Source organism: Eretmochelys imbricata, chromosome 11 (assembly GCF_965152235.1).
Source record: "Eretmochelys imbricata isolate rEreImb1 chromosome 11, rEreImb1.hap1, whole genome shotgun sequence".
NCBI lineage: Eukaryota > Metazoa > Chordata > Testudines > Cheloniidae > Eretmochelys > Eretmochelys imbricata.
In genome coordinates this window covers 5,766,212-5,838,300 of record NC_135582.1, presented here as the reverse complement: position 1 = coordinate 5,838,300, position 72,089 = coordinate 5,766,212, and the positions used below count along the sequence as shown (strand labels likewise).

The following is a 72,089-nucleotide window of genomic DNA, read 5'->3' as shown; positions in this document are numbered from 1 at the left end:
TCAGGGCTGACCTCAGTTTTTCCGCCTCCTCCTCAAGATTCTCTGATGCTTGGGACACTCATTTTGTTTTCGTTCAAATATTATCATTCAAAAGTATTTGCTTTCTTTGCCTCCCCAAGAATTAGACCGAAAAAAAAAAGCAATTTGTGTGGAAGTTAATGAAATTATTATTTTGTATTACCATAGTGCACAGGGGCCCTAGTCATGGGCAACTAGTGAGATAAGCATTTCTAACAGTCCTGGAGGATGTGATGACAGTGATTTTCAAGCGAGGCTAGACGCTTCTTATGAGCTGCATAGTTATAAAGAAAAGGGGGAGGGGAATGTAGAGTTAGCAATCAATGAATTAGGGCCAGAGATGCAAGATTCCAGTCCTCATGGTGCAGGGGTATCCAAGATCTGGGGATTTAGCTCATTATAGACAGGTGGGCCTGCCCTGGGAGTTTGGGTCCAGATCGACGTAAAACAAAATTATCCAAGTGCAATAAATGAGAGTACGGCTAATGCACTGGGCCAGGACTCGGGAGTTCTGAGTTCAGGTTCACACTCCTGGTGTGACCTTGGCAAGTCACTTAGGGTATGTCTACACTGCAATAAAAAACCGGCAGTAATGATTCTCTGAGGCTGGAGTCCAGGCTCAGAGACCCTCTCCCCTTGCTGAGTTTCAGAAACAGGGCTCCAGCCCATATCCAACATCTACACTGCTATTTTTAGCCCCAAGTCAATTGAGCTGGGCGGAGACTCACTGCCCCGGGTTTTTTCTTGCCATGAAGACATACCCTTAGGGCTCTCAGTGGCTCAAATCCCATCTGCAAAATGGGGAAAATGGTGGCAGTGTGATTAGATGATATCACAGTTCCAATTTTCAGTTGATCTTGTTTCGTACATGTTTTAGTGACTTCCCTTTTCCCTCCTGTCTCTTGTATTTGCTTGTTCAACACCTTGCACTAGGGAACCACACATCTAACTTGCCTAATCACCGGAGTAATAATAAATAATATCAATGTCGTATTTTGAACCATAAAGTTACACCCTTTCTACTCACCTTATGCCCCAGCCTCATCTGGAGGTGCGTCCATTTACATCAGTTGCGGATCTGAGCGTCTGTCTTTTTAGGGATTTAAAATTTAAGGCCCAGTGTTGCTCTCAGTTACACAAGTTGTGAATCTAAAGTCACCCCATTGTTTTGATTGGAGATAATCCAGTGTAAATCCAGTGGATTTATTCCAGTTTTACACTGAGATAGCAGAGATCAGGGTGCTGCCCAGTGCTCTACGCCAAAAAAGTAACATATTGGGAAAGAACTAATCCTGGAAGTAAACATTTGGATTAATGTAAATATTTGAAATAAAAATCTCAGCTAATGAGTTAAGAGTTCAGGGACTCTGGGCTGGGCTATGTAACAGCCAGGGTGTGTACGCTCAGGCCAAATAGTCAGAGCAGTGGCGGTCAGAGGCCAGGACCAGTGCCAAGAGTCAGAATGCAGAGTCAGAGGTGGGGTCAGAGGCCAAGAGGCAGGTCCATCATTGTGACTGGCAGGGGAGTCCATCTTGTTGCACAGACATGTCCTGGAACTCCTCCAGGGCTTAAATAGGGTGCCTGGATCCAGCAGGGGCTATGGCAGAAGCTGTCAGTCTAGCCCTCCAAGGTGGTACTTCCTTCGGGTGTTTATCTCCACAGGGTCTCTGTGATAACACATACAGCCCTATGATCAACGGCTCAATGTCTAGTTGGCAGCCGGTATCAAGTGGAGTGCCCCAGAGGTCGGTCCTGGAGCCAGTTTTGTTCTACATCTTTATTAATGATCTGGATGATGGGATGGATTGCACCCTCAGCAAGTTTGTGGATGACACTAAGCTGGGAGGAGAGGTAGATACGCTGGAAGGTAGGGATAGGGTCCAGAATGACCTAGACAAATTGGAGGATTGGGCCAAAAGAAATCTGATGAGGTTCAACAAGGACAAGTGCAGAGTCCTGCATGTAGGAAGGAAGAATCCCATGCACCGCTACAGGCTGGGGACCAACTGGCTAAGCAGCAGTTCTGCAGAAAAGGACCTGGGGATTACAGTGGATGAGAAGCTGGATATGAGCCAGCAGTGTGCCCTTGTTGCCAAGAAGGCTAATGGCATATTGCGCTGCATAAGTAGGAGCATTGCGAGCAGATCGAGGGAAGTGATTATTCCCCTTTGTTCGGCACTGGTGAGGCCACACCTGGAGTATTGCATCCAGTTTTGGGTCCCCCACTAAAGAAAGGATGTGGACAAACTGGAGAGAGTCCAGCGGAGGGAAACAAAAATGATCAGGGGGCTAGAGCACATGACTTATGAGGAGAAGCTGAGGGAACTGGGCTTGTTTAGTCTGCAGAAGAGAAGAGTGAGGGGGGATTTGACAGCAGCCTTCAAGTACCTGAAGGGGAATTCCAAAGAGGATGGAGCTCGGCTGGTCTCAGTAGTGGCAGATGACAGAACAAGGAGCAATGGTCTCAAGTTGCAGAGGGGGAGGTCTTGGTTGGATATTAAGAAACACTATTTCATTAGAAAGGTGGTGAAGCCCTGGAAAGAGGTTCCCTAGGGAGGTGTATCTCCATCCTTAGAGGTTTTTAAGGCCCGGCTTGACAAAGCTCTGGCTCGGATGATTTAGCTGGTGTTGGTCTTGCTTTGAGCAGGGGGTTGGACTAGATGACCTCCTGAGGTCTCTTCCAACCCTAACCTTCTATGATTCTGAAGTTTCAGTCCGGTGCTTTAATCACAAGAGGGTCCTGCCCTTCTCAGCACTGGACCGAGTGACCTGATCAAAAGTTCATTGACCAGCAGGCCATATGTCTGTATGACTGTATGTTCACCACAGACCACTAATGAATGGAACATCAAATTGGCTAAAGCATTTGTGCTTGACACTTACTAGGTGCTAAAACAATAATTACACAAACTACTTTACTCTAAAGCATGAGCCCGTGTCTGGAGAGAGACTGCAGCCTACAGAGGATATCCTTTCAGCTTGAATTCTTTCATGTCTTGCAATAAGTGCTACTGTTCTTGGGTGCAGTTAGAAGAAGATAGATACAAAGATGACACCACAGATGGATGGATAGGTGATGTGCTGGCAGATACATAAACAGATTCATAGATAGTGTTGCATAAATCGTAAAGTCATGGAAATGTAAGGCTGGAAGGGACCTCGAGAGGTCATCTAGTCCAGCTCCCTGCACTTAGGTAGGACCAAGTAAACCTAGACCATCCCTGATAGGTGTTTGTCCAACCTGTTCTTAAAAATCTCCAATGACAGCGATTCCACAACCACCACTGGAAATCAATGAAGGGATAGATCGATCCAGGACCTAAAACAGAGTTTTTAAAAACTTTTTACATGTATTTACCTACATTTTAGTTCGTCATTTAATGGGAAGCTCTTCCTCCTTGTGCTGAAAAAGTGACTGACAGCGGCTAGTAGTACAAACAAAATCCTCTGAGAATAGGTTGCCTGAAGCTGGTATCCTTGGGAAATCAGAAACCTGAATGTTAGCTGAGAAAACAATGACCCTGGCCAGTCCTGTCATTCCTGAGAAATAGCCAAATACAACCACTAAGGATTCTGAATTTACAGTGTTGTTTGGAAGCTAAACCTCACTTTTTTTGATTAACACTGTACTCTCACATCCTGATATTGCAACCTATTTTACTTTTCCAGTAGAAGTTCCCATTGCTGATGTGCCAGCCATTTTGCCTAATATTTGCCTCCTAGCCCATATACAGGATGTAGAGATCCTTGCATCTCACTTGGAATCAGCTAACAGCTTTAAAATGTCACTCCAGATTATGAGCTGATAGCCTGCCAGATGACATTCCTCGACCTCTGTTCTCAGGGATTAAGCCCTGGTATACACTGGGGGGTGGGGGGGTGGATTGATCTGAGTTACGCAACTTCAGCTACGTGAATAATGTAGCTCAAGTCGACATACTTAAATCTACTCACCGCAGTGTCTTCACTATGGTGAGTCGACTACTGATGCTCCCCCATTGACTCCGCCTGCACCTCTCATGGGGGTGGAGTACAGGAGTTGACGGGAGAGCGCTCGGGGGTAGATTTATCGCATCTATACTAGACATGATAAATTGATCCCCGCTGGATTGATCACTGCCCGCCGATCTGGCGCGTAGTGTAAACATACCCTTTGTTAAAAGTCTTAGCTTTACTTTCAAAACACACAAAACATACAAAGATAGTTTGCTTTAAATACTGAATTTATGGAGACTTCTTGGTCATTGACACAATAGAGAATTCTGGTGTGAATTAGGGCTTGTCTCCACTCACCGTGGGATCAATGCCATGGCAATCGACCCACCGGGGGTCGATCGCTCTCCCGTCGACTCTGGTACTCCACCGGAACGAGAAGAGTAAGGGGAGTTGACGGGAGAGGTTCTCCCATCAACTCAGCATGGTGTTGACCTCATGGTAAGTAGATCTAAGCTATGTCGACTTAAGTGACGTTACTAACATAACTCAAATTGCATAATTTAGATCCCTGTAGTGTAGACCTGCCCTTAGTATGGATAGTTACATAAACTCATCGTTTTTAGGGAAAGAAGATACCACTGCAACCAGTTAGTCTAACGTCCTGCATAACACAGACCATAGAGTTTCACTCAGAGATCCATAGGGACCATTAGATCATGTAGTCTGACCTCCTGTATAACTTGGGCCGTGGAATTCCATCCAGTTACTCCTATATGGAGCCCAGTAACTTGTGTTTGGCTAAAGAGCATCTTCCAGAAAGAAATCCAGGTCTTGACCTGAAGATGTCAAGAGGTGGAGAATCCACCATTTCCCTTCGTTGTCCCAGTAGTTTAATAACCCTCACTGTTTAAAAACTTGTGCCTTATTTGTAGTTTGAATTTGTCTGGCTTCAACTTCGTCACTGGGTCTCGTTCTGCCTTTCTGCACTAGATTAAAGAGCCCTTTAGTACCTAGTATTTTCTTCCCCTGAAAGTATTTATACCCTGTGATCAAACCACCTCTTCCCTTTATTTTGTTTTGATTTGTCTGATAATCTTCAATGGATTGATTCCTGCCTCAGTTCCAATAAGAACCCAATAATTTCAGAACCAAAAGATTCAAAATCTCTCTGTCAAAATGGAAGCAAAAACTCTTAAGAATATTACTTTTTGAGTCAAAGGGTAAATTTTTTCCTGGTTCATAGTCTTCTGTGCATTGTCCTTACCACCAAAGCCAGACCATGGAGCTGCAAAGTAGAGCCATGGACAATGGGAGGGGGGGATTCTACTCTTACTGAGTCCTGTAGGGTTTATTTAATCCAATATATGTGTGTTTTCCATTTCCATTTGAGATGGCCCTGAATCAAAATACCAGATCTGAACTACCCCAAACTTTGGAGGAGTTTGTAATGGGGTTCCAGATATAGATGAACTTTATGGTTCAGGCCCACCTCCAATTTACACCTTTCTTAGTACTGCAAATGAGACATCCCAGTCACCAAATCTATAGGATCAGATTCTGATCTCAGTGACCCTGCTGCAAATGCGGAGTAGTTCTATCGATTTCTATGAAGCTACTTTGGTTTTACAGCAGTTTAACTGAGAAGAGAACATGGCCCATTTTCTGATGAGACCAAGGCAAAGGGGCAATAATATTCAGCCTTGTCAGCAGGTTTCCTTCTTGAAAAAGCCATCTCGCTGATCTCAGTGAATGTCTTTTTTTCTTATTACTTAACTTTATTATTGTAAGTATTCTTGGCAACTTTTCCAGGTCTGTAAAAAGAAGGTAATTCACTTACATTAAACTCATTTGTTCTGGAGTTCACTTTTGTTGTCGGCACAGAGTGCCCGAGGCAAGCAACAGCTGGGTTCGTTGCCCGGTGTGCGTCGCACCAATGACCACAACGGGGTGGAGAAGCAGAGATTTATTTGGAGCTCCAAATAGGGCGCAGGGAGACTGAGCTGTCTCAAATCCTGCCCCAGTGCAGCAGATTCCAGTATACTATTTTATACCTTTTCCTACTTCACTACACAAGCTTATGCAACCAATTACCTGTTGCCCCGTACAATACCGTAGCCAATCAGCTAAAGCAGACAGTTGTGTTTTTCCTCAGTAGCATTGCCCGAGCCTTGCCTTATTTGGTCCTATTTGTTACCAATTTTTGCTAAACATTTCTGCCTTATCTATCTGTTTCCCAGGCCAAAGCTGGCCTTGGCTGGCGAGCCGTGTGCAAACCTGTCTGTTTGTGTGCTAACTTCCTCAGTGTTATGCAGGATCACAGAGGGTTCAAGAAGCCAAGGGGCCTTGGTTTATCCGGGCCTAGAGCAGGAGGGCTTCATCGACACTCGTGGTCTTCCACCCTCCGAGTTACCTAGTGTAGTGCCCAGTGTCCCCAACACTTTCTTTATGATAAATAATATTTATTGCCTTAAAGGCCTAAAGGTTTTCCTTTTTTGTATCCTAGGGCAAGACCTCTCATCTTTTCAGCAGTAGATTTATGATGAAAAGTAGAAAAGCCCCCCCATTTCAGTGATTGGGTTGATATCAATATTCCAATAGCCAACAGGACTTCAGCAACTCTAGTTCTCTTTAACATCTCAAGGCTCGGTCTGAGAGGGCAGACTATGTAGTGGACTCTGCTTTTAGGCTGAGCAGAGAGACACATCAGCAAACATAGCCAGCCAGATCTGGTTGTGATGCAGGCAGTATGTTATCTCAGAAAAGACTACAACAGAGTAGCCTTCCTGGGAAATATCTCTGGGCCTGCTGCCTCCAGACTGGTCTATCATAAAGGTACACCAATTCAATTTAAAAGGTGTGATTTTATACTCATTTAATTAACCCAGTGCAATCTTGGATGTGGACATCTTAAACGGGTTTAAACCTGGCTTGAATCCATTTAGTTTGTGTTGCGTTGTGCCCTTGGGTGGGTCGTCGGCAGGAAAGATCAAACCTAGAACCTCAAGATCTTAATGCATGACGCTCTACTGTCTGAGCTAAAAGACCCACCTCTGCTAGCCAAAGCTGTAGCAGACTCATCAACCTCTATCTGTGACCCATCCACCACTAGAGGGGGACTGAATGCCAGGCTGAGTGGCTTCGATTTCTACTGGTAAATTTACAGGCACAAGCAAAACCAACATAACCAGTTTTAAACAGATGCAACAGGATCCATAGGGGGTTGCAATGGTTAAACTAAATGAGCTTTTCAACTCATTTAAAGATAAGTTGGTGCGACTTGTGTATATAGGCAAGCCCTCCATGGCTGATACAACCCTGGGCCATTACAGGTAGATTTATTCCTTTTAGAGACCTTTCAGTGGGGAGGATGTGCTTGTTTTTGATTTCAAAGACGTGGCCTAATGGCTTGATCACTGTGTTAGGACTCAGGAAAGTTGGGTTCTAGGCCTGCTTCTGCCGCTGTGTAAGTCACTTCATAGATTCTGAGGCCAGAAGGGACCATTGTGGCCGTCTAGTCTGACCACCTCCATAACGTAGACCACAGAAGTTTACTGCTCCGTGCCTCAGTTTCCCCATCTGTACAATGGCAGTTGTGACACTGACCTTTGTAAAGTGCTCTGAGATCTACTGATGAAAAGCACTTCTTATTATTAAAGAATTCATCAAAGGTTCTGTCAGTGTCATTGGGTATGTCGCAGATCTTCTGTTTCTTTAATGAGTCCAAAACTCTCACTTTAGCTCCATTTCTAGCAGACTGCCAGCGTTTGTGAAGAGTAAGAAGAGTTGCATTAAATGGTCAGCCTTTCCCTCCAATACCAGCTTCCATTGATGACTAGTGTTATTTCCCTGTCTGACCCGGCCTCCAATACTTCAGAGAAATAAAAACAGGTAGAGTCTTACAAGAGTTGAATATATAAAGAAGGATGTGTCCATCTGAGTGTGTATATAGTTTATTTATATATATATAAAGTTCTCCATCTAGTGGTACATAAGAATAACAATGTTGTATTGTTCATACATTTGTTGGTTCGATGTAGTTATGCCCTGCAAATGGTTTCCTGTATGCAGTCCTTACCATTCACTGCAAGGCCCCAGTTACAGGAAAAAAAACTTACTCTAGAAGTCCCGGTGTTGCCAATTCTCATGAGTTTATTGCAAGTCTTATGATACGTGGTGGCTTTGTTAAAGCCACAGCTGCTGGAGTCACGTCACTATGTGAGCATCTCATCTTTCATTTTGCAAACCGGGAAGTTTCTAGCCCTCATAGTTATGGAGAAAAGCTTGGAAATGTGACCCAAATGCATCCTGAAAGCTCAGAAACCAGAAGACAAATAACAAGAACTCAATATATAGATTTCAGAGTAACAGCCATGTTAGTCTGTATTCGCAAAAAGAAAAGGAGTACTTGTGGCACCTTACAGACTAACCAATTTATTTGAGCTGTAGCTCACAAAAGCTTACGCTCAAATAAATTGGTTAGTCAATATATAGAGAGATTTTTAAGCCGAGTTTTATACACCTGGGGCTGGCAGTACTGCAGCCCTACTGAGGTCAATGATACTACAAGCTGCCATGAGCAAGAGTTTGCAAGTTTAGGCTAAGTGAGCTAGGTACTATGACACTGGGGCCCTTCTTGGATTCTGAGCACCCCGTAATTCCATGCTGGTGTCCTGAGTTTAGATAGGAACTGGAAGAAGAAGGGGGAAAACAGCATGAAGGAAGGGAGCAGAGGAAGTAAAATCAAGGAGCATTTGTAGGGAGAACAAGATGGCAACAGGAATTGGGCACATTTACTAGTGAACCTGTCTCAGTGTCAGGGTAATTGCAGGGCAGAAAAGCTCCTCTTTTGGGTATAGGATTGGGGTCTGAGGCATCTTGCGAACTTTTTTGAGGCTGGGAAGGAATTTCCCTCTCACTGTCAGATTGGTCTTGGCAGTGTGGGGGTTTTCATCTTCCTCTTTTCAACCTGCAGGGTAGGTTAGGTGTGTCACACCTTGGCAGGTGCCCAGTTCCATAGGGAGTCCAGTTCCCTGATACATCAGAATTGCAAGTGGATTAGGAGAAGGCACCTCCTAAAGAAGAAGAGAAGTACTTGTGGGACCTTAGAGACTAACCAATTTATTTGAGCATAAGCTTTCGTGAGCTACAGCTCACTTCATCGGATGCATACTGTGGAAAGTATAGAAGATCTTTTTATACACACAAAGCATGAAGAAATGAGTGTTTACCAGTACAAAAGGTTTTCTCTCCCCGCACCCCACTCTCCTGCTGGTAATAGCACCCATTTTTTCATGCTTTGTGTGTATAAAAAGATCTTCTATACTTTCCACAGTATGCATCCAATGAAGTGAGCTGTAGCTCACGAAAGCTTATGCTCAGATAAATTGGTTAGTCTCTAAGGTGCCACAAATACTCCTCTTCTTTTTGCAAATACAGACTAACATGGCTGTTACTCTGAAACTTCCTAAAGAAGGCGAGGAATGGGGCTTGGGTTCCCAATGTCTGGTATAGTGAGGAGACAACCCTTCTTCCCCACCGCCTTAACCCTTGTATGATGCGAGGGTAATGGTGACCCACTGATGGTGCTGGACCAGATGAAATGGAGGGATGGGGAGCTGATGAAAGCCCTCCATCCAGTGCAATGAATTACAATGTACGGATGACCTTGAGTGGCTGAGGTATTGCCAGACAATTCCCAGATGCATTATTTATTAAAGCTGTGGCCTGGATAAGCCACATTCCTGGGGTCTTGTCTTGTCTTCCTGAGGTGTCCAAGACAATAAAGGTACATTGACATTGCAAAAAGGAAAAAAAACCACGGCAGCGAGTCTCAGAGCCATGTCAGCTGACTCAAGCTTGCGGGGCTTGCGCTAGGGGCTAAAAATAGCCTCGGTTCTGAGACCAGTGCCCCTTACCGGGTTTCTGAGTCCAGGCTTCAGCCCAAGCAGGAATGTCCACGCTGCTATTTTTAGCCCTGTAGTGCAAACCCAGTAAGCACAAGTCAGTTGACCCAAGCTGTGAGACTGGCTGATGTGGGGCTTTGTGTGCGTGTGCGCAGTGTAGACATACCCTGAGTGTCCACACAGGGGCTGGCACTGCTTTAGCTAAATTGGTTTAACTAAACCAGAGCAATTTTTTTGTGTAGACAAAGCTGAAGGTAGTTACTGCCTTGTCCTCCACTTAGAAAAACTAAACTTCAAAAGTCCTCAGGCTACAATTTTTCTTTTAAATGTTGTCTGAGATTTTCAAAGCCTGATCATGAGAATTAGGTGCTCAAATCCCCTGAGCTTTGAAAGCTTCAGCCTTTAATTCCTCTTATTATACTTGTGCCAAAGAGTCTCCTTTGCCTTTGAGATCTGGTTTTGACACTAACTCCTCTCCGTGCCCTTGCACAAACCTCTTGCCCCCTCTTCCTTAGTTCCCCTTTTGTAAAATGGGCATAACAATGCATTGCACAGTAACTGTGCAAAAATGTTCAAAGTGTGACGTTGCAATAGGTTATACCACCCTAGTACCCTGTTGGCATGAGGATGGGCACCTCTCTTGTCCCAGACATCCTTCTCTGGGTAATGACATTGCTGTGGTTCGAGTTCAGAGTTTGGGGTGCAGCCCTCTAACTGCAACTCTTAGAGTCTGCCCCTTTCCAGGCTGTAAAGTAGTTCAAATGAACAAAAAAGGCAAAATACTTCCACAGCCCATAAAAAGACCAGGTGCCCATGGTCTCACACAGTGTAAAGGAGGAGGAGATCTGAGGTCCTTATCCCCTGTGTCTCCAAACACCCATGCCTGAGCCAGGATTCCAAAAAGAAAAAGGAGAGAAAAGCCAATCCCTCTACTTTCTCACAGGGCCTGGGCAGCCAGTACTGACTAGCAGTTTCCCCAGTAAGCAACCCCCTCTAGCTCTGCTTGCTCCAGAACACCGGATCCTTCTCGAGGACCTTCTCTGGGATCCTTCTCCAGATGCAGCAGGTTGGGGATGATTGTGAGTAGTTGAGGATGGTTGAGTTTTTAGTCTATCAAGGAGAGTGAGAAAGTATTCATAAAGGTAGCTACTCTTTGTTCTGGAAATTAACTGGTTTGTTCAGAGAATTTATGGGCTTTGGTCAGAAGATCTCTAACCTCATCTCACCTTCAAACAGTGTAGGTGACAAGGTAGCATGCTACCTGCTTTACTGATGCATCTGATGAAGTGAGCTGTAGCTCACGAAAGCTTATGCTCAAATAAATTTGTTAGTCTCTAAGGTGCCACAAGTACTCCTTTTCTCCTAACATGACTGAGCTCATTTCTACACAGATTAGCCCTGAAACAACCATTCTGACTCATAGGAATATTAACGAAGATGCCAACACGTGACAAAATTAGCAAAAGATTTCAGAGAAAGCTCAGGGTTTGAATTAGTGTCAAGGAACCCAAGAATGAGTAAAAAATTTTGAATTCATTGGGCTGTAATTAATTTATTCTGTTGGCATTTAACGCTTTTACAGCACTAAGTATAATGTCATTTAGATGAAGCTGTAGGGAGGGCATTTCTGGAAGATGTCAGAAAACCTCCCTTTATAGTCCAAAAGAACAATCCAATATTATGACAGTTCCACTTTCAATAGGTGGAACACTGAAATTCAGCTCAAAAGGGATGGGGAGTAGAGGGGGGGAGAGTATTGATTTACACATCCTTTAAAAGGAATTAAAATATGTATGGGATTGACCCTTATCCCAACTAAAGTATACTGCTCATCTTCTTCACTGTGAACTCTTTGCGGCAGGGATCGTGTCTAACTCTGTCTGCACAGTGCCTAGCATGATGCGGCCCAGATCCTGATAGAAACATCCAGAAGAAAGAAAGAAAGAAAGAAAGAGAAAGATTCTATACCACCTTGCATCTAAGGAATTTAGAATATATTGCAAACACTGGTTACAGTATACTCCTGATGATCTAAATAACATGGGGACAGAGATTTTATTTGGATAATCAGGATTTCAGATAAACAAGCAGGAGTCGTTCAGCCATTCAATAGTTGGGTGGCCTTCCCTGTGGCCAGGAGCCCATCCTCTTCTTCCATCTTGCAGTCCTGACTGGGGGGTCTCTGCTCTATTATCCAAACTTCAGCATTATCCAATCCCTTTTCTTGTCCCCCTCACATGAGACAAGGAAGGGATTCAGATAATGTGGAGGTCTGGATAATAGGGTTTCAGATAAGTGGAAATATTCTGCAATTGGTTAATCCTCAAAACACCCTCTTTAATAGATATGAATTGTAGAGAGAGACTGAAATCAGAAAATGCTAGCTTGAGATCGATCCTGGTGGTGCTCAGTCTGGAGGAGGGTTTGTCCCTCTGGGATTTGTCTTGATGAGCACGACAAAAAGAATTTGGGGGGTAGAGGGAATATTCAGATTTCACTCCCTCATACGGGGAATCATGTCCATTCAGAAAAACATGGAAGTATGCTTGTAACCTGAAGCAAGACTTAAGCACTTTCTTAACTTCAAGTGCATGCTTAAGTGCTTTAGTGAATAGGGGTAGACATAAGCATACATATCAGTGCTTGGCTGAACTGGGTCCTGAATGCCCAGATTTGGACTTTGCCCTGCAGTTCTAGTGCCAAATGGGATACTAAAATGTAAGGGTTTGTCTACACCACAATGTAAGCCCAGTAGAACTCGAGTTAGCAGACCCTGGGTTAGTTAACCTACAGCCTGAGCATCTACATGCATTTGTAACCCCAAGTTAGGAATTGTTGAACCCTGGGTCATAACCTGTGGCTCCAGCATCTACACTGCATTTTGCAGACCCGAGTCCAACCACCCATATCCCAGACTTCCTAGCATCCTCCTAAAATGTGCCCGCTCTAGTCCTTTCTTCGTCACGCAGTGTGGAAAAACTTGACTGTCCACCAAACTTGACGGTCAAGAGGACGAAAAAACTGTAGGCTACTTCTGGCAGATTCACAGGATACAAGACCAGTGTGGGCCTCATCTACACTGCAAAACAACGGGGCTTGAACCCTGGCTCCCAGCTTGACTTGTTACCCAGGGTTTTCTGAGCCCAAGGCAGTGGTAACTTAACTATTTCACTCCAGGCAGCATCAGGAATAAATGAATGGGAACACAGCACTTCTGGCTGATGAAAATTGATACAAGTGAGCGTGCTCTTATCTAAAATGACAGTGTATTAGATTTAAGCACACACAGACACAAGCAATAGGGTTAGAACGTCCCAACTTATTCCCTCAAATTGGAGATGCTATTGAGTAATTGACAGCAGGACCATACTGGCTGGTCTTTTCCCTGTCGGGGAGTAGGGTGTCAGGAAAAAGTCTCTCAGGATGGCTTCAGAGAACTACTCCAAACTACACTCTACTATCTAGTCTTTTTATAATTAACTTTTATAAACCACACAGCTCACAGTGACCCCAGCTGGGTCATCACTTCTTCCAACTTAAATAAACTGCTGATCAACAGACATTCCTCACAATTTTAGCCATAATAAGCTTATTTATATCAAAGGCACTCAAATTAAAGGTCTCCATCCACTAATTTTCTTTCAGTCTCAATTTGTTGACTCTTTTCTCACCTCCTCTCATTCCGATTAGCAGAAACTGCAAGCCTGCAACTAGTTTTGACCTTGCCTCCATAAACCTTGCTTGTTAAAATTAATCCTTAACTAGGTGGTGGTCTATTTTATTAATTCGTGGTGGCTGAACGCACACAGTATGGTTGCAATTAGTGTGATCAAAATCTGGGGTACGCTCACCCCTCAAATCCAGGGTAACAGACTCAGTCGTGGGACTCTGGGTCTGAGCCCTGGGTTAGCACAATTTGTGTGTGGACGGAAGCGGAGTTAGACTTGAGCCTGAATTCAAACCCTGGGCTTCCATAGTAGTGCAGGCATAGCCCAGGTGATGTACATCTCCAGTTCTGATTTGGATGTGGTTGAAATCTCACAAGAGCAAATAATCTTATGAGATTTCTGCCATTTCTGGGCTAAAATCTTCCCAAGAACACTTGAACCCTAAACCAGATTCAAACCTCAACAGTCTCTTTCACACCTACATCATCTTTCACCTGACTTCACTAGAGGAAGCGTACATTAGGGTTCTTGGCAGAGGATAATTCAGTAATGCTTATTTCTTCTGTAGATTGTTGGGATAAGTACTGTCCCACAAACATCCCCTCCATTTCCCAGACCAGGGTTTTGAGAAAACCAAAGAAGCAGCTGTTTTGAAATAAACCAAGTCAGGTTTTACACTGAGCCAGGTGCATGCTTATAGTAAGAGAAACCATAGTGCCTTGTTACAAGGAATGGAAGTGGCTGGATCTACTTATGCTGGCAGAGTGATCTCTGAGCAAATGTCTGTTTCCTGGAACGTCTTGGGTTTTGTTTCCATGTTAGCTGCCTCTGTGCCCGATATGAAACCAGAGATGTTAAAATGCCAGTGCAGGACTTTGGGAATTTAGTCAGTGCAGAAATGATCAATAAACCTCAGATGACCATTGTGTCTCTCATTATTGGGTCTAATTTAAAAATTTAATTTAATCTACTTTAAAAGCTATATGTGCATACAATGAAGCATGTGGTTTCTAGAAGCAAAGATCTGCAGATGGCCATTATAAAAGCTGCTTTAGATAGTGTGTATATCAGTCATCAAATATTGTCTCTGTGTTTTCTGGAGCCCAATTTGTCATGGGTGGATATAATAACTGTGGGCTCATTGTAGCGCTTTTCTCACTACTGTGTATTCTTCTCCTGCTGAAAGTCAAAAATCTTGAATTAGAGCCAATCAGTTAAAGCTAAACTACGCCCTGGCTGCAGTAAAAATATGATCAGCATGCAATTTATTATTAGAACAGGCCAGGCTACATCTTTACTCACATCACGGCAGACACATATATCCAATTTTTTAAACTTATTTGACTCCTGAGCAGGGAAAAGGAAAAGAGACAACAGATTAGCCAGTTTTAAAAACATAATATATTTTTAGCTGGACCCATTGGGAAACAGTGCTCAAGGCCTGCAATATCCATTATGCTGAGTTACACACACCGAGGAACTCTCTCCCCTTCTTCCCCCTATCCCCCGGAATAGCCTGAGCATTTTAGCTTTTGATCAGTATGTTCTGAATGTTGCCTAAGCTCAATGAAAATTTTGCCACTTGAGCAAACTACACTAAGTCAATAAGGAGAAATTTTCAAAGCACAAAAGTCACTAGGCACCCAGACCCAGCTCCTCAAAGGAATTTAGGCACATTGAAATCCATGAGAACTGGGCATAAAATTACCTGTAAGGTAATGCTTCGCTCCCATTACCTGTAAGGTAATGGGAGCGAAGCATCCACTTGGAGTTGGATGCTTCGCTCCCATTTTGTCTTTAATAATCCCGCCTTCCCGAGGCCCTGATCATGCAAACACTTAAGCACAGGCTTAGATTTAATAATGGGAGTAGTCTCTATGAAATCAATGGGGCAACACACATGCACGAAGTCGACAAGACCATCATGTGATTGTGTTAACCATCTGTGTGTCTGCAAGACTGGAGTCTGAATCATATTTTGCTTTTCCTGACAGTAAACAACTGATCAGAAATTTAACTATAAAAAGAAGAAAAATAACCCAAATGAAATGTGTTTTTTTAATAACACAACTACGAGTAGTGTGGAAAACGCCACTCAGACATCACTGAGTTAGGGCTACCACAGAGTTATTTATAAAAACTCTAATAGGAATCGTACCACGAAACGGGGCCTTTGGGTTGCTACAGATATTCACTCAGTGCTTTGTTTTTATCCATTGTAACTAAGTCCTTATTTTAGCACAGATGGGCTTTGTGTCAGCATGGTGGGTTGTGACAGTCTAATTTGCACTGAAGTATCTCTGCTTTTATGATGAACAGGAAGCAATGAAAGGCAGACAGGTACCAAGACAGATGCCTGCGAGTTCAAACATCACCTAATGATGAGTATCTCCGGGCACAGTTATGTTAATCTAATCCTTGCAAAAATTACTGAAATATTTCAAGCTCTGGTTTGCTTTGATAGATAACTACAAATTATTGCCCTGGTCCTTCAGGCACCCGTGTGGAATTTAGTGGAGGCTGGATGTGGTAGGTGCATTAGAGAGGGGAACGGAGGAAGGAACATAGGACATAGGAGGCAGACCTCCTATGTGGACATAGGAGGCAGACCTAATTTGGTGCCCTGTTCTCCAGGGCGTGTCGGTATCAAGCATCGGCACCCCTAGAGGAAGGGTGGAGTCATAGTCAGGACCAAGGTGGCATTACACCTTAAGTGGTGCCTTCTGGGCCTTTTGCAGGATTAACTTAGCTCTTAAGCAATAAACCATATCAGGATGTGCAGGCTATCGGTACTCACAGGAGATACATTAGTGAGATATGAAATCAAAAGTCATTCTTTCAGCCACCTCCAAAGTTCATCAGGGGCCCAGAAATATGCACCTTATTGCTATTATTATACCAATGCTTCATTTTAAACTCCATGGACCAAAATCGGCTCTCAGATTTCTCCTTGGAGCTGATCGGGGCGGCGCACATAGAAATTTGAAATGTACCACGTCTACACCTACATTCAGCCTACTTGCTTGCCTTGACCCCTGTTTAAAACTTCCAAGGCCCAGCACTCCAGGCATGTCACGGTTAAGGTCACCCCCTGTCATAAATATGAAGGGAAGGGTAAACCCCTTTGAAATCCCTCCTGGCCAGGGGAAAGCTCCTCTCACCTGTAAAGGGTTAAGAAGCTAAAGGTAACCTCGCTGGCACCTGACCAAAATGACCAATGAGGAGACAAGATACTTTCAAAAGCTGGGAGGAGGGAGAGAAACAAAGGGTCTGTGTCTGTCTGTATGCTGGTTTCTGCTAGGGATAGACCAGGAATGGAGTCTTAGAACTTTTAGTAAGTAATCTAGCTAGGTACGTGTTAGATTATGATTTCTTCAAATGGCTGAGAAAAGAATTGTGCTGAATAGAATAACTATTTCTGTCTGTGTATCTTTTTTGTAACTTAAGGTTTTGCCTAGAGGGGTTCTCTATGTTTTTGAATCTAATTACCCTGTAAGATATCTACCATCCTGATTTTACAGGGGGGATTTCTTTATTTCTATTTACTTCTATTTTTATTAAAAGTCTTCTTGTAAGAAAACTGAATGCTTTTTCATTGTTCTCAGATCCAAGGGTTTGGGTCTGTGGTCACCTATGCAAATTGGTGAGGCTTTTTATCCAACATTTCCCAGGAAAGGGGGGGTGCAAGTGTTGGGAGGATTGTTCATTGTTTTTAAGATCCAAGGGTCTGGGTCTGTAGTCACCTGGGCAAATTGGTGAGGCTTTTTACCAAACCTTGTCCAGGAAGTGGGGTGCAAGGTTTTGGGAAGTATTTTGGGGGGAAAGACGCGTCCAAACAGCTCTTCCCCAGTAACCAGTATTAGTTTGGTGGTGGTAGCGGCCAATCCAAGGACAACGGGTGGAATATTTTGTACCTTGAGGAAGTTTTGACCTAAGCTGGTAAAGATAAGCTTAGGAGGTTTTTCATGCAGGTCCCCACATCTGTACCCTAGAGTTCAGAGTGGGGGAGGAACCTTGACACCCCCCTTCCAGGCTAACAAAAGTCCAGCTAAAGAATCCAAACAAATGACCCTTTGGCCCCTCTCTGACGATAATGAGGTACCTGACTCCACACCCCTACTCCAGGGCACTGCAGATTTCCAGCTTCGCTGCTTCGGCGGGATCCTGCCTCCCAAGATGCCCTGCTTTCCAGCCCCAATACCTCCCCTCCCTGGGGACACGGCCGGAATTATTCTAGGGAAGTTCTGTGGCCTGTGTTATGTGGGAGGTCAGACTAGATGAACACAACAGTCCCTTCCAGCCTTAGAGATGCTATGAAACGATAAGCTTCTTCCAGGAGCTTTTTACAGGCCTATCCTGCCCCATGTGGTTCTACCCAGCTTGCCCGCCTGCCTCCTGCAAGTCCTTCCCAGAGAGAGGGAACTCCCCTGGCCACCCTGACCTTTTCACAGCTAGGATCACTAATGTAATTAAGCCACCCCACTCAGGATCAGCCGGCAGATAACGGCTATGCCACAGGCAAGGCTGAGCCCTGATCCCCTGAATGGGCCAGCTGGCCTGTGATAGCCTGATTCTCAGGTTACTCTTTTGCTGCACTTGGGACAGGGAGGAGAGGCTGTGGGGGGAAGCAAAAGTGGCTTTGAGCTGCTGCCCTGCAAGGCCCTGTCCGGCCACTGGGGTAAATTAGAACAGCCTCAAGGCTGCTCTAGCAGATGCTGTGCTTCCCATGGCCTCCTCTAGGCCCTGAGAAGAAGAGCTATTCATCATCCAGTGGACTCTGGCATTGTCCCCACCCCGCCCCTAAGCTGCACCCTATACCAGAGGGCTGGGAGCATGGCCATTTGCAGCCCTTACTGCCTCTCTGCACCAGCCGGGATGGCCCTTTGTGTGGCAGGTATTCTCAGGGGACCATTTGCTCCCATTTTAAGGCCCCATTAAGCTGCACAGCCACATCAAGTGGACTTAGTGAGATGTTCACTGTCCTCCATGAGCACCGTTTTTCAAAACGGCCTCTGATTTAACAGCTCATTTGTGTATGAAATATTCTTGATAAAAATGTAGTACTCAACTTACTACTGAATTCTGCAAACTGCCTATCTCCAGACATGTTCCAGATTCCTGAGCATGCTTTGGCAATTTGGGAACTTAAGTTAGGTGAATGAAATGGAGGAAGGATGGTGCAGCGGTTAGAATGCTAGCTTGGACCTACTTTCAATTCTCCGTCCTGCCACAGATTTCCTGTGTGATCTGGGGCAAGTCACTTAAGCTCCCTGTAAAATAGCCACAGTTGTGGTCTCTCCTTCCCAATGGTATAAAGGAGACTGAATTTTAAAAAAAATGTAGGCTAAGTGAAGCTGGTTGGTAGCGTGGGCTATTAGAAGTGGTTTCGATGGAGGTAGATTAGTGGGCAGAGTGCAGGTGAGGTGGTCAAAGATGTGTGTGTGTGTTTCGCACTTGCATACCTGTGTGACCCCTCTGTAATAGAATAGCACATAGTTTGTAGAGCCCTCTATGATCCTTTGGGACAAAGGTGCTACACAGGCAAACAGGGAGTTTTTGTTTCCATATTTTCAGGAAGGATTTCAAGGCTTCAGAGACAGATGACAGATGAACAAAATGTCTCCACCAAGGCAAAAAAAAACAAAACCCACAACCAGTTAAATTGCCCTTTCCTCTGTGGGTTAATGGAGACACTGTGGGCCAAGGCGGCTGAGGTATCAGCCAATGAAAGGCCGTCACGCAGGCCTCTCAACATACCTTTGCTATCAGATAGATTGGATGCTTCTGGACAAATACTGTAACCTTTGACCAAAAAAGGCTTTAAACTACTCTTTAGTTGCCCTCTTCCATATAGTTTTCACTGCCTACAGCAGCCACTGGATGTAAGGGTGAGAGGAGGGGTTCAGACACAGGGGACATTAATGGTCAATCATATTGTCTGATTCCCGCCATGCTTCTGATTTCCCTGCTGACTCTGCTCCCCTCAAGGCAGTTGGCTCTAGGGTCAGAGGGAGAGAGAACACGATGCCTTTCTATGTTCAACATACTTCTCCCAGACTCTTCGGGAGGTGGTATAGAACAGGAGTGGGCTCTCTCCCCTTTAAAGCTCAGACCCTTTCCATACTGGTGGATGGAAAAGGTCCACCATCCAGCAGAATCGCTGAGGTTCTGCTCCATGGCGGGTAAGGACAGGGTACCAGGGGCCTTGCAAACTGGGCCCCACACCCTTACAGTGGCTTCCAGCACAGGGGACAAGCAGTAAATGGGGCTAGAAAATTCAGTAGAAAGGAAGGCTGGTCCAGTGGTTAGGGTGGCCTCCGTTGCCTTAGAGGATCTGGATTGCATTCATTGTTCTGCGACAGACTTCCTGTGTGCCCCCTTGGGCAAGTCACTTATGCTCAGATCCTCCAAAGGTATTTCCACGGATTTCAGAGGAAGTTCAGAGACTGAATACCTTGAGGACCTAGGACTTAGTCTTGCCTCGGTTTTTCATCTATAAAATTAATGGTGATAATTGCAGTTCCCTAAGTCACAGGGGCGTTATGAAGATAACTAGAGCAAACATGATGAAGAACATTGTGAGGTACTATGATAATGGGGACCATATCACCCCTTCAGAGTGGGGATTGTCCACTACTCTATTTGTACAGTGTCTGGCACAATGGGGTCCTGCTCTTGTTTGGTCCAGGGACACTGCTGTAATAAACATGATTAATAGTAAGTACCTAAATTAGATAGATATAGGGATCGTCCATTCCTTTGGCTTAGCTGTGGCCTAGCAGGTCAGATTCCTTCCTCACAACAGGGTTCCTCAGTGTCCAGACATATTACTCAGGATGGGAACTGAGGCAGGATTTAGAGCTAAGACCAGATCTATGGTTAAAATTAGATTACTCTAGCTACATTGCTGACGGCTGTGAAAACTTTTGTGCCCTGTGTGACATAGGTTGACTCACCACCCTGTGTAGGCAGGGGGATGGAAGAATTTCTCAGAGAAGCAGATTATTTACCCTGGCAGAATAACTCCTTTCACTGAGGTAGGACGCATCTACACTATGATGCTACAGCATGGCCTTAGTGTAGACACACCCTGTCAGCACCTCAGCCTCCTTCCCTCCCTCTGTGTAGATCCAGAATGCCCTGGGCATGCAGCGTGTTTTAGGTGTAGAATGGGGAAGCAGAAGACAATGGCAAGCAGAATTCTGGTCAGTATTTTCCGTTCATTCACAGGTGTCTGGCCACTCTAAATCAGACCTTAATCTGGTATAAACTGACGTAGCTCTACTGAAGCTAGAGGGGTCACATCAGGGTTTTTTGTCCCTCTGGCCCTTGCCTTGCTGTGCTCTGCATGCCAGGGGGTATTCGAGGGTTCTCTACACACCGTGAGAGTCCGTCGCAAACGCTGCTGATATGAGTGGTTTACAGTATCGGTGCACGCACACAAGGCTAGGTTATTTGGATTTGTCGTGTACGTTGCCACTCGTCCCACCCTACCATTAGAAAATAAACATTGAGAGCCAAGTACATAGCAGTGCATTTGGCAGCAGGTCACTTAGCTGACTTAACAGAAACAAGCTGCATAACAGGGGGAGCTTCAGTCTTGAGTCTGATTTTCCTGGCTCCCCCCACACCCACCCGACTTTGAGTCAAACTGTTCCTGGGTGGTTGACATCAAAGGCATGCTGTGAATTCGTACTGACCCACACAGTCCATGAGAACTGAGGATTGATCAGTTCTTGACAAAGCCACTTGGGTCTGAGTCTAATGAACTATTATTAATTATTATTATTATTAATTCCTTGTATTTTGGTGGTACCTAGAGGCCTTAACCGAGATAAGACATTGTGCTAGGTGCTGTACGGACAGTAAAAAAACACTGCCTGAAGAGTTAATAATCCAAATAGACAAGAAAGAAATGGTATAGGAGCTAAGAAGTACTATCACCCCCATTTTACAGATGGAAAACTGAGGCAGAGAGAGACTAAGATACTTGTCCATGGTCACACAGGAAACGTGTGGCTGAAGTAGGAATTAAACCCCACACTCCTGAATAACAAGCCGAGTGTTTTAATCACTGGCTTGAGCCTTCCTCTTATTTACACCAGTGTAACCACTCTGACTTCAGTGGATATATTCCTGATTTACACCCGTTAAATGAGAGGGTCAATTAGAATCTCATGGCAGAGGCTTCCAAGCCAGAATGGAACTTGAAAACCCCATTGTGAAATCATTCCAGCATTCCTCCACTTTTTTTGGCCGTGACTTATCTACCATTGTGTTAATATCCATGGGGCTGGTAACTGGCCCAGGACGCTGGGCTGGATTGTGATTGAAACCAAGCACTTTTAAGAGCATTTTCTTTCTACTTGTTGCCGAAGATTCAAAGTTCCTGGAAGGCAGCGGGGCTGGGATACGTCAAGCAGTTACTGCTATCTGAAAGGGGGGGCCCCTCCCCGCTCATGTGAGCTGGAAAGGCAAAAAAGAATGACATATGTGCTGTTTCCTTTTCCAGTTGCAAAGGGGTCAGGAACTCGGCAAGGAGTGTCTGAACAAGTGCGGCATTCTCCTGTGTCCTTGGTCTCTTCCTTGCCTTTCTAGCAGCTCAGTTTAATCCAGCCGGCGATTCTGAACGGGGGGGAAAAAACCCGTCAGCACAAATAAGGCATTTCTGAAGGCGTAAATTATGAATGACCAAAAAAATGGAACACCATCACCATGTGAGTACCCCATTTCCTCCCCCTCCCTGCAGTAACAGTGAATTTACAAGTCTGTTGTTTAACCAGCTGATTTTTAAAAATACAAGTTCAAGTTCTGCAAACCAATTTGCCTGGGGTCCTCTTAAAGGAAAGAGATATCGATGAAACACTGTGTGTGTGTGTGTGTGTGTGTGTGTGAGATACAGAGAGAATTGAAACAGACCTCTGCACAGTTTAATTCCTCAATATAGCATATGAAAATTTGTTACATTTCATTCTAAGTGCTAGTTTAGAGAAAATATAAAGTAAATGCTTTCCCCATAAGGAATGAAAATATAGAGCATTCAGAAGGCTTAGTGTCTCTCTTCTGAGATATTAACGGTGCTGCCTAGCGTGTAGTTAGAGACACCAAACTGTATGTAATATGAGATGCAAGCCAAAAACGGTCAGTCTATATTTAAAGTTACAATGCATGTTTGCTTTGGGAACTTTAGAAACACAGTCTTAGGGCAACTGAATGGTTTTCTCACAGTAACGTTATAGGAGGGAAAAGTCAATGCTGACATAGTTCTGTTGACTTAAGTGAGTGGCACAGGAGAGAATTTGGCCCAGGAAGTTCAAGTGACCATGCCATTTAATCACCCCGTGGTAAAATATTTTGGGGGTAATATTAAAAAATTGAGGGCCAGATTCTGATCTGATGCAAATCTAGAAAAAAGAAAAGGAGGATTTGCGGCCCCTTAGAGACTAACACATTTATTTGAGCATAAGCTTTCGTGAGCTACAGCTTAATGCATCCGATGAAGCGAGCTACAGCTCACGAAAGCTTATGCTCAAATAAATGTGTTAGTCTCTAAGGGGCCACAGGTCCTCCTGTTCTTTTTGTGGATACAGACTAACACGGCTGCTACTCTGAAACCTGCAAATCTAGAGTAACTCCAGTGACACCTCTGGAAATACTTTGGGTTTCAATGGTGTAATGGACAGCAGACTGTGACCCACCGTCCAGATAATGGCTTTGGAAGAGGTTTGCCGTTTTAATTCAAATATAACCAGTTTGGTAACATCACAGCAAATTTTTAATGAACCCGTCAAAATGGAATTGATCCTCACAATGGATCCCTGTAATAAAAAGCACAATACAGAGGGGAGTGCTGGGAAAAGAGCCAACCTCAACTCTTGGTCCCAGGATTGCTGTTGGATGAACTGGTCTATATGAAATTTGAAATTGACAATGGTTTTCAAGCTTTAATTGATATAGATGGATCGAGCAGAAATGTTATATTGAAAGAAAAGAATCACTGGAATTTTCACCGAAGATTTTTATTTGCCCCTGGTCTTTTTGCAAGTAGAAACCAACTTAAAAGCTGAAAAATCATCTCCATCTTTTTTGTCGGTTCCAGTAACTTTGACAAGATTTAAGCCTATTCACTGCTAGTAGAAGGGGAAAAAAAACCCAAAGAAGATACTATGGTGTCTGGGAGCTTCTGTACGCTTATTTTCAGACATGTAAATTACTATAACTATTGCTCTCAAATGTCTTGTGGGATGGGGGAGTTACACTCATTCGCTGAAATGCACATTATTGATTGTGCAGTGTTGTTGACTATGTAGAAGCCCAAGCTTTACTCAGGAGTTTTGCCTGCTTAAGGCGTTTAGGAGTGGACTCTCAGGCCCTGATTCAGATCTCACTTGTGCTAGTGTAGATCAGGAGTAACTGCACTGAAATCAGTGGCGTGCCACCAGTTTAAAAGTAGCATAAGTGAACTCAAGAATCAGGCCCAACATTTGATTTATCTAAAGTGTTAATTCGGTGTGTCGGTATCTCAAAACAGTACAGAATGAGAAAACAACTGTACCCATCAAATCATTTTGTTTTCTGTAACATCTAAGAAGGAGTTCTCAGTTTTTGACCATGTCAGACTCTGAAAGCCATTTTTACAACCATAAACTATAGATGGTTACAAACAAAACTTGCATCCCTTTACCTAGTGTTGAATTGAAATAATGTTTGTCTGCTTTCCGACTCTCTGAACGCAATTTCTCCTGCAGATTCAGACAGGATGTTCCTGTATCCTGTTTCAGTTTGCATCATGGTAAATGTGAGCCACATTGTTTAAAAAACAAAATAAGAACCAAATTCAATTAAAGGGGAAGCCTTCTGGTGACTACATATGCAAGTTCAGAGCATTATTTCCATGTGGGCCTGTTTTGTTTTCCTGGCACAAATCCAGTAGCTTTGGCATCAGTCAGTGTCTAATCAAGGAGATGTTAAAGTCCGGTGTGTTGAGAGGTCCTGTAACAGTACAGACAACAGATGTTTAACAGAGCGGGACTGCGTCTGGCAAAACAAAGTTGCATTGCTTGATAAGCAGAATGAAAAGAATTGAAACTGGTGTAAATATCCATAAAGCATCAGCGGTACATCAGACTAATCTTACACTAATTTTTTTGATACTGGCTGGGGATGCCAGATAACAGCTGTTTTGTGAGGTTGACAGAATGGTGTTGGGTAACATAATCGCTAGGGTGCTCTGGTGAGCCTCTTGCATTTACTGATGAATGATAAGGGATTTTTACTCACTCTTTCTTTGTATACAAGTATATTCTTAATGGTCCTGAAAGAGCATAACAGAAAGAGGAATGTTTCCATTTTAAAATTCCCAGCTTTATGAACTTAGAGGAATATGGGAGGAAAATAAATTCTCAGCCTCTCTTCTTCTGATCATGGCATGTAAGGGAACCATGTGGTGAAGCCATATCCCTCCCCCACCCCCCAAGGAGGCAGTGGGTGTAGGCAGTCATCACGTGGATTGCTGTTAGAAAACCTAACCCGGACTCTGAAGATTTCCAGTTCCACTGTAGAGCCCAGGCCTGCTAAACTTTTTCAGGGGAGTTGAAGGAGAAAGAGACTGCTCATGTGAGTGCGGATTACTCGCAGGAGTAAGGGTTTGCAGAATGGGGGATCAGTCCTGCAAGCTGCTGAACTCTGTCCATTCCCAGCTCCTTCACCGGGAGCTGAAGGTGTTCAGCAACTTGGAGAGAAGGCACTCAGCAGGGACAGGCCCTTGAGCACCAGCCTGGGTGTATACTTCAAAGGGTGCAGCCTCTAATGCCCCACGTTGGCTGTGTGGAGCAGCAGGAAGGAGAGAACAACCTCCATGAGGCTATTTCCTATCCTGTGCTGATGGGTGTAGAGAGATTGGAGCCTGGGTACTGCAATGCAAGGCACCATCCAGCATAGCTTGGAGGGGGAAGTGCTAGGCAAAGGGCTAGTCCGTGACCTCCCTTCTGGAGCAAGGGGAAAGTCAAGGACCAGAGTCACCAGCTGGTCTCTTGTGCTGCCCTTCACTCTGGGCTTGTGGCAAAGCCATAGTCAGTCCCTGAGGAACCTTCACTGGACAATCTGATGACTTGGACCTAAACTTTTTTTGTTGCCTCTCATCAGTGGAGGCTCTGTCTGAAACAGTACATTTTAAATAAGACTGGAGGCTATTGAGTAAGGAAACATACTTCTCTGCTAAGCACTGAGAGTATTTAATGAGTCGGGAACCGTGGTGGATTACACTGACCCCATTTTTAAAAAGAGAAGGCCCAAAATGCACCCACAAATGCATGTGAAATTGAATGCTTGTGTTTGTGTGCAGAAGAGAAGACTGAGGGGGGATTTGATAGCAGCCTTCAACTACCTGAAGGGGGTTCCAAAGAGGATGGAGCTCGGCTGGTCTCAGTGGTGGCAGATGACAGAACAAGAAGCAATGGTCTCAAGTTGCAGGCGGGAGGTCTAGGTTGGATATTAGGAAACACTATTTCAGTGGGAGGGTGGTGAAGCACTGGAATGGGTTACCTAGGGAGGTGGTGGAATCTCCATCCTTAGAGGTTTTTAAGGCCTGGCTTGACAAAGCCCTGGCTGGGATGATTTAGTTGGTGTTGGTCCTGCTTTGAGCAGGGGTTTGGACTAGATGACCTCCTGAGGTCTCTTCCAACCCTAATCTTCTATGATTCCCATGACTCTGCATGCAAACTGGATATACCTAGTCCATTCTATGTAGGCTCTTATATTGTGCCCATCTTCATAGGTATCTATATAGAAATGTGCAAATGCAAAGACTTGATGTATGTACAAAATTGCAGTAATTGGACACACAAATGTAGGTTAAAAAACACCCATACAAATAAGTCTCTGCTTTTCTTCAAGTGCATGACCCTTGATATTTATCGGGATCACTCTGCCACAGACAATTAAAACATACATATTATACAGCAGATTTGAATGATCCAGGTTATAACTAGCTAAATTTATAGGCCTATTAGCACTATTGCATGGCGCATCGTAACCTTGTCACATAGCTGTTATCACTGCATCTTTAAGTCTGGGCTCTCATGGAATACAGTGCATCCATCACTGCTCAGATGATTGAGGTCCCATTTTCAAAAGTGAGTTAGGCACTTCTGCTCCTAAGTCCCATAAAACTTTTGAACAGAGGACTTAGATAGATAGGATAGATCCATCTATCTAAGTCACTTAAGTACTTTTGAAAATTTTACCCGCAGGCTGATAACTGTTCCTGCAAACTATCTGGTAGAGGAATGATGACATTTGCAGAAATCAGGATTGGTTTGCAAATGATTTATAAACAGAAAAAATTAAAGGCTATGCTGGATAATTTATTTGCAACCAATAATTCAACCACGTTCAGCAATGATATTACAGTGCAAAAACAGCAGGCTGGCAGATCGCAATGTGTGGCAGAAATAAGATTCATATTCCATGAGTTTCTCCAAAGAATCAGCATCATCCAGTTCACATCAGAGTCCAATCGAAAGTGATTATCCATTCCATACTCTCATATTCCATACACACAGTGGTATGCCTTGTGTGTGTTTTCGCCAGTAAGACATTTGACTATGTGATTTTGTTTTAATTAATCTTCTAATCTACGAAAGAGACCAGCCTCTCACATCTTTTCTCTTTTGACATAGGTTTCACAACGGGGTTCTTTCTTGATGAAGCAGAAACCTTAGCTGAAAATCACAGCAGGTTAAACTCGTTCTGCTGTATTATAAAGTTTTTAAGTGATTTCTCTCTCTCGCTCTCTTATTTTTAGCTTATAAAAAACCCTGTTATTTCATGAGGGTCTAATTCTTTCTTCTTCAGATAAGCCCTGAGAAGGACTTAAGCTTTTTATCAGTAAGTTGCAGGGGGGCTTTCAAGCACAACCTGAGACAGCTCCATGACATCCTGTGACTGATAAGCAACTGTTTCAGTTTCTTAATGGCAGCGCTCATGTTTAAAATGTCCTACTTTATGGGACAGTCCACATTATAAAAGAGAACATATGACAGGCCGTATATTGCAGAGTCAATACCAGAGGGGGGTGGGGGTGTGTGTGTGTTCCATCTAAGTTACAAGACCTACAAAGCCTTCTGATATAGATACTGATTTTAAACAGAGAATATCTTTTAGTCACTTAGTATATGGAACCTACCAAATGGTTTTCAATGCATGTGTGTATCTTTCTCAATTCTCATGCTTCCGCTTGGAGTGAGTATGTTTTATTTCTCTATTCATGACGCTATTCGCCACCCAACATCCACATGCTCACACCTTCCCCTTTTATAACTTAGATGCCTCTAAAAACCTGAAAAAAGTAAGATGATGTCATCCGGTCAATGTACAGTCACTTTTTTTTTTTTTAAACAGCAAGGAGGAATTCAGATCCTAGGCTGTGTAAAGAAGGTGGTAGAAAATAAGATGGAAATATTAAACATTTTCGTATGAGCCAGTTGTCTATGGACATCCTTAATGGCACAGCCTTAATGGGCCTCCAAACGGAAAGGCCTCAGGAAGAGTTTATTTAAAGACCAGGATTATGGATTAGAAAGTGCTGGTGATGCTTGACACTCCCTGAAGTTAATGGAAATTGTTTGTGGACCAGTCACAAGACTGGTGATCACGACAGGTGTATCAGTGGTTGGAGATGGTGTGGCTCAACCATGCAGCACGTCAGTGATCTCCCGCTTGTATTATGACCCCTAGGGAGCTGTTACAAACCACGGAACGTAGAACAGTTCTGAACATGCATATCTCAAACAGCTGTTTATGTCAACCAAATTCAGGCTGCTTCTTGTCTGTATGGGGAAACTGACCAGCTATTCTGGAATAACTATTCTAGAATAACTCCCATCTGGACACCCTGTTCTGAAATAAAGCTGACTTTACTCCAGAGTAATTGCTCTGCTTTGGAAACAAAATACTTATTCTGGAATAAATCACTTTCATTCTGGAATAGAGTATTCACATAGGGAAGTTATTCCAGAAAAGGTAAATTATACCAGAATAGTTATTCCAGAATATCTGTCAGTCAGTTTCCCTTGTTTAGACAAGGCCTTATTCCCTATTTACAAATATTTGCACAAATGGGGTTGTGTTGTCCATGCCAACATCTGTATTTTCATGCAAATAAGAATGCTTGTTTTTTTGTACTTATTCAAAACTTTCAGTTATCCAGTCAAGGAGCAGAAGCAATACCATGTGACCAACTATCACATAGAGCAAATAATGAGTAGTCCAGGTGTACAGTCTATGAACAACCTAGCATCTGAAATGCGCATGTCTAAATATTCGTTGAAAGATTACATATTGATTAATAGATTCGCTTTGTGGATGAACAACTCATGCCAGATAATTGAAGCAGGTCCCAAAGTTTCTATATGAGCTTATTGACAAAAAGCACATTATAAGAACAATATTGCCAGCTCCAAGCAGTCAGATATTAGGAGTCGGGCCTCAACAGATTAGGAGATTGGCTTGAAAATCATGAGACTGTTTAAGAAAAATAAATGTTGAATTATTTGTATCTTTGTCCTGGGTCTCCTTCTGGAGTCTTTAGGGTTCAACTGAGGCCCACTTTCAAGCTTTTCTTGGCATCCAGGAGGGCTAGAAATTCATTTTTTAATGAAAACTGAGGTTCTTCTGCAATCTGTTTATCCAGGAGCTGGTGCTTGCAAGCCTTGCAATAAAGTCATGAGTTGGAAATGTTGCAATGACCAGAATAAACTAGAAGATCAGGATTTGTTCTTCAGGCTATGTTTGGTCACCTATGTCCAGTGGCATTATTACTGCTCCCCCATTGGTTGGCCATTACATAGCAGGCTGGGGGCAGCAGAAAATTAATTTTTGGTGTTCATCATGGAGCGACCACATGGACTTTCAAGTGGTCTCTGAACCATCTGTTTCCTGAGTTTGCCCTACCATTGATTTGCCTGTCTGGTCAACTGACATTTGTTGCTCCCCTCTAAGCCTTCCATTTTTTCTGATCTCATCCTGTCTTAGCTCCTCAGGAATTTCTGCCACATCCAAACTGGGGGCTCTTGTGAAGATCATAACTGTTAATGAAGAGTTGTTTCTTCCTGTCCTTCAAGGGCATTCCGTACGTTCAGCAGTGAGAAGAAAGGAGAGGAAGCCAGGACCAGATGCTGGGAAGACATAAATCTTCCTTTTTCAGCCTAGAATTTCCTTTCCTTTGGGAGTTCTCCCACCTCTCTTCCCTTCTCCAAAGATTTCTGTCTTGGTCTCTGGAGCCTACGCTAGAACAGAAAATATCTCCATCTCCACTTTCTTCCTGCAGTCAGGTAGGAGTTCTCATTTGTATTCTGGGGCATTTTTACTTGCTGTGTTGCAGGACGCATGGAGTTCATCTTGACCAGGCTCCCTTTCATTTTCACTTACCACCAGCAGGTTTTGCTTGTGGATTTGGGATTCTAAACTGCACTTTGAGCTAGTTTTCTTTTCCTCATCACACTTAGTTATTTTAAATAAGAATAATGCCTAGCTTTCATATTGCACTGTTCATCAGCAGATCTCAAAGCTGTTTACAAAGGATCATTAGCTCCATTTTACAGATGGGGAAACTGAGACATGGGGAGGGAAGTAATTTGTCCAAAGTCACCCAGCAGGGTAGTGAAATTGCTGGGATTAGAACCCAGGACTCTGAAGCCCCCGTCTGGGGCTCTAACCATGAAGCCACACAGTCTTGCTGCAGTAAGGTATTGACATTTTGGTAAATACGCATATGGAGGCAGAAGTTCTATAGTACTGCATATTGCAGTAACTACAGTTTGTGCTGAGGAAAGAGTGCTACATAGCTGCATCACCCCAGAACTGACCCGGAAACAAATTGTGATTCAGGCTGTGTCTACACTTAGGCCTGGGCTACACTGGTGGGGGGGGGTTCGAACTAAGATACGCAGCTTCCGCTATGCTATTTGTGTAGCTGAAGTCAAAGTATCTTAGTTCGAGTTACCCTGCTGTCCTCACGGCAGCGAGTCAACCTTCCAAGGTGGAGTAGAGGCGTCGATTCAGGGATCGATTTATCACGTCTAGATGAGACGCAATAAATCAATCCCTGATAGATCAATCACGACCCGCCGAGCTGGCAGGTAGTGAAGACGTACCCTTAGGGGAATACACCACCTTGACTACATCGGTGTAGCTATGCTGGCTTAACCATGTAGTGTAGACACAGCCTACAGTGATGGAAGGGGTTTTTCCAGCACTGTAAGAACACAGTCTCCCTCAACAATGGTAGTTACATCAAGTAAAGCATTTTTTCGATCAACATGGGGGTAGGTCTGCCTAGCTATGTCAGTCGGGGTGTGGTTCTTTCAGCTATGTTGACCCAGAACACTGGAAGAAAGCTAATATGCCAATTTTTAAAAAGTGTAATTGGGATGACCTGGGTAATTATAGGCCTGTCAGCTTAACATCAATCCCAGGCAAGATAAAGGAGCAGCTGATATGGGCCTAAATTAATAACGAATTAAAGAAGGGTCATTTAATTAAAACCAATCAAGATGGGTTTATGGAAAATAGACCCTGTCAAACTAACCTGCTCTCTTTTTTTGATGAGATTACCAGTTTGGATGATAAAGGTAACAGTGCTGATGTTATATACGTAAAGTTCTGGTGCTTTGACTTGGTGCTACGTGACATTTTGATTAAATAACTGGAACAGTATACAATTAACACGGCACACAGTAAATGGGTTAAAGACGTTATCTAGACTATGTGGTACACTGGGCACATGCAAACAATATACATTTTAATATGGCTAAATGTAAATGTTAGATCTGGGAACGAAGAATGTAGGCCATGCCTACAGGATGGGAGACCCTATGCTGGGAAGCAGTAACTCTAGAAAAGATGTGGGTGTCATGGTGGATATGAGTACCCAGTGTGATGTTGTGGCCAAAAGGGCTGATGTGATCCCTGGATACATAAACAGGGGAATCTCCAGAAGGAACAGAGAGGTTCCTCTGTATTTGGCACTTGTGCGATCACTGCTGGAACCCTGTGTCCAGTTCTGGTGCCCACAATTCAAGAAGGATGTTGATAAAGTGGAGAGGGTTCAGAGAAGGGCCCTGACAATGGTTAAAGGATTAGAAATCATGCTTTATACCAATAGAATCGTAGGACTGCAAGGGACCTCAAGAGGTCATCTAGTCCAATCGCCTGCACTCATGGCAGGACTAAATATTTCCTAGACCATATAGATAATATAGGCTCAAGGAGCTAAATTTAGCTTAGCAAAGAGAAGGTTGCGGGTTGACTTGATTACAGTCATTTTTAGTCTGTTTTTCCACTCTGAATCGGAACAAAACCAAATTTCAAAATATCAAAATCTTCTGCAAAATGGAATTACCATTCTCCGCACAGCTCTGTCTCTACCAAGGAAAATTTAGGCTCATTGTCCTGAGGTCTCGGCAGGTAAATAAAGGCATTCGAGAGGGTCATGCCATGTTGTTGTAGCTGTGTCAGTCCCAGGATATTGGAGAGACAAGGTGCGGGAGGTAATATCTTTTACTGGACCAACTTCTGTTGGTGAGTGAGACAAGCTTTTGAGCTTAGAGAGGGTTGAACCTTTAAGTCTACACAGATGTTCACTTGGGGAATTGTTATAACTTCACTGACGTCAGTGGCGTTATAGCAGTTTCCACTAGCTGAGGATCAGCTCCTGGACTCTGAGCTGACTCCCATAGATCCCAATGGCTTTGGATCAGGGTCTGGCTGATTTGGGATCTTAGTTCCCTTTTAATGTTAGCTCCCTTCAGAGGGCTAGATTCAGCTTAGGGCCTGCTTGTCTTCTGCCAGGCTCTGGCTGAGGCAGAAAGAACTCTGGAGGCTAACTGGGGCTGTTCTTCTCCTGTGGGGGACATGCCAGGGGCCAGCACAGTCCAAGAGGGGGAGGCTCTGACAGCAATTTAGAGTGAGAGAGGAGGGCTCTGGTACACCAGGCAGTTCTCCCTGCGGGTAAATATTCCCTGCAGCCCAGGCTGGTGCATGGGGGAGCAAGTCTCACCTCCCTGGATCAGCCGCAATGAATGGCACTCAGGAGATGAATGATTTTAGATTCCCCCTGCACGTCACTACCTCCCGTTTGTAAAAAGACCCTTGTGTTTCCTTCTGGAACCCATCACACTGCTTGAATCCATGTCAAAGGCTCGTCTTCCTCCTCCCACGCTCTTCAGGAGTTTCTTGAACTCTGCACTCCCCCCGAGGACAAACTGCTTGCCAAGTCCCTCTGCGCTTTGGTTACCTCCCCGAATCGGCTTCATTCTCGAAGAATACAGCCTTTGATCTGATAGCATCTGACTCTGGTCATAGGACTCGTGCCTGGCTGGAGCAACAAGGAGGGGCTTGGTGGCTGCTTGGAGAGCTGCTTTGCTGAGTAAATACAAAGAATGGATGAATGCTGGGGGATGGGGGAGAGACAGAGGACTAGATTGAGTTTTATTGTGCAGTGCTGGTTAAAAAAAAAAAAAAGCCCCCTGAGGCAAAGAATTCCCCCTCCCCGCTTCCTGGCTTACTTTTCCTTTAATAGGAGGGTCATACATTCTGCCTTGGGTTGTTAACAACATTATCTAGGCAGGAAGTGAACCCTGTGTCCTGTTTTCCCCTGTAGGCACTAACTGAGCAAATAGGTGCATGGATTCCATGTGTCTGCTCAATGGTGCTGCTTTTCAGCGGACCCTCTCCCAAATCAATGAGGCAGCACCACCAAAGGCCCTCTCTTTAAACGGTGTGCAGATAAGCACCGTGGCTTACACATGGTGGCAGCTGCCCAGAGGTGGCCAATCGCAGCCCGCAGAGGTGAAATCCTAGCCGTCTCTGAATTTCTACAGGACTATTTCTGTTAGGAGTGTAATTGCAACCGTAGCTGGGTATCTACAGCACATGTCCTGTAATTAAAGACTGTGTTCATGATTAATTCCACAGAAGTCGCACATAGTGTCCTCGTAAGTCAGAAGTAACTTTGAAAACAGGAATAGAAAGGCATCAGCAGGAATCAGTGAATGGGTATGTTGTGGAGTACAACACAGGCATGAGATGCCTATGGGTAGTAAAAGCTCAGAGCTTCAACCCGCGACAGAGAGCAAGGCCTGTCTTTGAGTGTCCATACTGCATTTGCGGGCTTACAGTGGCTGGACTTGGCTCTCACAGCCTTGCGAACATGTCCACACTGCCTATGCAGACCATCTGGTTTAGGTCTGTGGCTTGAGCTGCATCCACACAGGGCCAGGACCTGAGTCTCAATGAGACAGGGACTCTGAACCCCACATCCACCCTCAGCAGGATCTGCAGGCTCAAATCCAGAGGGGTTCCTGGCCTGAGTCAGACTGATTTCTGGTGTGGATGGAAGGGGGTTTTGGGCTCAAACCTCAGTCTAAGCCTGACTTTACAATGCAGTGTAGACATACGCACAGGAGGTCTGTCGCACAGCCAGGAACTGGAACCATCTCTTCTGAGATCCAGCCTACTACAAGACCAGCCCTCGTCCCCAAAAAAGGAAGAGCTCATTTTCTTTTGTAGTTTTTTTTTTTAAATCAAGGGGAAGGAGAGTCAGATATGTAACTTCTCTGACACCTTTTTCTCCATTCACATGGCACCTTTTACTCCTAGTTCTTTAAACATACTGGATAAATATCATTCACCCCATTCTACAGATGGAGAAATGCAGATGCAACAAGGACCCAAGATCACACAGCAAATCCGTGGCTGAGATGGGAGTGAATCCCAGACCTCCTGACATCCAACCCCCACTGCTGGCCCTTGCAAGCACTCCTGGTGTACAACAGATGTGCATCTGATAAAACCAGACCGGTCACTCCTCTGCCACTGGTCAATTTAAAAATTAACAAGACGGTGCCTAGCTGCTCTCAACAAAATTCTGTGTTAAGAGCTGTCTTTTCAGTGGATCTTTATTGTGGCTCTCTAATAGATTTTAAAAAATTATTAATGTTTAAAAAAAGTATAGAATACATAGGTTAGGAAAAGGGTGTCTGTACATTTGGGTATAGTGCTCAGATTATCCACAAATATAAAGTTAGTTTTTAAAAGTCATAGGATACATAGAGTACATAATCAGCAATAACCCAAATTTAGATGAATAGATTTAACAATACAGTTTAAATATTAGAATCCGAATACTCGGGTTCATCACTCATGAAAAGCTGTACAGAGATTTGGTTGTGGAAAGCAAAATATATCAACAAGTGGAGATTGTCTCTCAGTAACTGAGAATTAGGTTGGTTATCCATTTAGAAAATACTAGTACACCTGCAACTTTGCAGGTGAAATCAACTGTGAACACAATCTCGAAGATGTAGTCATTTGCAGGTGCAGACAAAAGAATAGAGGCATTTAGCTAACTGGTTTGCGGGTGCAAACAACACTGGGTGGAAATGTGTCCTTTAGTCTGATGTCGATTACATTCACAACATGTGGGTGTAAAATGGAAGACCACTCGATATCTAATGAAGTCGTGCTTTAGAAGTTAATCCTTGAGATTTGTCCACTAATGTGAAACTATATCTGTTTGATCTTGTATTTAGCTGAGACACTCTGAGGACCTGTCCAGACCCGAGGAAGAGCTCTGTGTAGCTCAAAAGCTTGTCTCTCTCACCAGCAGCAGTTGGTCCAATAAAAATTATTACCTCACCCACTTTGTCTCTCTAATCTCAAGGATGCAGTAAAAATAGAACTTTTACTGTAAACCAGCTCTTCTTGCTAAACCTGGGCTGACCCAGATCAGGGGGAGCCCTTCCATTGATTTCCCTGGCTTTGGATCAAGCCCCTCTTCCTTAGGGTGGAGATTTTCAAATAGGCAATGGAGACTTGGATGACCTGTTCTTACTCATTTTAATGGAAAATGAGCATCCAAAGTCGACAGGTGACTTTTGAAATATCCACCTAAGTGTATAACTTTCTTACTTCTTACAGAGAATATACTCCAAATTGACTCTAACAGATACTGTAACTATACCCAATGCTAGCTTCCTTAATCATACATTCATCACATCTGTTCCATAGCCCATGGTGGAGTTATTCCAACCAGGGTGTATCTAGAAGTGACAGTACAAGGCATCTCTGTGTAAAGGATAGCAATCCTAGCACATACTATTTCCCATGTTCCTTTCCTTTAAAGCTCACACCAGAGGAAGCCTTGCAGAGATTTGAGAAAAGTTGACTTATGCTATTAGGCTGTAGCTTTTAGCTGACTCAGCAGCAAACAGCAAAGGAAGAGGTTGCAGGATGGCTGACAAGAAATTACCTGATGGGTTACTAATGGCAGCTTCTACCCAGCTTGACAACTGATTTTCTCTTCCACTGTTTGCAGTTTCTAGGTGTAGAGGCTGAGATCAGGGTGTTCAAATGTTTCTATTGCGAACAGTGCAGGATGATGGGATAGAACCTTTGCTGTATGTCAGTGTAGGAGCTATGCTGATGTACAGCAGCTGAGGATCTGGCCCAGCAATTCCTTTGCTCTCAGAAAACAAGGGGTCAGATCTTGTTGCTACTGAAATAAGGTGAGGGGGAGGGGAAAGGACTACCCCGACTTCAGTGGGAGTAGAAGTAGGTCTTAAGAGTGGAACAATTGCCTTGATGCCAAGTAGCACCTTTAAGCTTTGTTGATAAAATTTCCAAGGAATGCACCTCAATAAGGTGCAGCCGCACATGGTAGGTATTTACTGTGAGAGAAATTCAACTTCCTGAGCTTAACCCTACTGGAAGTTTTGCCGTTGACTTCAGTGTGAGCATAGGCTTGGAGGCTCATGAAACAAACCTTTGCAACAGCGCTGCCTAGTGGGGAGGGAAGGGTGTCAGTGCAACCTGGAACACTGCTCCTTGGAGGACTTCCTGCGTGGCCATATGCAACAGCTCTTTGGGTGCAAGGTGATGTAGGGCCAAAGGACCCACCGCCATGCAGAACCAGCTCTTCAGGACCTACCCCCAGAGCACAGGGATCACAAGCCCCATAAAGACTACTCCAGAACTGAGGCCAGAGCAGCAGTTACAGATTGGATCCACTTTCCCTCTGCTGTCAAGGGCATGAAGTCCTTTGTCTCTCCTGAGCCCCACAAAGGATGTTCCCCGGCTCCCAACCCAGGTACTTGGGCTAAGAGCTGTGGCCCTTTGAACATACCGTTGGTCACCTAACTGAGATGCAGATGCAAATGACCCGATTTTCAAAGTCAAGGGGTGAGATTCCCTACAGTGTCTGCTGCTAAAGAAAACACAGGCCTGATCCTCAGGTGGATCCTCCTTCCCCTGGCAGCTATAGACCAATTTACACCAGCTGGAAATGTGTCCCTCTATGCAAAGGAGTTGCTAGATGCCTAACCTTATCCCTGATGCACCAAATCATACCCCTGTGTAGCCCTGGTGTGCCAGCTGGTAAATTGGTCATACACCCCCAACCTATTGGTCAAGAGAGCACTAGGCTGGAATCCTGCTCATCCACTGAGTGGGGACATTGGGTGGAGAAAGACGCTTCCTTTGCCCCATTCCCTCGCCTCTCCCAGCAGACCTGCAGGGTTCTACCTGGCTGTTGGTGTGGTACAATTTACACGTCTCAGGCTAGAAGGGGAAAAGGAATGTTCCTTCTCGTCCCCATACATCTCTGGACTGTTTCCATTTCCCTGTCCAATCCATCAGGAACAGCAGCTTCCTTTGCCAAAGACACCTGCCACCCCTGTCCTTCTGCAGAGTATGACAATGAGCAGGGTCTGGCAGCATCAGCTCAATCCTGCAAGGTGCCGAGCAGTCTGGGTTGGTCCAACAGAACACTTAAGCACATGCTTAATTTTATGCTGTCCCATTAGATTCAGTAGGGCTTAAAGTTAAAGTAGGACTGAGCCCTCAGCCCCTTCTTCCTGCTTGCCCCATTTTTGTATATGCACTTTCCCCCTGGAATTGCAGGAATTCTTTCTTTAGCGCTGGCAGGGTCTCTGAATCACAGCTTGTGATGGGGGTAGCTTGGGGGCACATTGCCCCAGCCAGTGCAAGCCTCATGCAGACACTAGGCCCCCAGGAGTTGTGCAGCGACATAGACACGACTATACCCTTGAGGGGCTGCAGCTCATCCTCCACTCTACACTGGGAGGCCCGCTTTGCTGGCTGTGCAGGGTGGAGGAATGGCCCCATCAACACAGCCCGCAGGGGCTTAGAGCTGTCCACCCTCACTGAACCCTTAACACTCTCATAGAAGCATCTTGGAAAGGGCTCTAAAGATGTAATGCCCATCTAGGTGCTTATTAACAATGATTATTTCCATCTTTATTACAAAACACTTCTGCAAATCCAGGGAATGCTTCCTACTGGCTGCTGCTGCAGGGATGGTTTCCCCTCAGGTGAATAACTCAGAAGACAGACCCCGCCCCAAACATTCAACAAATGGCATGATTTGGGTGGGCGCCTAGCCTCTCTCTCTCTGTGCTTAATTCTTGGCCCCGGGGGGTGGGGGTGCTCAGCAGTCAGGCAGCAAACTAGAAAGCAGCAGCCTGTGGTGAGAAAACAGCCCCGCACAATGAAAAACCAGAAGGGGGGTGGAACCAATGAGCCCCAAACACAGAGAACATTCCTCATGCAGAAAGGGACTACCTTGTCTTCTGCTTTCTGGTGTCCCGGTCTGTAATTCAGGCCTGGGGGTGTTTCATCAGGGAGGCTTGTAAAAGGAGCCGAAAATGTGGCTGTAAAAAGGTATGCGGGTGTGTGGAGTTTGTTCTCGACCCTGACGCTCAACAGATAAATACTTCGTCCAAGCTGTGCCCTTAGATAAGCACAGCACAGCTACCACTGAAGTAAACAGGAATTGCACGTGCATGCCTGAGGGTGGAATTTGGCTCGTAACCAAGCTTTAATGTCAGTACGGTGTGGCTGAACTCTACACTTGACTTCATATTTTCCAGAGCTGTGCCAGCACTATGTGTTCCCCGCCTCCACCCCAGCAGATGTTTCACAGGGATAATTTGACCTGCTGACGCTGTTCCAAAGCGGACCTCTTCTGAGGCAATGGTAAATGGTTTCAAGATAAAAGGAAAGGAGGACTTGTGGCACCTTAGACACTAACCAATTTATTTGAGCATAAGCTTTCATGAGCTACAGCTCACTTCATCGGATGCATTCAGTGGAAAATACAGTGGGGAGATCCGATGAAGTGAGCTGTAGCTCACGAAAGCTTATGCTCAAATAAATTGGTTAGTCTCTAAGGTGCCACAAGTACTCCTTTTCTTTTTGCGAATACAGACTAACACGGCTGCTACTCTGAAACGATTTCAAGATACAAAGTGATATGAAAAATTTGCAGTCTCTTCCCTAGATGGTTAGGATTAGAGAGACCCAGTGTGGTAATAAGAGGTAGAACAGGCTGTGTTCTATTCATCTGTGAGCTGGAGAATCAGCGAGAACGACCAGGACTGTCCGTGCCTAGCAACCCGAGCAAAAAATCCGCTTTCTGGTCATTTGTTCTGTCCCCTCTCTGATATCTATCCAGCTGGGATTTTGAAAAGCCCTCAACATTGACCTAACTTTACTTACATTAAACTAAAGCTGGGATGGAAACCGTTTTTCTGTCCCATGAAAAATTTTGAGGTTCAGACAATTTTTCCTGCCTCCAAGTGAGATGGAAAGTCAAAATCTCAAAAACTTTGGTGAAGAGACAAACTCAAAAAAATTCAGCTAGGGTTAAAAAAAACAAAAAAAAACAAACTTTTTTCCATAATTTTGAGACATTTTGTTTCCATTTTGACCTTTTTTCTTTGGTTTATGCTTTTTTTTAGCATAATTTTTGAAGTGAAAAGTCATTTTGAACCAAAACCCCCCAGACCTTTTCATTCCAAAAACAAACAAACCAACCAACCTCAATAGGTTTTCAGGTTGGAAAATTGGTTGAAACCAACTGTTTCTAGCAAACAGGTTCCATGTAGATGAATTGGCAAAAAAAATTCCTGAAAAATCCCTGACCAGCTCTACATGCAAGACAGTGGAAGTTGAGCCTTTGCTTTCAATGGGAGCAAGTCTAGTTCTACATAAAATGCTTTGGAAAATCCCACCTTCCATGTACAACACTGGTATTTCATTTCATCCAGTGAATGATGCTGAACCAGTGCCCTTCATAATACCAGCACAAATGGAGATCAGTGATGCCTGGACCAATCCCCAATTTTTGCTCCAGATCCCTAAATGGCCCCCTCAAGGATTGAACTCACAACCCTGGGTTTAACAGGCCAATGCTGAAACCACTGAGCTATCCCTCCCATCCCATGATGTGAGTTCTGGGCACTCCCTGATGATTCCTGGGGCTTATCTAGAAGAACACTTAAGTTTGTGGCAAGCTCCCTCCCTAGCCTGCCACACTAACTATTTGTATGGACCCTGCTGCTACATACAAAAAGTTTCCCAGTGCACTTGAATCTATCCTTCTTTGAAATAGGAATCGACTATCCTAAATCTCTCTTTGCTCAGAATTTTAAACTTTATGAGCTCATTTCCAGCTAGGACTCTACCCATCCTCAAATTTTCAAGGCATAATTTTGCCTCCATAATAACCACTTTATTTTTTTAGGCCAGATTTAGGCACCCAAGTCTATCTATGTAACCACCCAAACAAAGGTCAAAATGAATGAACATTGAAGTCAGTGGAGAAGCTCCCGCTGACTTCAATGGGTGTTTGAAGTAAGTGGTAATTAGCTAAATACTACCATTCAAACTTGCAAATTGTTGAGGGTGGGAAATTATTTGTGGGTGTAAAACAGTGCTCACAACAATTCAAGGCCATCACTGGAAATCTTCCAATATATGCTATTGATGCAGGATTTTAAGGTCAGCACAGCTAATGTTTTCAACCGCTAGTACCAGCCAGTTGTTCAAGAAAAATATTAGAGTTGGCCTTTCTTTTATAGTAATTATCACACAATCTGAATATGACAATTCAAATAAATGATAGATGTTAAAGAAGTTTTGCTAATAAAGGTCAAATAAAAGGTTTCTTTTTTTCTCTTTTTAATGCCCTTCATATTATAAAAGCAATTTTCAAATGCAGCAGATATTCAAATGAAATCTGCGCATTTTTTACGAAAGCCTTGGAGAATGAGAATGTTGTTGCTCCAAGCTGTTGTTTGCCTTGTAAGTTTCCAGTGAGTCTTGGAATGTCTTATTTTCCTTTTCATATGTTCAACATTGAAAAATTCAGAATCTTCTGTTTCCACTACAGATATCTTCATTAATAATATTATGCTTTTCAGCACCCCAGGACAGGATTTCATGTCCCTAATGAGCATATGCTAGACATCCGGATATTTCAACTTGTGATGCTTTTAGTAGACATAGCCTGAGGCGAGAATTGGAGCAGGACATGGGAGTAGTTGAATGCAATTTCATTTAAAACAAACATGGAGGGGGGAGAATTCCTGTTTCCAAGAGTTATCACCTATGGGTCAGCTCTGCTACAAACTATGGGGGTGAACCAAAGTGCATATTTTAGCAAAGCTGCTACTGTGCTTTTATATACACACAATAGCAGCCTGATCCAATGTCCATTGAAGTCTAATGGAAAGATTCCCATACATGTCTATAGGAATACATGGGTATAAATCAGGTTCTAGGTTTTTTCCAGGGTTCACCTGTAAGTTGAGCACGGGGACAAGTTCTGTATTTTTATTCCTTACCCTTTGCGAAAGTAGCCTTCCTATTTTATTTCCTTGATTGTCAATGTTACTTTTAAAGATGCTTCTAAATGCATTTTCTGGAATTATTTAAAATCTTTCTTGTCCTGACCATTTGAAAGCGGATGCATTTTAAACGAACCAGAAGAACAAAAGGAGATCTTCTCCTCTTCTCTTTGATCCCCATCCATCAGCTCAACAGCAACAGTAACAAATGAAGTCTTTCTACCGCTTTCTATCTTGCACTAGCTTCATGTTTTCATAGAACAAAAATGCTTAAAGATCAATGTTATTTTTCACCATGTTTACCCAATACATCTTCAGTCTTCCTCTATTTCTAGTTCCTGGCACTCTGGCACGTTATTTATGGTATCCCCTTAGGGGTCCACTCTTGACGTGTGTCCCTCTTTCTTGAATCTCGTGTAACAGCATTATATCTTGCCCTAGCTCTTTAATTATCTCTTCATTTTTTTATTTTTTGCAGCCTTGAAACTTAGCATTCCTCTCAGCCAGTTCATTTCTGCAGTCAAAATCTGTCAGTCATCGGCTTTCTTCAAACTCTAGCGTTCTGACCCAGACAGCAGTATCTGCATGACAATTGTCTCATATACATGGCGGTTTTGTTTTTATTGAAATGTCCTTAGGCTTCCAGATCTTGCAATGTTTTCCGAATATAGTAGAGGCTAGACCAAGTCTTCTTTTGAGGTCATCTTCACAATTACAGGTTTCAGAGTAGCAGCCATGTTCGTCTGTATCCGCAAAAAGAAAAGAAGGACTTGTGGCACCTTAGAGACTAACAAATTCATTTGGGCATAAGCTTTCATGAGCTAAAACCCACTTCATCAGATGCATGGAGTGAAAATTACAGTAAACAGAATATATATCATAGCACATGAAAAGATGGGAGTTGCCTTACCAAGGGGTGGGGGGGTTCAGTGCTAAAAAGCCAATTCAGTTAAGGTGGAAGTGGCCTTTTCTCAACAGTTGACAAGAAGGGGTGAATACCAATTGCATTGGCCTCGTTAGCACTACAAAGGTAATTTTTCCTCCCTTAGTATTCACCCCTTCTTGTCAACTGTTGAGAATAGGCCACTTCCACCTTAATTGAATTGGCTCGTTAGCTCGTTGTTGAGGGTGGGAAACTTTTTGTGCATGTAAAACGGTGCTCACAACAGTTCAAGGCCATCACTGAAAATCTTCCAATATATGCTACTGATGCAGGATTTTAAGGTCAGCACTGCTAATGTTTACCCCGACTTGGTAAGGCAATTCCCATCTTTTCGTGTGCTATGATATATATTCCACTTCCTGTATTTTTCACTCCATGCATCTGATGAAGTGGGTTTTAGCCCACAAAAGCTTATGCCCAAATAAATTTGTTAGTCTCTAAGGAGCTGCAAGGATTCCTCGTTTTTCTTTATACTAGTCCAACAAGGATATATTACATAAAACCAAAACCAAAAACTAAACCAAACAAAAATCAAACCCTTTGTTAAAAGAATGTTAAAATTGCAAAGACAAGTACTCAAAAGTTAGGAAATACCAGAATTAAGGTTGCCTGGGCAACCTCAATTCTGCTCCCACTGTGTATGCATTATGAAAGAGTCTTTAATTACATGATCACATACTATTTTCCCCCACAGAACCCCTGTTTTATCTATAAGCTATAGTCATATAGGCCACGAAGTTTACACACACACACACACATATACCATATGTTGAGCCCTTCCGTTACAGAATGGGAGATCTGCCTGAGTATTCAGAATTTAAGGCCTGATCTAAAGTCCACTGAAGTCAATGAAAGTCCTTCACTGGGCATTGGATAGACTTTTAGGTCAGAATTCAGGACTGGGTGCATTAAACATACCCAAACCTGTGAGTTTCAAGGCATCTTTAACTCCCATTGAAGCCAATGTGGTTGAGAGTACCCAGCAATCCTCAACAGGTGCTCACCACTACTCCCAAGTGTCAGGCCACTGTAGCACTTCTGTGAACAGCATTCACAGCACCAGTCTAGGGAGTAAAAAGCACACAATATGTTATAACAGCTGGACAAAAGCCAATTTCACTGGCAATTCATTGTCCCCACAGCCCCACCTCATTTTGCACAGGCGTCCAGCAGAGTTTAGGATAATATTCTGAGAAAACTTAAGCATAACACTGTATGGAAATAACATAGCAGATGCCACAGCAATGGGAAGGCTCTCAGTACCTGGAAGGATGTGGTAAGCACACTGCAAATATCAGGCAATGCGGAGATACAAAGCTTCCAGTTCTATGTACAAGCAGCCTCTTTTCCTAATGTTATTGTTTCTGACATTCAGATGACGATGAAGATAACTCTGCAGTTTCTTTATAACCGAAGCAGGAGGGCAGCTGGGGTTGGTTCTAGCAGAAATCCTACAGTGACACAGCTAGACACAATGGCTTTAGGGATATGACTACTTGTCTTATTCTAATCAAGTTCCTAGTAATATGGTAGCAGAGATTGGCTCTTTGTGTGTTCATTTTCACCAACGTCCTAAGACAATGCTCAGGAATGTCCCCTGAGCACAGGTACCTAATGAGTAGAATGGGTTGATAAATGGGAAAAAGTGTTGTGAACAATTTATCCCCTTTCTTCATTAAAAAATGTCAAAATTGTCACCCAGCTGTACTAAGGACATTTATGGAGCCTAAATTCTCAGTGTTACCAATTTTCTGCCTGATACTTTTCCACTGACTTCAACTGGCGCCGGACGACGCCCTTAGGTCCCAACTAATCAAATACCCAGACATGTGCTTCACTTGAAAAACATTGGTAGCCCCACTGAGGTCAATGGGGATACTCACATGCTTTGAGTTATGACCATGCTTAAGGATCATGCTGAATCTGGCCTTCATACTGTTCCTTTCCATAAAATTATTAAGAAAGTAGCTTTGTATTATTTTGCTGTTCTCAATGGCTGCTCTTTTCCTCACTGTGACCAGAATTAGCACTCTTGGTGTCTAGCCAGCCTCCACTAAATAGCACAAGTACTTAAAAATGACTCTCAACGTCTACATTTTGGGGACAAAGAACCAAGTTTGCCTCACCTTCACAATCAATAGATGATCCCAGATGGATAATGAGTTTTTTGACACCTGGGCAGTCTTGGCTGCCTTTAATTGTTGCAAGCTCTCTTTTAATCTATACAATTTGAGGATATTTTGTCTAAAAGACCTTGTTTTGGGGGGTAGGAAATAAATTCAGACATTTCCACTGCAATTCAGATTCAAAAGGTGAACTGCTGAGATTGTATGGACTCAATTAACATAATTATACTAATTCTGCAAACACCCCGTTGCTTCATTGTACTATGTTAGCTGAGAAAACATCCTCACATAGCCAGCTCCTTCCTGTTTCATTTTGGTATTGTTCCGATTAAGCATTTACATCCCCAAACATTTTAAAAGGTCTGATCCTGTTCCCTTCAGAGTCAATGACAAAACACCCACTGAGTTGGCAGGGAACAAGACTGGGCTCTACATGTTTTATTTTTAGAACAAATCACATGCTTATCTACATTTTTATCGTGAATTCTAAATGCAACCCATTTCGCCACCTAAACGATCAGGCAGTTTTTGTTTTTTTTCCCCACCCCGCTATTATCTTTGTAATAATTTAGCATATAAATGGAAGCCAAATTATTCTGTCTCCTGTCCAGATTGACAGATGAGAAACTGTTCCTTAATTTTCAAAGAGCAGCACTGATGAGTTTCACTGTCTAATGGGAGATGCTGATGGGTTTTTCAACGAAGAGTGTCAGATTGATGAGTTTAGACTGATGACCCTTCATGAAAGGAGATGCCAGCTCCAGTGGGGCAGCACATGCTTAGTAGAAAGTATTTAAACACATGATGGATAAAGATTTTTAACTCTAGAAAGGCATGTATCTAATGTAAGCAATATTTCACAAAACAAGTCCAGAGACTGTTTGGAGAGATTTTTAAAGGAAGTTTGAAGAAGTTTGCTCTGTTCATTCTTACACATAAAACCTCAGTAAACCAGATTTAGCTGTAGCTTGCAAATTACATCAGTAAACTAAGGTTAATAGATTAATGATTTTCTCATGAATGTGATGTATTGGCAAGACACAAACATGAAGGGCAAGAAGGGTGTACAGTAATTGCATAAAAATGGATTGTTGTATACGTTAAGACTATGTTATTTCTTGGGTCTTAAATAACTGGTAGGATGGATTTTGCATTGGTGATCATAGAGACCTGCTAACTCAGACTTACTTTTGGAGCTCAAGCGATTGTTGAATGCAGGAAAGTACACAAGAGAAGAAGAGTTCACGGGAGAGGAAAGATTATAATAACTGAGAGTCATTACCCATTGGACCAGGGATAGATTCTTCCTCACTTGATGGAGGAATTTTCTGCAGCACTCAATGTTGGCCTCACTAACATGTTCTCATTGAAGCCAATGAGGGATTTTACCATTGACTTCTCTGGTCGCAAAGTTAGGCGAATACTGAGCACTTTTGAAAATCGCAGCCAAAGTCTTTAGAACAAGATGGGAGGTCATATTAAAAAGATATAGTCTTTTAAGTTATTGGGCTTGAGGCAGGTATTAGTAGGTTCCATTTGATATCTTGTATTATGCTGGAGGTCAGATTAAATGCTCTGGCCTTCCAAGCTATGAATCTATAAAAGGCTTAAATGGGAGACAGGGATCCATGTATTAAGAATGGGAAAAATCCTGCTTTCATTTACATTCAGAGCGGGTTGAATTATTCACTTCAAGCCACTAATCCATTCAGTTTGGCCCTCTCTCTTCTCCACTTAAACAGATCACAATATCTATGAATCAGTTCCATTTGTTTGATGCTTTGTGCAGACATGTTTCAGCCTATGGATTCCTTGAATGCTTTTTGACGCAATCATTTATTTGATATTTGGAATTCGCTCTGTGAGCTGTGATTGGACACAAGTCACATGGGTTTGTTTCTGTTTCCTTATTGGAAGAGCAAACTTTGATATATTAGAAAGTATTCAGCAATTTGACACTGCTAAACAAAAGATCCAATTGCAATATCTAGCCCTCAGGGGCGTTATGTGGACTTGCAACATTCCCTGTAGATTTTTGGGCCCCCTAATCAGTGCATGGATTAAAATATAATCAGTGCATAGATTAAAATATAATCACTGAATTGTACTTATGGACTGGTATAATCTTGCTCCATGTACAATAGCTGGGATCCATCTCCCACTATCTTACTCCAGATATTTCAAAAGGTTACTCCCTTCCCCTAAGTTCCATCATAGAATCATAGAATCTCAGGGTTGGAAGGGACCTCAGGAGGTCATCTAGTCCAACCCCCTGCTCAAAGCAGGACCAATCCCCAATTAAATCATCCCAGCCAGGGCTTTGTCAAGCCTGACCTTAAAAACTTCTAAGGAAGGAGATTCTACCACCTCCCTAGGTAACGCATTCCAGTGTTTCACCACCCTCCTAGTGAAAAAGTTTTTCCTAATATCCAACCTAAACCTCCCCCACTGCAACTTGAGACCATTACCCCTTGTTCTGTCTTCTTCTACCACTGAGAATAGTCTAGAACCATCCTCTCTGGAACCACCGCTCAGGTAGTTGAAAACAGTTATCAAATCCCCCCTCATTCTTCTCTTCTGCAGACTAAACAATCCCAGTTCCCTCAGCCTCTCCTCATAACTCATGTGTTCCAGTCCCCTAATCATTTTTGTTGCCCTCCGCTGGACTCTCTCCAATTTATCCACATCCTTCTTGTAGTGTGGGGCCCAAAACTGGACACAGTACTCCAGATGAGGCCTCACCAATGTTGAATAGAGGGGAACGATCACGTCCCTCGATCTGCTCGCTATGCCCCTACTTATACATCCCAAAATGCCATTGGCCTTCTTGGCAACAAGGGCACACTGCTGACTCATATCCAGCTTCTCGTCCACTGTCACCCCTAGGTCCTTTTCCGCAGAACTGCTGCCTAGCCATTCGGTCCCTAGTCTGTAGCTGTGCATTGGGTTCTTCCGTCCTAAGTGCAGGACCCTGCACTTATCCTTATTGAACCTCATCAGATTTCTTTTGGCCCAATCCTCCAATTTGTCTAGGTCCCTCTGTATCCTATCCCCGCCCTCCAGCGTATCTACAACTCCTCCTAGTTTAGTATCATCCGCAAATTTGCTGAGGGTGCAATCCACACCATCCTCCAGATCATTTATGAAGATATTGAACAAAACCGGCCCCAGGACCGACCCCTGGGGCACTCCACTTGACACTGGCTGCCAACTAGACATGGAGCCATTGATCACTACCCATTGAGCCTGACAGTCTAGCCAACTTTCTACCCACCTTATAGTGCAGTCATCCAGCCCATACTTCTTTAACTTGCTGACAAGAATACTGTGGGAGACCGTGTCAAAAGCTTTTCTAAAGTCAAGAAACAATACATCCACTGCTTTCCCTTCATCCACAGAACCAGTAATCTCATCATAGAAGGCGATTAGATTAGTCAGACATGACCTTCCCTTGGTGAATCCATGCTGACTGTTCCTGATCACTTTCCTCTCATGTAAGTGCTTCAGGATTGATTCTTTGAGGACCTGCTCCATGATTTTTCCGGGGACTGAGGTGAGGCTGACTGGCCTGTAGTTCCCAGGATCCTCCTTCTTCCCTTTTTTAAAGATTGGCACTACATTAGCCTTTTTCCAGTCATCTGGGACTTCCCCTGTTCGCCACGAGTTTTCAAAGATAATGGTCAATGGCTCTGCAATCAAAGCCGCCAATTCCTTTAGCACTCTCGAATGCAACTCGTCCGGCCCCATGGACTTGTGCATGTCCAGCTTTTCTAAATAGTCCCTAACCACCTCTTTCTCCACAGAGGGCTGGCCATCTACTCCCCATGTTGTGATGCCCAGCGCAGCAGTCTGGGAGCTGACCTTGTTAGTGAAGACAGAGGCAAAAAAAGCATTGAGTACATTAGCTTTTTCCACATCCTCTGTCACTAGGTTGCCTCCTTCATTCAGTAAGGGGCCCACACTTTCCTTGGCTTTCTTCTTGTTGCCAATGTACCTGAAGAAACCCTTCTTGTTACTCTTGACATCTCTTGCTAGCTGCAGCTCCAGGTGCGATTTGGCCCTCCTGATTTCATTCCTACATGCCTGAGCAATATTTTTATACTTTTCCCTGGTCATATGTCCAACCTTCCACTTCTTGTAAGCTTCTTTTTTATGTTTTAGATCCGCTAGGATTTCACCGTTAAGCCAAGCTGGTCGCCTGCCATATTTACTATTCTTTCGACTCATTGGGATAGTTTGTCCCTGTAACCTCAACAGGGATTTCTTGAAATACAGCCAGCTCTCCTGGACTCCTTTCCCCTTCATGTTAGTCCCCCAGAGGATCCTACCCATCCGTTCCCTGAGGGAGTCAAAGTCTGCTTTCCTGAAGTCCAGGGTCCATATCCTGCTGCTTACCTTTCTTCCCTGTGCGGAAGATATTTGATATCATGATATTTGAGGTCTGCTGGGACAAAGCCTCTGTCTATCTCTGGGACATGGCTTGATGAGATTGGCAGCAAAGCATTATCTGTTGCAAACCCCTGCTTCTGGAACTTGATCCCTCAGAGCTGGAATTTGATGAGTTTCATATCATGCAACAAAGATACCGGCTTTTGGCTGAACATTTAGTTTGGCTGTTTGGTTTCTTTATTGTTGTCTTGATTTGTTTAATACACTGGGGTGGGTAGGAAATTTTATGAAGAACCGGAACTTTTCCAGCTCTCTTCATTTCTGTATGTTTTAATAACCAGTGCTGCCATACAATGCTCAGATGCAGTATTTGAGTTACAGTGCTATATAACACATAACGGGCCAGATTGCGCCTAAAAGACACTCAAGCCAGCGTAACGGTGGGACGCATTTTTGCAGGGGCAATTTAATAGGCAATACCTGAAAATTTGTCCCCTGTGAAACACAGGAAAATAACCAAATGGACACAACAGAAAGACTCAGGAAACACAAGCAGCTGCACTTGCAGCTGAATGGAATAAAGAATTCATCGAGCGTCACACCTTGTGGTCCTTACCCAGGCAAAAACTCCTGGAAGAGCATGGGCGTCTTTGCCACTGTAGGGAATTCAGCCCAAAAATAACAGAGTATACTTCTTGAGCATAGCCGAGGAGGTTTAGAGTTCTACATCTGCTCCAGATTATGGCGGTCACCTCTCTTTCAGACTCAGAGCAGGTCATCTCATTTCATGAGTGCAAACCCACTGTGCTCATCAGCCTCTTACATGCCCAACTCTTCGACCAGTCATGGTAGCTTTTTATAATGCCCTCAGTCCTATTAATATAGCAGGTCTGGTAGTTCCCTCACATGCTCGTTCGCCGAGTTGTCAGCTGAGATCCTCAAGCAAGGAAGTGGCCTATTTATGACAATGAAGTTACTTTTGATTTACATCAGTGAAAGTGAGGAGGGAAGTGGGCCAAATTTCTGATCCAAATTCTCTACTGCTGTATAAATTGGAGCAGCTCCAGTTTACCCAATGAAAGGATAACAACCCCTCCTCACTGTGGGAGGAGGGCACGTTAACGCAAAAGTGGAGACTCTCCTATTGGCAATCACTGAGAGCTGTGGCGGTTATAGACACATAACCATGTTCACTGGCGTAGTTCCACTGACTTCAGCAGAGCAATGCCAATTTCCACCAGTGGAGGATCTGGCCCACATTCTTCCAAAAGCTTAAAAAGTCCAGTGTCAAAATTAAATCTTAAAGCAGAGATACAATAATACCTTATCAAAAAGCACTTCTATGTCAAGGGCTGGAGATAGGGCATCTGCTTGTTATCTGAATCAGAAGGGCCCTTGGGAATGCCAGGAATGATGGAGAGTTACTCATATACCTTTATAATTAAAGCGAGGAGGATTTGATCTGAAATTAATATTTGGAAGCATCCCTTTGTAGCTTGATATTGCAGTAACCTAGGGAAACGTTTCAGGATTCACACGTTTAGGCACCGTTATATAAAGTGGAAGAGTGTTCTTATAATATATTGCTATATAATGGAAGAGTGTTCTTTGTTGATGTGCATCTGGCAAAAAGAAAGGCAATACAGTTTGAGCTTGGGGGGAATGTAGTGAGGCGGTGTGGCCTCCCACAGATGCAGAGGGAGAGGAACCCCTCACTGAGCCCTGGTGGGTGGAGCCAGGTCATGCTTACCCCTCCTACAATGGGTGGGACAGGATGTATTAAAGGCGGGTCTGGGAGCACAGTTGGGCTGGAGTGGACCTGGTTGTAATAAAAGTGTGCAGATTGCATGGAATGGGGTAAACCCTTCATCAGTGCACAGCTTGAATGGGATCGGGTCACGGTGTGTTTGGAAGAATCCTATTCCTAGACCTTTCTGCAGATATTTTAGAGACCAACCCCCCCCCCCCCCCGCCCCCAAGTGCAACTCCATGGGAGGAGAGGATCTGAGGCTGTGTGGGTATGTGCCTCAGCTCCAGTGAGTTTACTGTGCTCTGATATAGAGGGGACAGGTGCAGGCTACAGACAGGGGCTGGAAGCAGTGGGCCTGCCAATGTGTTACCATTGCCTTTCACAGGTCTGGGATGTTCTGGGAACTATCACAGTCTTGGTGCTTCTGTGGGAGGACCTGGGCTTTGGGTGTCTTCCTCCTCCGCATAAACAGACTCTTCCCAGCTACTCAGGTTGTACCCTGATGGAATGATATCCCCCATCCTATACAATTTGTCTTATTAGTCAACCAACAGATGTTGTAATTATATAAACAATACAACAACAATCCAGGTGAAGGGAGCCGCTGTACTATACAAAGCATGGGAAACCTCCAAAAGCCAATCACCTTGTTCATTGCTCTAAAAGATCTGCTGTAGTTCAAAACAAGAATTCTTTCAGGGATGTTCTATGGCCTGTATTATGCAGGAGGGCAGACTTAGGCCTGGTCTACACTTGGGGAGGAGGGGTGGTCAATCGAAGTTACGCAACTTCAGCTTTGTGAATAATGTAGCTGAAGTCGAGATACTTAGATCTACTTACCGCGGTGTCTTCACTGGGGTAAGTCAATGGCTGACGCTCCTCCGTCGACTCCGCCTGTGCCTCTCGCCCTGGTGGAGTACCGGAGTCAATGAGAGAACGCTCAGAGGTCGATTTATCGCGTCTAGTCTAGACGCGATATATCGACCCCTACTGGATCGATCTCTGCCTGTAGATCCAGCGGGTAATGTAGACAAGCCCTAACTGATTACAGTGGTCCTTGCTGCCCTTAAAACTTATTACCATCTGCCTTATCTTTCTTGACAGTAGAAGCTGCCAGTCAAATGCTTGCTACGAATTTACCTCCAAAATTAATTATTAGGTGGGCACGGTAATAATTTCCTTCTGAGAATAAACACAGGTTGAGCCAAGCGAAAAATCAGGAATAATTCAGTTGAAGTCAGTGGGGTTACACCAGAGTAAAAAATAGTGGAACTGAGTACAGAATCGTACCTGGTAACTTTGGCTTATGTCCAACCAGGGAAGCCAATAGGGAAATATCAGTTTATCTCAATTTACTGTTGCATTAACTATCATATTAGATGATAAAGAGGGGAAAACTTCATTGTTTTGTATTTTCTCCAAACACTACAGCTTCTCATTAGTTGTCCCCACCCCGGGGTTTTTTGTTTTGTTGGTTTTTTGTTGGTTTGGATTTTTTAAGTAAATGCTCTTTTTTTTCAGCAGTTTGACTTTTTCCACTGAATTCCTGATCTCAGATACTCAAAAGGACATGGTCAGCTTCTTCTTATGATTTTAAATTGCAAGATTATCTGCTTAGAAGTTATAATCTATAATTTGGCTTCGAAGGGCCACATTCAGATATACATTTTAAAATATGTAATATATATACATTTAATATACATTTTAAAAATAATAAACATGATGATGATGCGGAGATATAATGGTAATTAAAGTCAATGGAACTAAACTGATTTATACCAAATGAGAATCCTGTCCAAAATAGGCACCACTTTTTTGTCCCCATACTGACTTTCCAAGAATAATCACACTGCCCAGATACTCTTAATTTCATCATCCATCAAAAGATGTTACAGGTAAGTGATCATAATAAACAGTAGGTGTGTTTCCCTGATGACCAAGAGAATTTGCACTATGTGCTGGCTGTTTCTTTCCCAAGCATTATATTGATACAAAATCACTACCATCCACCCAGTTCTAATTAGATATTTTATGAATGCTTTCAGAGTAGCAGCCGTGTTAGTCTGTATTCGCAAAAAGAAAAGGAGGACTTGTGGCACCTTACAGACTAACCAATTTATTTCAGCATAAGCTTTCGTGAGCTACAGCTCACTTCATCAGATGCATCCGATGAAGTGAGCTGTAGCTCACGAAAGCTTATGCTCAAATAAATTGGTTAGTCTCTAAGGTGCCACAAGTCCTCCTTTTCTTTTTGCGAATGCTAAATCAGAGATCTCACTGAAGTGCTACATTTCATGTTACAGAGGTTAAAATACTATCGCACCCTTCAATAGGGGAGCTGTAGTCATACATCATCCAAGCCGTTTCATCTATTTAACTTTTCTATATTTTATTCTATTTGTAGCTGGAGATCTCGGGGGTTCTTCAGCTCCAGTAGATGTGGCAGTCATTGGAGGTAAGTATTGAAAGTTCCATTAGTACAGCATTTCTCAAAATGGGGTCTGTGGACCGCTGGGGATCTGCGAGGGTACTCCAGGGGGTCCACAGGCCCTGCTGATCAACTCCTCCTCTTCCCTCCTTCAACTCCTCCCCCTCTCTCCCAGTGCCTCCTGCATGCCGGGGAACAGCTTTTCAGCAGCATGCAGGAGACACTGGGAGGGAGGATGAGGAGCAAGCATGAGGCGCACTCAGGGAAGGGGGCAGAGAGGCAGGGAAGAGGAGGGGCAGGGGTACAATGGGGGTGAGAAGAGGTGGGGCTTTGGGGGAACGGGTGGAGTGGGGGTGGAGCCTGGGACTGAGCGGTGAGCTTGGGGGGTCTGTGAAAATTTTTTAATCAAAATGGGGGTTCTCGGGTTGCTAAAGTTTGAGAACATCTGCATTAGAAGAAAAGAAAACAGGGCTCTTGTTGTCATCTTATAAAATCCCATGCTTGGTCAGCTTTCTATAGACAACACTGTGCAGGTACTATGCAGTATTCAAAAATGAAATCAGAAAAGTCCCAATCCAGCAAAACACTTAAGCACAGACTTAATTTGGATGTTTAATGCTGAATTTTAAATTTTCTGTAGTATTCACATGCGTAAACTTAAGCATGTGCTTAAATACATTGCTGAATTAGTGCACTCTCTCTCTCTCTCGCTCCCTCTCAGGAGACAGAGTGTTACTATGTTCTATAGAGTCACCGACTAGAAGGGTTAAATCTTCCAAGAAGCTTCAACCCAGCCTCTAATTTTTTACCCGTGGCCAACTGAGGAGAAAAGTGATAGAATTTAGACATCTAATGGCCTGAGGCCTGATTCTGATCTCATTTATGCCGGGGGAAGCAGGAGTGACTGGAAGAGGTGAATGGAGTTACACTGTGTGTGAAACTGGCATGAGAACAGAATCAGGACACTTAAATCCAACATTTGCACCTGCAGTTACTTCACCTGCCATTGCCCGTGCATCATTTATTACAGAGGTCACGTTTCAGGTGCAGAATTAGGGGGAATTTTAAATATATGGCCATGCTTTCCCGGAGGGAATAAAATATTCCAGGATCTGCCTGGATGTTAGGGTTTCGATGCACAGGGGCTGTCCAGATGTTAATGGTAATGATAACACCTCGCTCTTCTATAGCTAGATAAACTCAGACTAGCAATAAATGTATATTTTTACCAGTGAAGGTAATTAACCATTGGAACAATTTACCAAGGGTCATGGTGGGTTCTCCATCACTGACAATTTTTAAATCAAGAGGAGATGTTTTTTCTAAAAGATCTGCTCTAGGGATTATTTTGGGGCAGTTCTCTGGCCTGCGTTATACAGGAGGTCAGACTAGATAATCACAAAGGTCCCTTCTGGCTTTATATTCGCTTTGGCACAATATGTCTGCAGAATTTCCAGTCTTGGAGCGGGATGATGCCACTGAGCTGGTAATTCATTGCTTGCGCTCCAGCACAGCTCACCTGTACCCCAAAATCCAGCCCTGGGAAGCGGAGAAGGAGGTGAAAAGGGTGATGTTTAGCCTTCCCCTGACTGGTATCTGTCTTTCACATACCTCACGGTGCATCTGGAAGGGATATGTATGGCCACTAGAAACCATTTCCCTCTTGTCTCCGAAGAGAATGACTTTATTACCTTCAAAAAGAAAAGGAGGACTTGTGGCACCTTAGAGATTCGCAAATTTATTTCAACAGAAGCTTTCGTGAGCTACAGCTCACCTCATGGGATATTCAGGGTGACTCCAGTCAGTGACTGGGGATCTCAATCCTTATGGCTTAAGGTTTCCCCCTTTTGAAACCCAAAGCAGATCTGGCTTCGTAGGGAGCAGTTCCAGAGCATTGCCCGGGGACTCTGTGACAACTGGTTGTAGCCGTGGGATGTACTGCACCCCATGGATGGCGCTTCCTGCAGTAAGTGACTGGGGAGCAGTAAAATGCAGGGGGCCTAATGAGGACCAGGCGTGCTGAAGGCTCAGAGAAGAGCGGTTTCGGGGGGGCGGAGGAGCTGCTTTGGGTTTCAAGAGGGGGAAACCTTAAGCCATAAGGATTGAGATCCCCAGTCACTGACTGGAGTCACCCTGAATATCCGATGAAGTGAGCTGTAGCTCACGAAAGCTTCTGCTCAAATAAATTTGTTAGTCTCTAAGGTGCCACAAGTACTCGGGTGCTTTTTGCGGATACAGACTAACACGGCTGCTACTCTGAAATCTATTACCTTCCACATCCATCTGTGTCTAGATTCCAGATCATGGCAGAACCTCAGAAATTGACTCTATGTTGAGTTACAGACCTTAGTGACCCACAAATGAGGACACTCGCCCCACAGCTCAAAGAACGCATAGTTGGGCACGCTAGTGAACTCTTACCTCATTGAGCCAGCTCATTGCTGGTGTAAATCAGGGTAGCTTCATTGATTAGTGCTCTTCCAATTTATAGCAGCTGCTGATGTGGCCCATTATTTTTACAAAACATACAGCAACACATTTCCTCGAGTTCTATTCATGCCCTCATACATTTAAACTAACTACAGTTGTCGGATTAAATGAGCAAAGCACTGTACATGGAGAAATGTATTATCCTAGTCTTTTGATTTTCTTTGTGTTTGTTCACTTCCCTGCTAACTCGCTCATTTCAGTAATGCACCAGGGGTATCCCAATCATTAGTGCAAATTAGTGAGGTTCTAATGTATTTCCCTCAGGTTCTAGCTCCTGTAACTTTAATTTCAGCTTCCTGTGAATCAGTGGAAGGGAAATTGAATGGTGCTTCGTCTTAGGCTTATTAATACTGTGCCTTATCTAAAGTCTATTAAAGCTCATTGTGTCAAGGGATACCAATGTAGTCCTAAAAAAATTGATAAAGCCTCTGTGGAATCACATTATTATTGTAACCGCCACTTCTTTACATGAGCAATTCTCTTTCAGAGCAGTAACTTCAGTCATCATAAAAGCTGGAGGAACTAGTTAACATAATTAGGTACAAATAAAATGGTCTCCTGCCTTAATCCTGGAAGAGTTGCCAAAATTCTCCCCTCACCATTCATGCCAATATTCTCGTATTACTCACCCCCATTCTCATGTCCCTACAAGTGAGCTCAGGCTCACTCTGCAACGAAGAGATATCCTTGTAAAGTCCATCCTCCCTTTTGCTATTTTGGTATTATGCACTATATGTATCATATGACTTTTAAAACAAACGTTGTATTTGTGGATAATCTAAGCACTATACCCAGATGTACAGACACTTTTCTCAACCTACGTATTATAAAATATTTTAACATTAGCTTAAATAAAATTTGTAAGTATGACCGGGTCTTTTCCCCACTCTGAGTTAAGACAATCAATGCTGCTCATATCCTTATCTAAGGGCTACTTGGAGACTCAGTGTGTGGCAAGTCAGGGTATAAATCTACAGCAGACTCGCTTGCCGTGTACTAAGTGACAGCTACCACACACTAAAAGTCCCCTAGTCCGCTTTGACATATTGCTGTTTGACATACTGCTGCAGTACGTCAAACAGCACTATGAAACTTTTACTCCATGGTAGCAGGACCAAGACAGGCACTTAGCGAGTGGCAGATTTCCTCCCTGGCTTGCCACACATTAAGTCTCTGTGTAGACATGACCTGATTGCTTGTCTAGTGGGACAGACTTTTCTCGTGTGTGTTGTTACAGATTTCATACAGCTCATACATTGCATACACAGTCTAAATACGGTTAAAAATGGGCTTTCCATGGGGTGATGAGCACAGAAGTCAGGAGAGGCCAATTCCTGCCCCTTGCCTTGGATCCAGAACGTGGGACAGACCCGGAGTCACGTTGGCGTCATCCTTTGTGCTTGGGATTTGCCCAGTGGGTCTGCATCATTCATAGACCTGCTAAGCATGCTTATGCCTTAGTACTGCCAACTCTCATGGTTTTGTTATGACTTTTGTAATATTTAGCATATTCCTTAAAGCCCCAGCCCCTGGAGTCATGTGAACACAGGATAATCTTGGCCATCATTATAGAACAAAATAAGTTTCTAGCCATCCTGGTTGCAGGGAAAAGTTTAATCTGTGACCTGAGTACAGACCAAAGGCTCAACACCCAAAAGGCAAATAAAAAGCCCAAATATATTATGTTAAAAAAAACATGACTTTGAAGCCAGCCTCATTATTTCAGGAGAGAGGGGGGGTCTGACTTATGAATGCTTGGGGTTGGCAGTACTGCTTAGAATCATAGAATATCAGGGTTAGAAGGGACCTCAGGAGGTCCACTAGTCTAACTCCCTGCTCAAAGCAGAACCAATCCCCAGTTTTTGCACCAGATCCCTAAATGGCCCCCTCCAGGATTGAACTCACAACCCTGAGTTTAAGCAGGCCAATGCTCAAACCACTGAGCTATCCCTCCCTCCCCAGCATCTCCTTCCTGGCTCTTTGCTGCAGAAAGAGACAGCACAGGGAAGAGCTCTGAAGCGCCAAGGCATGCAGAGTTCCCCATGACTTGGCTTCATACTCCTGCAGCAGGAACTGCAACGGTACAGGTTCTGTGCAGGGCCTTTTCACATGCACGTTCAGGGTGCCTTTAGGAAGCAGAGTTTCTGGTCTGATAGAGGCATTGCAAGCTATTAGCTAGTCCTGGGGGAGCAAGCATCTACACAGGATTCCTCATCTCCGGCGTCACTTCACCAGTCTTTGTTTAATTAGAGCACAGGGATGTGGAAGCTGGTAAATACAGAACAGTGTAAGGACATCAAGGGGTCTGTTCCTACCCCGTGCAGGGTGCCACCTTAGAAACATTCCATGCCTTCAATTCCTCCTGAAGTCACAGGGAGTTAAGAGCATTCAGCATGGTGCATGATCAGAATCACCTGGAAGTAAGTTGAATTAGCACCGGGGTGCTAACCAGCTCACACAGTTTTTCCCTTTGGATTGTCTTGTTTCTTCTCAATTTGGGATGAATTTGTTTCTAAGTATTGAATATCAACCGATTCATTTGGAAGCAGTCTGAATTTTTGCATAGATTTCTGCAGTCCTCTTACTCAGGCCTGGATTGCTGAAATTCTGTTTATCAAGATATTTATATAGACCCCCCCCCCATCCCTGCCGTGTCTGAGTGTATTATGATGTATTATCCATATACTTCCCCCCTACTTCCCCCCGGTTCCATTATGTCCCAGGGTAAAATGTAGGCTATATGTTATCGCTCACTAAACAATTCAAATGGTTCTTCCCTGCTAGGTGTCATTGCAGCGGTGGCTATTGTCCTAATTTGCCTGTTGATTGTGATGCTTCGATACACGTACAGGCACAAGGGCACCTACCACACGAATGAAGCAAAGGGAACTGAATTTGCCGAAAGTGCGGATGCTGCTCTGAGAAATGACCCGGCTCTCCAGGAGGCTGTGGATGAGAGCAAAAAGGAATATTTCATCTGAGCGCAAAGGGAATCCACACTGAGACTGTCTGAGTGCTTCTTTCCCCAAGGGAATCAGTCAGAAACACTACATCAACGAAAGCACTAAGATATGGATATTGCAAGGATAGAGGCAAGCATCCTAATTGAAATGCTACTTCCCCCCGCTTCCCATGAAGAACAGAACACCAAATACCTGGCTGTTGATTTGATTAGCCACACAGCTGGTCACAGTTGAATTCAATATCAGATCAGAAGAAACAAAATCTCAGTCTGAACGATCAACCTATACCAGATAATGAAATCAAATGTCAAACCTTGACATTTGGTCAAAATAGCAGATGCCAATGGAAGACATCCTCTTAGCGTTAATGATGCCTCCTACATCGATATTATACAGAACTACCTGAAAATGCATTTTTTAGTGGTAATAGAACAAGTGTTAAACCAGATAAAAGCTGGGGTTAGTGGAACAAAAATTGGTCTATAGTCCAGAATTCTGCCCCCTCCCTTAAATGTGCACTTTGCCAGGTGTGATTTTTTCCCTTTCTGGCCCTCTTCCTTCCCCACCACCCCGCACTTTGTTTTTAAATCAAGGACATGACACATACAAACCCTATAGGAAAAATATGGAACACTTAAGAGTGAAGTATTTTTATTTTTAGCTAAGCTCTGCATGGTGACTTGAGGATTGGAAAGTGTTAGAATTTACAGTATATAGTAGGTAATAACCACTAGACTTAAGAAAATGATCCCAAATAGCTATTAGGCTCCTTTCCTGCATACATAGGTAGGTCAATAGTTATTGGCTAGTGCAGACCTTCTGAAACAAATGCTCTCCACTACTAGATTTGGAATGAGAACTCTGGCCCTGGTGTTTATTTATTTATTTCACATTGGAGAATTCTTTCAAAAACCTGCTGACATTTGGGAGAATGGAGTCAGAATGCGGACATAAATAACAGCTAGAAATGTACCAGTAATGCTACCTTGGAGCAGTTTGTCCATTTGAATCCCATTCTGTCGTATTGATCTTACTCTCTTTTGTGCCCCTCCCAGCTTTTAAATATATCTTGGTTTTCAGGCAGCCTCGGATACAAAAAATTCCATTGAGCATTGGCTCTTTAAAAAAATAAAATGGACGTGATATGTAAAATGAAATCTCCTGTTCATCACATAAAAATTCACTGTGATGAGTTTATTCACTCCAGCAAGCCCTCTGTCTCACAGAAGCCAACAGGTAGTCCTGGAAATAGGATTAATTGTCCTCTGCACCTGTTTATCACCAGCTAGGTTTATGCCCTTAACTATCCAAAAGGAGGGGATGGGGAATAATAAATAATAAAATTTGCCTTCGATCAACTACCCTGTTTTAAATCAATAGTTTTCTATGTTTTTCCTGTTTAAAAAAATATTATAGAGAGAGACGTCTACAGTTGTGCTTTCACAACTTGGTGGCTTCATCTTCTCCAAAGATCTTCATTTTATGACACTGGGAGCCAGACTGGCTCCTAGAGCCCAGCTTAATACACCAGCGTTGGCCATACAACCACTAGAGGGAGACCAGATCTCCAGGAAAAAATACTTGAGGAATCAAGTAGATTTGGTGAAGGAAGGGGATAGTTTTGTCTCTTTAATTATGTCCTCAAGGCCACTCAGTGCCTACGGGAGCAGGATTTTGCAGTAGGAGAGTCCTAAAGATTGAATGTTGGCTAATGTTGAATCTTTGCTGTATGCTTTTAACCAAAGAAAATCAAAACCATGCCAACTTACGAAAAGCTTGGGACCAAATTCCACAGACCATTGTACAGCCATATCACATACATCAGCCCACACGATGCGAAAATCCAATAGTCCAGCACTTACACAATTCAAATGTTATGGTGTCATGTACTTGATTTTTGTATTCGCTTTACCATTTTAATCCTTTCACGACCGCTTTTGAAATAGGAATAAACTTGTATGATTGTTTTGGGCAGAGGAAACTGATTAACCTTAGTAGCGGGTGTACACTTCTGTGCCTGGATTGCCAGAAAAGGAGCTGGGTGGGGAGGAAAGGGGCATCCTCTTCTTGAATGTGCAGAATTCATGTATCTACTCTGAAGTTAAATTCTTCATAGACCTAAAAAAATACATAAGCTTATGCCCTGGATAGGCCCAGGAACCCAGTCTGGAAACAATGTAGACATTCCCTACATTGTGTGAGGTGAGAGGAACAACTTGAACTACATCCCGTGTCATACATGAGACCAGGGAACCCCGCCCCCCAAAAAACCTTCCAGGAGGCCTAGTGGGCCAGGCCCTATTAAGCCTTTTCCTTAAAGTAAACTTCCTGAGTCAACCGTATAGCCCCTTATTTCTATCTTGCATCAATCCAGCCCCACATCAGCCACTAGCTGTGGCTGCGAAGAAGAACTTATTCAATAAAGGTTTGTTTGAAGCCTTTCTAGTGGCTGACTGGAACTGTAGTAAATTCTCATCTGAGCAGCCATCTTCTGGATGGACACACAGCAGAAATGAAGCGGTGGTGGGAGGTCCATTGAGGTTGCAAGGAACAAATCGTTTTTCAAGGCTTGGGATTGTTACTAAGCTACTAAGGAACCATGGGATACTGAACAGCTGCACAAGGTACACCAGGCTGTGTTTTTATTTGTTATGGGGGTGGATGGACCAAGCCAAACAAGCCTGAGAGTCATCTCCAGTTGTGGGGCTGATGGCCATCAGGTAACTGTTAATCATAAAGGAGTGGTGTAAATTGGCTTCAATGGAGTTATGCTGATTTACATCAATTGGGAATCTGGCTCAGTATGTGACTATTTAGGACCCCAAATCTGAAATGACTGCAACTACTGCCTTTGGCTATGGCCCTCCTTAGTAGGTTACTTCATTTCTGTATGCCATTTTCCCCATATTCATGCAGCCAGCTGAACAATCCAAGTGTACAATAACTACATCATCTACCCATCACCAATGAGCCTTTCAGAATATTTTAGAAAAGTAACTTTGGTGCTAGTTATGTTTTCAGTTGTTTTTTTTTAACTGTTTTTTTCAAGTTCAGAGGCTTTGACTCACGCACCCAGAACAGAGAGCAGAGTAGGGATCTGAGGGGTTTTTGTGTTTGACTTTGTAGGAATCAAAGATTGCTTTGTAAAGAAAGAGCAACATTTAACAGTATCATGAGACTGGCAGAGCTCTAAAGGCCCAATCGCTCATCCTCTACCCACACAATACTCCCACTGTCTTCAATCAGTTTGGCCTTAAATCAGTGCATTACAAAATTCTCATAACTTTTTGGGCTAATTTGCAAAACTTCCCTCTCTGTAAGCCGCATGCTGTGCTAAACAGAACACAGTTTGCAATACAGAGGTGCCTCGGCGGGTGGCTGTAACTTTGGATCAAAAAGAGCTGATAGATTTTTTAAAACAGCACTAAAAAAGTTTTCAGTTACTTACTCACTCCCATTACTCTGTAGCCACCAACTCAGGAAATAGGACAGATTTTGTATGAGCGAATGCCAACTATACATTTGGTACAGAGCTGGGTGGGAATTTTTTGACAAAATTGTTTTCTGTCATAAAATGCCACTTTGTCAAAACAAACTTTTTGTGGGAAAGGGTTGATTGACAAAAAACTTTTGTTAGGAAGTTTTCTCAGGTCCAGGATAGAGTTTCTGGTCCAAAACCAGAAACACTCCAGAATATTCTGCTGCTTGAATTCACCTGGGTCCAAGTCCTTACTCCAAATCAGTCAGAGCACAGTTCTGAGTCTCACACACCTGAGCTGAGTGACTAAGCCACTAGGCTATTCTGGGGCAGGGTAATCTAGCTCTCTTTCTTCTGGGTTCCACCCTCCCACCAAAAAAAAAAAATTAAAACAAAACGATCAAAAAACAGTCTTGGTTTCATCCCAGTGCAGAATGGGAAATTTTTAGAAATCTCAAAAATTTCCACAGGATAGGAAAGCCATTTTCATGCCCAGCTCTAGTCTGGTACAGATGCTCCTGGTATAGTGCTCTGTAATAACCGACAGCCATTGGTCCACCAGGGACCACTTTGTACATAATGCCTCTGTTCCAAAGCACCAGTTGGATTTTCAGTGCCTTTGAAACTTTGTATCGAATCCTCAACTATTCGCTATTTTTCAAACTGATGCTGTTGTGGATGCATTAAGGCTTTTTAAAAATAAGATAATCGCTAGTGTTAAGAAACGAGGCTGATAACTTAATTAGAAAAACTTGTCTGGAAAGATTCCTGTTGATGTCAGTGGGCTTTAGATTGTGGGCCCTGGAGATTTAAACATGTCTCATTGAAACACTGTGTTGTTTGTGAAGAAAAATAAAGCCATTTTCAAAATCCATCCTCAAGTCTAGATTAAAGTGAGTTACGCGGACATCTGTTGCTCTACTGGATTTACATGGCAGCAACACCTGAGCTTATGCTAGTGTTTAGTCTAGGGCTGTGCAAACATTATAGGTGCTTAGCTATAATGGTGTAACCCCATTACCAGCGGTGGCGTTACACCGGTGCTACTGAGAACAGAATTTGGCCCATTCAGTCCCAGTAGCGGCCCTGCCTTCCCCTGTTGATGGCAATGCTTACCTAAGCATTCCCAGATGCCAACCACCATCGGTGCCAATGTGGGACCATCTGCCAGCATTTCGGCACTGAAGCTGTGCCCTACCCTTTCGTTACATAGTTAGTGTTTCCAGCACCTTGGCCCACTTTCATCAGTGAAGGTGAGGGAGTAACAACCGAGATGAATGCATCCCATTCTCTTTCTAGGCAGATGGTCAATTTCTGCCAGATCTCCTGCCCCATGCAATTCTATTGACTTCAGGGACAGTATTGTCAATCTGGCCAAATAGACACGCAAGCCCACAGATGCCTTCTGAGGCAAAATCATTAGGAGGAGAATGCAAAGCAAACTGTCTCCAACCAGGGACAATGCCTGTGATGCTTTTCTGTCCAGTACCTGGGAGCTGGAAGACTCACAAAAGGTTCCAGAATCCAGGTCTTAATAGCTGCAGTACTAAAAGACGGCAAAGCTGCCTCAGGACAGACAAAGGAAGAGCTTCATCTCTAACCTGTTTTGACTCATAAAATGACTGAATGGCACTGTTGTGTCTATTTATCCCTACCCAATTTCCATTGTCACCAGCCTCCTGTGTAGAAGGGCACCATTGTGTTATTGGGCCACCTTTCAGGCATTTTCTTCACTGCTTTATCTAGTTTCAAGTAAACATGGCAAATTATACTTAGGGCCAGACTGGTCTGTGGTGCTGGCCACGCTGGATACAGGACACTGGACCAGACAACTCAGAGACAGTATGGCAATTCCTATGTTCCAGATGGGCTTAGGGTGTAATGTTATGGGTTCAGTGACAAAGTTGTTGGGTTCTTGCATAGTCTTGAGGTTCTATGGCTTGTGTTATACAGGAGGTTAGACTAGATGAAAAACAGTCCCTCCCTGACAGAACAAGGAGTAATGGTCTCAAGTTACAGTGCGGGAGGTCTAGGTTGGATATTAGGAAAAACTTTTTCACGAGGAGGGTGGTGGAGCACTGGAATGCGTTACCTAAGAAGGTGGTGGAATCTCCTTCCTTAGGAGGTTTTTAAGGCCCGGGTTGACAAAGCCCTAGCTGGGATGATTTAGTTGGGGTTGGTCCTGCTTTGAGCTGGGGGCTGGGCTAGATGACCTCCTGAGGTCCCTTCCAACCCTGATATTATATTATTCTGGCCTCAAAAATCTATACATTTAAATCCACAATTATTCTACCAATTTCAACAGTTACTTTGGGATTACACCAGAGTAACCAGAGCAGAACTTGGTCTGTGGCATAAAAAAAGCTGGAAAGCCTTCGTATTGTAGATTCAGAAATAATGCTCACTGGATCCTGCTTGTGCTTCTCCATGTGAGATAACTGCGAATTGCTTGTCAGAGTCACTTAATCACACTTATCCTATTAGCTATATTTTTTATCATAGCAGAGCAAAAACCGCAAGCTTGCCAAAAGCTAGAGATCACTCATAGCTTAAATGCCACCCCGCCATTCACATTAGAAAAAGAAAACCTGCTGCTGCTTAGATCTTTTCATCTTTCATTACAGACCCTAAATTTGATTTTTGTGCAATTTAGCTCTGTTTTAATGGTATATCTGCAAGCGTCTCTGGGACCAACCCTGCAGCCTGCCACTCTCGATTAGGCTGTGTATTTTTATGGCAACATACAGAAACATCTGGCCACATTTGCTCTCACTCACTCCTGATTTACGCAGCTTGGAACTCCATTAACTTCAGGGTCTCCATTGACTTAGTGGAGTTCCTCTGAATTTACCAGTGGTTAAAATAGATTTTAAAACGGAGGGGGAACCAGCCAAGAAGGAGCTCTCTCTATACTGACTGTACCAAGCCAGGGATATGGCCTATTGTCTTCTTGCTGGTACCAAGCATCCAAGATACCTGTGCATATCCCAGACTGCTGAATGAGATCAACGAGGAAGCAGATGAACGTCCAACCTTATGAAGCTTTCTTCATTCAGAAGCCTTGACCTCTGGAGTGTTAACTAAATGCATGACCGCGGAACATGTAGGCAAACATTGCATAGATAGTTTTGAATGGCTGGCACAAATATTACATTTTTTCCCAACACCTCCCCCTCCTTCAAAACAAACTGCAAAGAATAAATAAATAACTAAGGGCCCAGATCCTCAGCGGGTGTAAATCAGCATTGCTCCAATGACTTCTGTAGACTTGCGTTCATTTACACGTGCTGAGGATCTTGCTCAATAATGTCAAAGTCTTATAAAACAAAGGATGATAAATCACCTTTCTGTCTTTCTTCAGGGCTGGTGCTAGAACCTATCACCATAGTATCTAAGGTTTTGTTGTCACTGCATTGTTAGCTCAAGTTATAACTCAAGTTTTGCCCCTTAACCAACTCCTGTCCACACACACAAACCTCTAGCTTGAGTTAAATGGTGCTTTAAACTGGAGCTAGCTGGTCCATCCGGCAGGATGGATTGCCCCTTGAGTGCTGCCACTGATGAGGTAGGAATGCAGCATCTTGATTTACAACTACTCATCAGTTGCCAGTCCAATCACTCTGTGCCACTAATCCAAGCCCTCCGCCTGTTTTCAGCGTTGTTTCCCAATGTGGTAACTCCTTCGCGCTAGTCTAGTGCAGGTGGAATAACTTGAGGGCAATAACGAGCTGATAATTGCCGTGAAGACAAGCCCTCCGAGCTGAACTAGGTATATATGCAGAACCATATGTACCGAAATGCACTCCTAAACCTATATCCCCCCTCACAGGAGAGCTCAGTCACTGAAAATAGACATTCAATTTATTTACCTGCAGGAAAATCTAGCGAAGTGGGTTTACACACTGAAAAATAAACAGCTATGTGAATCCCAGCTAGCCCACGGGAATAAGCAGCTCTGTGTTCAGTTAGCATGAACCCATCACCTTTCACCCACAGCAATAAGATTTCATTAGTGCTGTGTGTTTCCAACAGAGCGTGTTGCAGACCGTCAGCGGGAATCGTTATCGTATTAAAAACGAGAGTTAAGGGCCCAGTCCTGCAACTCTTCCAGGTTCCCGTTGACTTCAATATTAATTTGCATGGATGGAAACCATGGGAAGCTGAGAGCAATGACTACAAATTGACAGGAAACCCAGACAATTGATAAGAAAAGCTAAAGGTATCAATGAAAAAAATCTATGGCCAGTAGGGTTAGGGACAATGAAAAATAATTCTCTAATCATATTAGGAGCAAATGAAATCCAAACAATGCTGTAGGTCCAATACTAGTTAAGGACAGTAAGAGTGTCAATCATGATGGAGAAAAGGAAGAACTATTCCTATTATATTTCTGTTCCGTATTTGAAAAGAAGCAGAATGATATATTCATGTCTTACAGTGATAGGGAAATACTTTCTATTCCATTAATATCTAGGGAGGATGTTAACCAGCAACTACTCAAATTAAATATTTTTAAAAATCGGCAGGACCAAGTAACTTGCACCCAAGACAATTAACAGAATTGGCCAAGAAACTCTGGGAACACTCAGGAAGTTCAATAAGACTGGAAAAAGTTAATGTTATGCCAATATTTAGAAGGAGTAAAGAGAATGACTTGGTAACTATAGGCTGGTTAGCATGACACCAATCATAGACAAAATGCTGATATGGGATGCAATCAGTAAAGAATCAAAAGTGTAGCATAATTAATGCCAGTCAAGATGGTTTTATGCGAAAAAAAAGTCTTGTCAAGCAAATAATCCTGTGTTTTGATAACATTACAGGTTTTATTGATGAAGGTAACTTTGATGACATAATATACTTTGACTTCTGCCACGCATTTGCCCTCATCCCATATGGCATTCTGATTTAAAAAAATAGCACTATACAAAATTATTGTAGCCCACATTAAATGGACTAAAAACTAGTTTAGCGGATAGATTGCAAAAAATAATTGTAAATGGGGAATCATCATTCTCTGGGGGTGTTTCTAGTGAAGTCCCAGAGGGATCCGTCCCTGGGCAGAATTTCACCCATTGTGTTTATTATTCTTGGGGAAGTGAATTATAGTCCTTATATATCTCAGTAAGAATACACTAAAACAAAGGATAAACCTTTATAACGACTCAGCACTCAGGACATTTTAGTGTTTTCTTTCATTGTTCTTTTTTGTTTCAAGAATATATATCTGCCGGCAAGGGTTTAAAGTGGTATTTAAATAAATGTTTGCAATTCAAACCTACTTTAACCTGACAAAGACGATCATAGAACAATCAGAGTTCACTGATATATGCCTCTACTTCATGGCTATCTCTGATACTTATGTTAAGGTAGACTATTATGTTTTTAGTCAACAAAGCTACTAATCAACTGCTGGTATTAATCTACTATACTTTGAATGGGGAAAAGAAATTTAAAACAAAGTATACTTTTTAAATAAAATTGTCACTTTCTGTATCTAAGGAGTGTCTTTCCCCATTTTTGTTCTCTTTTTATTATATATCTGCAACTCTTTGGGGAAGAATGAGTTTGTTGCTAAAGCAGAATTGTCAATTATGTTGTTTTCTTATGAGTGCAAGTCCAAGTAAGAAACTCTAGTTAAGACAGCCTTCCTCTTTAATTAGGTGAGCAAACTCAAGAGGCAGAATGCTGGGGAGCAAGGTGGTGTCCTGATAGAAGCTTTTAGGCCAACGCAGGATTCAATCTTCAAATCAGAAATCAACTCATAATGCCAAGAGAAAGAACACAACCTTTCTGATGTCTTCACTGTGGATATTCATGCTGGTATATTTAATAGACCTCAGGTATTCTGAAAAAGTTTGTGCAGGGACTCCAACCGAGACAGGTTTATAAAATGTGACTGACTGATTATCCGTGGTGGACAGCATGCCATCCACTTAAACCATACCAAGTCTGAAGGTGTCTGCTTTGTTCTTTCTGCCTTATGTAAAATATCAAGGTGAATTTACAATATCCCTAAGTAAAGGCTAATAGGAGGATGCATCTGTAATAAGACATACTGTAGCTTTTTTTGTGCAAGTCTTCTTTAATAGGTGGCTTAATCCAGCGACTATTGGGGTTAATGGAAAGACTCCTGTGGAATCTAACAGGCATTTCATGGGTACTTTCTTCATCTTCCCCTCGTTAATCCCATCAAATGTGGTCTGCTCTTTGAGTCTCTCTCTCTCTCTCTCTCTCTCCAAAGTGCACTGTTCAATACCATATCCTCTATCACCCCGGATGCTAACGTCATCCTTTATAACATCTGTGACAAAGCTCTGTCCTTGCCTCCGTGGGTCCTGCGCTTCCTAGCGGATTTCGCTAGCCTCAGAGGCTCACTGTGACCCTCCACGTAACCATTCTCCCTGCCTTCTGGAAAGTTCTTAATTGGCCCCAGGTGTCTTAATTGACCTGGAGCAGCTGCCAATTCACTTATCCTGGTACCAGGGATTTGTTTAGCCTGTAGCTAATATATCTATCTCCCACTACTTTTCTATAGCCATCTGGCCTTGCCCCGTCACACATCCCACAACTTCTTCTTGGGTCAGCCTCTTTATCTTTTTCCTTCAGTCTTAATCTTCTGGACTCCCTTTCACACGCAGTTTTCAGGACTGCACTTCGCATGACCAAACCACCAGAGCCTGGATACCCTCTGTCAAGGTTCCTCCCCCACTCTGAACTCTAGGGTACAGATGTGGGGACCTGCATGAAAAACCTCCTAAGCTTATCTTTACCAGCTTAGGTCAAAACTTCCCCAAGGTACAAAGTATTCCACCCGTGGTCCTTGGAATGGCCGCTACCACCACCAAACTAATACTGGTTACTGGGGAAGAGCTGTTTGGACGCGTCCTTCCCCCCAAAATACTTCCCAAAACCCTGCACCCCACTTCCTGGACAAGGTTTGGTAAAAAGCCTCACCAATTTGCATAGGTGACCACAGACCCAAACCCTTGGATCTGAGAACAATGAAAAAGCATTCAGTTTTTTACAAGAAGACTTTTAATAGAAAATAGAAGTAAATAGAAATAAAGAAATCCCCCCTGTAAAATCAGGATGGTAGATATCTTACAGGGTAATTAGATTCAAAAACATAGAGAACCCCTCTAGGCAAAACCTTAAGTTACAAAAAAGATACACAGACAGAAATAGTTATTCTATTCAGCACAATTCTTTTCTCAGCCATTTAAAGAAATCATAATCTAACACATACCTAGCTAGATTACTTACTAAAAGTTCTAAGACTCCATTCCTGTTCTGTCCCTGGCAAAAGCAGCATACAGACAGACCAGACCCTTTGTTTCTCTCCCTCCTCCCAGCTTTTGAAAGTATCTTGTCTCCTCATTGGTCATTTTGGTCAGGTGCCAGCGAGGTTACCTTTAGCTTCTTAACCCTTTACAGGTGAGAGGAGCTTTCCCCTGGCCAGGAGGAATTTCAAAGGTGTTTACCCTTCCCCTTATATTTATGACACGCCCCCCAAATCTCAGCTAGGGTGAAACACTGGCTGGGATTTCTTCCTGGAGCTCTAGGAAAAACAGAGTTAATAAGACACATGCATCTCTAAATATACTACCAAGTACATAAAGACTAACAATATTTTCCACATCTTAAGGACGATTTTAACCAGTTGATTCTGGGAAACTTTCACGGGAGAGTGCATCAGCCACTTTGTTAGAAGCTCCTGAGATGTGTTGGATGTCGAAATCAAAATCTTGGAGAGCTAAACTCCACCGAAGAAGTTTTTTGTTAGTTTCTTTGACGGTGTGAAGCCACTTCAGTGCAGCATGGTCGGTTTGCAGGTGGAAACGCCGTCCCCAAACATATGGGCGTAGCTTTTCCAGAGCGTAGACAATGGCATAACATTCTTTTTCAGTGACTGACCAGTTGCTTTCCCTCTCAGACAGTTTTTTGCTGAGAAACACTACAGGGTGGAATTCTTGATCAGGTCCTTTCTGCATTAAAACTGCTCCCACACCACGCTCGGATGCATCTGTGGTTACTAGGAACGGTTTGTCAAAGTCTGGGGCCCTTAGTACAGGGTCAGACATGAGTGTCGCTTTAAGCTTGTTAAAGGCCTTCTGACACTTTCCGGTCCACTGAACAGCATTTGGCTGTTTCTTTTTGGTTAGGTCTGTCAGTGGGGCAGCGATTTGGCTGTAGTGCGGTACAAATCGTCTGTAATAACCGGCCAAGCCTAAGAAGGATTGAACCTGTTTCTTTGACTTTGGGACAGGCCACTTTTGGATAGCATCCACTTTGGCCTGTAGGGGGCTGATAGTTCCTTGACCCATCTGGTGTCCAAGGTAAGTCACTCTGTTTAGGCCTATTTGACACTTCTTAGCCTTAACAGTTAGTCCTGCCTCCCTTATGCGCTCAAGGACTTTTTGTAGATGTTCCAGGTGGTCTGCCCAGGAATCCGAAAATATGGCCACATCGTCAAGGTAGGCGACTGCATATTCTCCTAATCCCGCTAGGAGACCATCTACAAGTCTTTGGAAAGTGGCGGGTGCATTTCGCAGCCCGAAAGGGAGTACATTAAATTCATACAGCCCGAGATGTGTGATGAAGGCTGACCTTTCCTTGGCAGATTCATCTAGCGGTACCTGCCAGTACCCCTTTGTTAAGTCCAAGGTAGAGATGAACTGGGCCCGTCCCAGTTTCTCTAACAGTTCATCTGTGCGTGGCATTGGATAGTTGTCTGGGCGAGTTACAGCATTTAGCTTACGGTAGTCCACGCAAAAACGTATTTCCCCATCTGGTTTGGGAACTAGAACCACTGGAGATGCCCATGCACTTTCAGAGGGGCGGATTACACCCATCTGTAACATATCCTGGATCTCCCGTTCTATAGCAGTTTTAGCTTGAGGAGACACCCGGTAAGGTTGGACCCTAATTGGGTGAGCATTACCTGTGTCAATGGAGTGGTATGCCCGTTCAGTCAGTCCTGGGGTGGCTGAGAACGTTGGCGCGTAGCTAGTGCACAGCTCCTGGATCTGCTGTCGCTGCATACGCCCAAGGGTCATGGAGAGGTTCACCTCTTCCACACCACCAGCACATTTCCCTTCGTAGTAGACACCTTCAGGCCACTCAGCATCATCTTCTCCCTGGGCTGTAAACTGACAAACCTTTAATTCTCTGGAATAAAAGGGCTTTAGAGAATTAATATGGTACACCTTAGGCTTTCGGTTGGAGGTGGGGAATGCTATGAGATAATTAACAGCTCCCAGGCGCTCCTGGACCGTGAATGGCCCTTCCCACGATGCTTCCATTTTATGGGCCTGGAGCGCCCTTAAGACCATGACCTGGTCTCCTACTTTGAAGGAACGCTCTCTGGCATGTTTATCATACCAGGCTTTTTGCTCTTTTTGAGCATCCTGTAAGTTTTCTCTAGCAAGGGCTAAAGAGGTTCGGAGGGTGTTTTGTAGGTTGGTTACAAAGTCCAGAATGTTAGTTCCTGGAGAAGGTGTAAATCCCTCCCATTGCTGCTTCACCAACTGCAATGGCCCCTTAACCTCACGGCCATATACAAGTTCAAATGGGGAAAACCCTAAACTGGGATGTGGTACAGCTCTGTAGGCAAAGAGCAACTGCTGCAACACTAGGTCCCAATCATTGGAGTGCTCATTTACGAATTTACGTATCATGGCCCCCAAAGTTCCATTAAACTTCTCCACCATGCCATTTGTTTGATGGTGGTAAGGAGTGGCAACCAAGTGATTTACCCCATGAGCTTCCCAAAGGTTTTTCATAGTTCCTGCCAGGAAATTAGTCCCTGCATCTGTGAGGATGTCGGAGGGCCAACCTACCCTGGCAAAAATGTCTGCTAGTGCCTGGCACACACTTTTAGCCCTGGTGTTGCTTAGAGCTACTGCTTCCGGCCATCGGGTGGCAAAATCCATGAAAGTCAGTATGTACTGCTTTCCTCTGGGTGTCTTTTTCGGAAAAGGACCCAGAATATCCACAGCTACTCGCTGAAATGGAACTTCAATGATGGGGAGTGGTTGTAGAGGGGCTTTGACCTGGTCTTGGGGTTTTCCCACTCTTTGGCACACCTCACAAGACTGGACATAGGTAGAAACATCCTTGCCCATTCCCTCCCAGTGGAATGATCCCCCCAAATGGTCTTTGGTCCTGTTCACCCCAGCATGGCCACTAGGGTGATCATGGGCTAAGCTCAAGAGCTTGGCCCGGTATTTAGTTGGAACTACCAACTGTCTCTGAGGATGCCAGTCTTCCTGGTGTCCACCAGAAAGA

At 43.6% G+C, this 72,089-nt stretch overlaps 1 protein-coding gene and 1 long non-coding RNA gene across 3 annotated transcripts; one reads left to right on the top strand and one right to left on the bottom strand.

The window, feature by feature from the left end:
* Positions 1-21,725: 21,725 nt before the first annotated feature.
* Positions 21,726-62,673, top strand: GYPC (glycophorin C (Gerbich blood group)). 2 transcript variants are annotated; one of them, XM_077830578.1, is made up of 4 exons: positions 21,726-22,242; positions 27,205-27,258; positions 52,845-52,895; positions 58,143-62,673. In XM_077830578.1, exons 1-4 carry the CDS (start codon positions 22,209-22,211, stop codon positions 58,337-58,339), a joined length of 336 nt encoding a protein of 111 aa, XP_077686704.1. In that variant the 5' UTR covers positions 21,726-22,208; the 3' UTR covers positions 58,340-62,673. The 2 variants fall into 2 exon arrangements, with proteins under 2 accessions (XP_077686704.1, XP_077686703.1); XM_077830577.1 differs by lacking the exon at positions 27,205-27,258 and having other exon boundaries at positions 21,829-22,242.
* Positions 26,869-38,375, bottom strand: LOC144272492 (uncharacterized). The gene is made up of 2 exons (XR_013347571.1): positions 38,165-38,375; positions 26,869-32,947 (listed from the first exon to the last, which is right to left on the bottom strand). It is a non-coding gene; the product is annotated as an uncharacterized LOC144272492 (long non-coding RNA).
* Positions 62,674-72,089: the final 9,416 nt, after the last annotated feature.

What these genes read in the sequence shown, in the direction of transcription:
- GYPC (XM_077830578.1), top strand. Translation starts at nt 22,209, where the DNA reads ATGAATGACCAAAAAAATGGAACACCATCACCAT. An exon ending in AAATGGAACACCATCACCAT is followed by an intron (nt 22,243 to 27,204) that starts GTGAGTACCCCA and finishes CTTTTGACATAG; the next exon opens with GTTTCACAACGGGGTTCTTT. An exon ending in AACCTTAGCTGAAAATCACA is followed by an intron (nt 27,259 to 52,844) that starts GCAGGTTAAACT and finishes TTCTATTTGTAG; the next exon opens with CTGGAGATCTCGGGGGTTCT.